Source organism: Muntiacus reevesi, chromosome 13 (assembly GCF_963930625.1).
Source record: "Muntiacus reevesi chromosome 13, mMunRee1.1, whole genome shotgun sequence".
Taxonomy (NCBI): domain Eukaryota; kingdom Metazoa; phylum Chordata; class Mammalia; order Artiodactyla; family Cervidae; genus Muntiacus; species Muntiacus reevesi.
Window position 1 is genome coordinate 69669609 of NC_089261.1, and position 72089 is coordinate 69741697.

Consider the following 72089-nt stretch of genomic DNA (forward strand, 5'->3'; position numbering starts at 1 on the left):
GCTTTATTTCAAAGCTTGAATTTGGAATATATGCATTCCTGATAAAGGTACGGGGAAACTTAAGAAATTTGTAAAAAGGTCAAATTTGACATTTGATTTAAAGCCAAGTTAGAAATCAATATCGGCTTTCCTGGTGCCTCAGTGATAAAGAATCCACCTGCTAATGCAGATCATTCTCTGATCGGGAATGATTCCACTTGCTGTGGAGCAACTAAGCTCGTGCACCACAGCTATTGAGCCTGTACTCTTAAGCCCAGGAGCCACAGATACGGAGTCAATGTGGCACAACCACTGAAGCCTGTGAGCCCTAGAACCTATGCTCCACAACAAAAGAAGCCACCACAGTGAGAAGACAGAACAGAGCAACTAGAGAGTAGCCCCTGCTCTCCACAGCTAGAGAAAGCCCCCACACAGTAATGAAGACCAAATGCAGCCCAAAATAAATAAATTTTTAAAAACTATCAATAAAAGTGTTGGCTGCTAAGTCATGTCCAACACTTTGTGACCCCATGGACTGTAGCCCACCTTCCAGGCTCCTCTGCCCATGGAATTTTCCAGGCAAGAATACTAAAGTGGGTGGCCATTCCCTTCTCAGGGGGTCTTCTGTACCCAGGGATCAAATTGGGGTCTTCTGCACTGCAGGCAAATTCTTTACTGTCTGAGCTACCAGGGAAGCCCAAAACAATCTCCAGTATCAGTAGCTAAAGAGAATGAGAGTGAATAAAAAGATCTCCCTTTAAAATAAATAATAAATATTAATTAGGCACCTATTGTTTGCACCTGTAGGGAGTTAAAATGGACAAGAAGGACATGTGCTGATCTTCTCCTGCAAGAACACCAAAATCACAACTAGCTGCTGAACAACCATCAACAGGAGGATATTGAAATCCACCAAGAAAAGAGCTGCCCCACATCCAAGGACATAGGAAAAACCTCAACAAGGCAGTAGGAGGGGCACACAATCTTGTTAAAATCAAACCTCATACCCACCAGAATCTCTTGGAGGGCACAAATAAAACTGCTTATGTGCACCAGGATCAGGGAAAAGGAACAGTGACCTCCCCCCACAGGAGACTGAGCCAGACCTGCCTATGAGTGTTTGAAGGTCTCCTAAAGAGGTGTGGGTCAGCAGTGGCCTGTTGCAGTAACAGGGGTACTGGCAACAACAGTTTGGGGAGACATGACTTGTTGGCCTAAATCCTCTTGGAGGAGTTCACCATTAGCTCTACCATTGGAGCTGAACCTGCACCTCTTTTTTTCGAATAACAAGTTTATAATATTACCAAGTTCAAGCTTGTACTGCTCACTGGGGGACAATAAATTGAGAGACAAGTTGTTGAGGCAAGGAATACCAACTTTATTCAGAAAACCAGCAGACCAAGAAGATGGTGGACTAATGTCCCAAGGAATCATTTTCTCTGAGTTAGAATTCAGGCTTCTTTAATATTAAAATGAGAGGGAGTAAAGTCAAACATTTCCTGGTTGTAATCAGCCTTCAGAGAGGACTTGCTTAATTCTTCTTTCCTGCAGTCTTCACAGGTGGGTCTGGTCTGGATGTTTTCTATGAGTAAAACAAAGCTAAATGTCCATTATGAGGAAGGTAGAATTCCCATGGATGGGCCATTATGTATAATTAAGCTTATAGGCAAATCATTTTAATGACTAACTTGTCATTAAAGTTTGACTTCTGTCGAATACAAAGGTTCTTCCCTATTGCATGTGTGGTAAATTGCTTCAGTTTTGTCTGACTCTGCAACCCTATGGACGGTTGCCGACCAGGGTCCTCTGTCCATGGGACTCTCCAGGAAAGAATACTGCAGTGCATTGCCATGCCTGTCTCCAGGAGAGCTTCCCAACCTGGGATTTGTCTCCAGCATTGGCAGGCAGGTTCTTTACGTCTAGTGCCACCTGGGAAGCCCTCTTCTCTATTATAGGGAGACAAAGATGATGTGTAATCACAGACAATTTCTACCCTAAAGTGTAAGTAAGTCCTTTAGCCTACCAAGTACACCATCATCATCCCAGGTCCTTCCAATGAATATTCGTTGATTGAACCCTAGAGGGTTGATTTCCTCTAGGATTGACTGGTTTGATCTCCTTGCAGTTCAAGGGACTCTTAAGAGTCTTCTCCAACACCATAGTTCAAAAGCATCAGTTCTTTGGCACTCAGCCTTCTTTATGGTCCAACTATCACACCCATACCTGACTACTTGAAGAAGCATAGCTTTGACCATATGGACTTCTGTTGGCAAAGTAATGTCTCTGTTTTATAAAATGCTGTCTAGGTTTGTCATTTCTTTTCTTCCAAGGAGCAAGTGTCTTTTAATTTCATGGCTACAGTCACCATCCACAGTGATTTTGGAGCCCAAGAAAATAAAAGTCTATACTGTTTCCATTGTTTCCCCATTTACTGTCACCACCAGACACATCCACAACTGGCCATCATTTCCACTTTGGCTCAGTCTCTTCATTCTTTCTGGAGCTAATTCTCTGCTCTTCCCCAGTAACATAATGAAAACCTACCAACCTGGCAGGCTCATTACCCAGTTTTGAACCTTTTTGCCTTTTCATACTGTTCATGGGGTTCTCAAGTCAAGAATACTGAAGTGGCTTGCCATTCCCTTCTCCAGTGGGCCAGGTTATTCATCAGAAGTCTCCACCATGACCCATCATCTTGGGTGGCCCTGCATGGCATGGCTCATAGTTTCATTGAGTTACACAAGACTGTGATCCAGATATTCAGTTTGGTTGTTGATGTTCAGTTGCTCAGTCATGTCTGACTCTTTGTGATCCCCTGGACTGCAGCACACCAGGCTTCCCTGTCCTTAACCATCTCCTGAAGCTTGCTCAAGCTCAGTTTGGTTAACTTTCTGTGATTGTGGTTTTTGTTCTGTCTGCCTTCTGATGGAGAAGAATAAGAGGCTTGAGAAAGCTTCCTGGTAGGAGAGACTGGCTGTGGGGCAAACTGGGTCTTGCTCTGATAGGTGGGGCCATGCTCAGTAAACCTTTAATCCAAATTTTCTGCTGAAGGGGAGGTGCTGTGTTCCTATCCTGTAGTTTAGTGTGAGGCCAAATTATGATAGGGGTAATGGTGGTAATGGTGACCTCTTTCAAAAGGACTTATACCAGCATGTACGGCTCCCAGGACTGTTGTATTCAGTGTCCCTGACCACATGGCAGGTCACTGTCACTCACATCTCTGCCGGAGACTCCTGGACACTCACAGGAAAGTCTGGCTCTGTCTTTTATCGGGTCACTGCTTCTTTCTCCTGGTCCTGGTGCTCACAAGGATTTGTTTGTGCCCTTCAAGAGTCTGTTTCCACAGTCCTATGGAAGTTCTGTAATCAAATCCCACTGACCTTCAAGGTCAAATTTCCTGGGGTTCTCAATCCCTTTGCCGGATTTCCAGGTTGGGAAATCTATTGTGGGCCCTAGAACTTTTGCAATATTGCAAGAACTTCTGTGTATAATTGTTCTCTAGTTTGTGGGCGTTCTGCTCAGAGGCTCTATGGTGGGGCTAATGACCACCTTCTCCAAGAGGACTTATGCCACATGCCATGCCTCCCAGGTCTGCTGCAGCCAGAGCCCCTGTCCCATTGACAGGCCACTGCTGACCCACGCCTCTGCAGGAGACACTGAAACACTTAAAGGAAGGTCTGGTTCATTCTCTTATGGGGTTCCTGGGTCCTGGTGCACAACGTTTGGTCTGTGCCCTCTGAGTGTCTCTGGCAAGCATGAGGTTTGAATCTAAATGTGATTTCACCCCTTCTACCATCTTGCTGGGGGCTTTTCCTTTGCCTCTGGGCATGGGGTATCTTTTTTTTGGTGGGATTCAATATTTTCCTGCTGATGGTTGTTCAGCAGCTAGTTGCCCTTTTGGAGTTCTCGCGGAGAAGATGAGCACATGTCCTTCTACTCTACCTTCTTGAAAGCAGTATACTGTACACGTTGACATAATAACTAAATGTTGTATGTGAACCTTGATTGTGTTAAGTCATTAGAATAAGAAAAAAACAGTCCAAAATGGTCGTGGCTAAAAGACAAAGGGGAAAAGCCTGTGCAAAGGGAACAAAGGAAAAATCCACAGACTGGAGTGAGAACCTCAGGTGAAACAGACATTCCCCCTTCCTGGCTAGCCATGATTTGCATACGGCAGGCTCAGAGGGGAGGAGACAAAATGTATAAAAAGAGGAAGACAAGTTGGGTTGGGGTCTTGGCTCTCCTTTGGGGTCAGCCTGCCCTCACACCTTGAGGGTATATTTTGCTTGCAGAATAAAACTCTGAGCTGTAACCAAGCTGTACCACTGGTCCACTGTTTCAAATCTTTGCTGCAGCGAGACAGAACTGAGGAAATTGCACACTCTCCCTACATATCTGGTGCTATGACCTGGACGTAACCTAGCTGAAGCAACCTTGGCTCAACCCCAGTGAGGCAGAGACCAAGCACAGGAGAAGCCCCAACGTGGCAAAAGTTCATGCTGTGGAAACTGCTGAAAAAGAAACCCAATGCAGTGAAAGTGACAAGAAGCCCAGCATGCTGGAAACCAGGACAGCAAGCACACACTCAGCAGAAAGCTCACACGGCCCAGTCTCAGATTCCAGAAGACCTCCAGTTGAGGTAAGAAGTCCTCACCCCTATGGCTGGAAGGACATATGGCTAACAAAATCAATTCATTTACAATCTCTCATTTCTTGTTTCCTCGAACCCTCTGCAAACAGTGGGCACAACTGAGGGACTCTGGTAGGGGTTACTCCCCAGTGTGTCCTGAAAGCTCCACTATCTGCTCTGCCAAGCAAGTGAGAGTTCTTCTCTCCTTAATCTCCTTTGTCCCAAGGATCAGGCCAACGAAAACTGTGGGCACAGGTCAGGCATTTAGCAGTTTTTCCAGCAGGTTATGAAGGGGATTCCTTGGCACATTCTTCTCACTGCTTTTTCCTCCCATCCTTCAGCTTCTCTCTCCATCTATAGCACTGTTTACAAAGTATTGGGCAGATCATCATCCTTCCATTTCCAAAAGTTGTGCTTGAAACCGTTTACCTAAGGCTGGAGCTCAAATCCATGTGACCGGGACTCTGTGCTGTGTTGGGCTTAGTCGCTCAGCCATGTCTGACCAGGACTCCAGCCTGGCCAAAATCCATGGTGCCTGGTTTTAGGGCCTAGTGAAGCTCAAGTTCTTGATGTCTCATTGCAGAAAGAATTCAGTGAGAGACACAGGGATAGGTAAGGGGTAGATTTGTTCAGATTCAGAGAGAAACACACTCCACAGAGTGTGGGCCATCCCAGAAGGCGAGTGTGGTGGCTGTGAAATGTGGTGTGGTTAGTTTTTAGGGGCTGGGCAATTTCATATGCTAATAAGTGGGAAGATCATTCCAACTATTGGGGAACTGCCCACTGTTCATCTTTTGATAAATGCCTTTGAACTGTCCTGGCACCTCTAGGTGTGTCATTTAACGGCAGATTGAGGATCAAGGCTTAGTTGATGTCGACTTATCTGACATCTTGGACCCATTTGATTTAATTGGTTTATGCTGTGTTCTTGGGTTATGTCATTCTCTCAAAAGTTGTGCCCTGCCCCTTTCCCTCCTGTCTCATGCTCTTTTTGTGAACCCTGTCTGGGACCACAACGTTGCCTCTACAATCTTCTGGCAGGACAATCAGAAAATAAGGAGTCCCAAAAGGGAGGGGTTATATGTATACCTATGGCTGATTCATGTTGAGGTTTGACAGGAAACAGCAAAGTTCTATAAAGCAATTATCCATCAATTAAAAAAATTAATTAATTTAAAAAAAGAAAAGAAAATAGCTGGCACTTGTGTGGGAAAGATGGTATAATAGGCAATCCCTCTAGAGATCCAGGCCTTCATCTTCCATGTTTCCTACAACGTGTGTGACAATAGCACCGCTCAGTGGATGCACTAGGGCAGGTGACAGGCACATAACACCTGCTAGAAGTCCATCTGTCGGTGGCATCCCTTCAGGGGCAATTGGGCTACCAGGGACAACGTTTGCCACTTTGGGAGTTAGCCATGCAGGCCATTTGGGCCCAAACCCTTACCACCCTTCTCCTAAAGCTGTGAATATACCCCCCTGGATCAAATCTCCACTCCACTTTACTGAAAATCAGTTGATTGCCTCTTGTCATTTTGTCCTTAGGCCACTTTGCCTCAACTCCTACAACTACAACCCTGCCCCTTCTGTAGGCAATACCACTCCACCCAGCCAGTAACCCACTCCTTTATCATTACTTCTGTTATTACCTAGAGTGGATCTATGACAATGAAATGTTTCACTTATGGAGGACTAGGGGAGAAATCAGGGACTTACATTCCCACAGAAGGGTTAAGGGAATTAGACTTGTGGCTGTTTTGCCAGGTTTCCAGTCTCAGGGCAGAGGCTTGGATTGCTCTACATCAGAGTGGACAAACCGACAATGAGTTAAGATTACAACCCCTTAATCCTACTCAGCCCTAGTTATGCTGGAGACACCCATCTCCAGCCCACGGGGCCCAAGAGGTCGACCTGTCTCAACCTTCCTAGAGATCTGGTACCCAGGAGGTTGACATACTTCAGCCTGCTTGGGGATCCCCCAGTCCATGGGTCCCAGGAAGTTGACCCTTGGAAGCTGATATGCCTTGACCTGCCTGGGGATTCAATCTCCAGGAGGTTGACGTGCCTCAACCTGCCGGGAGATCTGCACCCTGACCCAGGGGTGCCCGGCTCCCAGGTTGCAACAGTCCTGGGTAGGATCAGCTTCAGGAAGACTCACCCCTAAGGAAGTCCACCCATGGAAATAGTAGGAAGCATATTAGTTGTGGTGCTCTGCCCAGTCTCAGCAACAACTCAGGAGCCCAACAAGAACCTGATTGCCTTTCTGGAAAGGCTAGAAGAGGCCCTCCAAAAGTTTACCAATCCGGACTGACACTCTTACAAGAGACAGGTGATTTTAAAGGACAAATTCCTGTCCTAATATGCATCAGATATAAGGATAAAGTTTCAACAGCTACAGCAGCAGAACCCTGTTTCCACTTTAGACAAGGTGGGCCAGATGGCCACCAATACCTTTTATAACAGAACATAAGAGGGAGGTCAAGGCCCAGGAAAGGGAGAGAAGGAGAGACTAGGCATGCCCAGATGTTAGGTGCCCTCCAGGGAAGCGCTATGGCAAACTCCGAGTCCTTGAAGGACAAGGCACGAGATGAATGTCTAATCTGTAGACAGGTGTGACATTGGGCCAAAGAGTGTCAAAATCGTGGTAAACTTCCTAAAACAACTTGCTACAAATGCTGTCAATTGGGACACTGGGCAGTACAGTCTCAAGGTCAAGTGCCAAGCCTTCCCTCACTATGGTTCAACAGGACTGAAGTGGCCCGCTCCAGCCAGCCCGCCTGTCATAGGTAACCATCACAGGGCTGGAGCCGAGGGTACAACTGAATGTGGCAGGTAGACCCAAGAATTCTTTTGGTTGACACAGGGGCTACCCACTCTATCCTGACCTCCTACTCCAGAGCCTTCTCCTCCTAAACCTATGCCATTTTGGGTGCTACAGGAAATACAATTACAAAAAGATTCACCTGAGCACTTCTTTGTTATTGGGATTGGCAAATATTTTCCCCACCAATTTCTGGTGGTCCCTGAGTGTCCTACTCCCTTATTGGGAAGAAATATACTCACTAAACTGGGAACCACCCTTGTGATGGGAAGATTTTCAGCCCCTAGAGCCTTATAGCTTCTGGTTACTATCCGTTACTCCCTCTCCAATAGGGAGGGACCAAAAACTATGGGAGGCTCCAAGAGAAAAACAACAAACAACCTGGACATTATTACATCAGCGGTACCGAGATACACCTCACCTGTTTGGACAGGCTCTTAGCTATGATTTCCTAGATCTGGATCTGGGACCAAATGAGAAAATATTACAATATGTAGGTGACCTACTAATCTGTAGATGAGGGAAATGCCCAGTAAAGTGTGATTCAAATTCTAAACTTTTTGGCAGAGAGGGAATAGAAAATCTCTTGTGGTAAGGCATAGATGGTTCAGACAAGGGTCACTTACCTGGGAGTTCAGATTATGCCTGGGTCCAGGAGGCTGTCCACCGACCAAGAACAAGGAATCCTGCAGTTGCCTTTCCTCACAACTCTAAAACAATTGTGAGCTAACCGGGTATTGTAGGATCTGGATACCCAACTATGGTCTACCGCCCAGTCCTTACATGAAAGCTTAAAGGAACTGGATGATTCAATCCCATTGAAGAGGGGAACTCCTCAAAAGGAGGTAGAGGCTACTTTAGTGTACAAGCCTTAACTCAAGCACCCATCTTGAGGTTGCCAGACCCAGAAAAAGCATTCCAACTATGTATCCATGAAATGGAAGGAATAGGCTTGGGAGTGTTAAGTCAAAGGTTGGGACCTGAGCCCCAGCCAGTAGCTTACTTATCCAAGAGGTTCGACCCAAACACCTGAGGCTGGCCTCCCTGCCTTTGAAACCTTGCAGCTACTGCAGTCCTGATAGAAGATGCTTTAAAACTCTCTCTTGGGAGAAAACTAACTATTTTTACCAGCCACCAAGTGAAACAACTCCTGAATGGGAGAGGCCATTTATGGATGTCCGATCAAAGGATCCTCAGGTATCAAGTAGTGCTGGTGAAAATCCAGGCTTGACTATATCCCCTTGTGAGGTTCTTAACCCAGCTACCCTCCTGCCTACCCCCAAGGGCTCTCTCCCCTTTCACTCCAGCCTAGAAGCTTTGGACCATGGCCAAAACCCTGAAAAGGATTGCCCAAAGATCCTCTGACCAATGCCGAGGAAATTTGATACATTGATAGAAGCAACTTTGTCTTGGATGGAAAAAGAAGAGCCAGATATGCAGTAGTCTCCAATTTCGAGACCATAGAGGCTAACTGTTGCCATCAGGTACATCAGCCCAATTGGCTGAGCTCACAGCTCTGACTCGAGCTTTAAAGCTGGGAAAAGGAAAAAGAGTAGCCATCTACAGTGACTCCAAGTATGCCTTTCTGGTGCTACATGCACATGCTGGAAAGGAAGAGGCCACTTGACCACCAGAGGGTCCTCAATCAAGTATGGTGCTGTAATCAATCAATGGTGCTGTCTTCAATCAAGTGTCCTGCCGTAAAGGACACCAAAAATGGAGCATGAAAGAGGCACAAGGGAACCAAGTAGCTGATCAGGCAGCTAAGAGAGTAGCATTACAGAACCATGACATAATAGGGCTTGCCACCCTAGTTCCACAGATTAATCTGCCAGAAACTCCTTTATATACTGAAGGTGAGACTCATAAAGCTAAGAGTAAGGGCTTTCAAGAAGATCATATGGGATGGTTCCAAAAGGAGGTACTTGGGCTATCTTGAATGAGATGTGTTGTTTCTGGCTAAATCCCTCCAGCCAAGTTGAAGAAAGTCTCACAGTCCTCAAGAAAAATATTCAGATCCTACAGGATCTCAAAGAATGAGCTGGAGAGTCCTCAGGGTGGCTATAATCTCTCCTTGGGGATCTTTCTCCCAGTGAGGGGGGATTTGGAGTTGACTAATGTCCCTACTAACCCCTATTGGCACCATATTGACACTACTTATAATTGTTCCATGTAGTATCAATTATTTAACTCATTTTGTCTCTGCCCAGGTCAACAAGCTACAAAATGCAGTGCTAGTTCAACAAGGATATATAAAACTATACCAACCGCAGAAAACATCTATCACTCACCCTTAGACGTATACCACTATAAGGACTCTGAGGCTTGAGACTAGCAAGAGGGGAAGCCCAATGCCCCTTGCTGACCCAGCTTAGCAGGAAGTAGCCAGAGAGACCTCGGTGCCCCTAATCCAAAAGAATTGGGCCTCCCATCTCTTGAGGGGATTATTTTAGGTAGTTAGAATAGGAAAAAGGAGTCTAAAGTGGTGGTGGCAAAAAGACAAACAAAGGGAAAAGCCCACACAAAGGGAACAAAGGAAAAATACACAGACCAGAGTGAGAAACTCAGGCGAAACAAACGCACCCCCTTCCTGGCTAGCCCTGATTTGCATAGCACAGGCTCAGAGGGTGAGGAGACAAAACATTTAAAAAGAGGGAGCTAAGATATGCTGGGGTCTCTCCTTTGGGTTCAGCCTGCCCTCATGCCTCCAGGGTGTACTATCCTTTGTGGAATAAAACTCTGAGCTGTAATGGAGCTGTAACACTGGCCCACCATTCAAATCTTTGCTGTGGTGAGACAGAACTGAGGAAATTACACACTCTCCCAACAATTGGATCCTAGATGGTTGGGTGAAGGGAAGCAACAAAACATACATTTGCAGGACAATTTGGAAATTTTTGCCATGGATTTGCAAATATGGAATTACTATTGGTTTTCTTAAGCATAATCATATTATTGTAGTTAAGAAGGAAAGTGAACGTTGCTCAGTTGTGTCCAACTCTTTGTGACCCCATGATCTGGAGTCTGCCAGGCCGCTCTCTCCATGGAATTCTCCAGGCAAGAATAGTGTAGTGGGTTGCCATTCCCTTCTCCTGGAGATCTTCCCAACCACGGATGGAATCCAGGTCTCTTGCAGGTGTATTCTTTGCCATCTGAGCCATCAGGGACGCCTGCAGTTAACATGAAAACATCCTTCCTTTTAGGCAATGAACTATCTAGAAATAGCTTCACTTTGAACTCAATCTACCTTCAAATAGTTCAATTTAAAAACATGTGACACACACACAAGCATGAGCCCTCACACAGAGCAACTAACTGTTGAGATAATGTTAACCACTGTTGAATCAATGTGAGGGGTATACAGATGTTCTCTGTACTAGTTTTTCAAAGTTTCCTAGGTTTGAAAACTTTTAAAATAAAATGTTGAGGGGAAATGCACATCTAGACAAAGCTCTTGAGATATAATTCATAGAGTCTCAGAAAATTTTAAAGATTTAAAGTTGCGTTGAGATTTGAAAGATCAAAAGTTCATCTTTTATTTTGTTGTTGCTCAGTTGCTAAGTTCAACTGTCTGTGACCTCATGGACAGCAGAAAGCCAGGCTACCCTGTCCTTCACTACATCCCTGAATTTGTTCAAACTCATAGCTATCAAGTCGGTGATGCCGTCCAACCATCTCATCCTCTGTTGCCCCCTTCTCCTGCTCTCAATCTTTTCCAGCATCAGAGTCTTTTCTAATGAGTCGGCTCTTCACACCAGGTGACCAAACTGTTGGAGCTTCAGCTTACGCATCAGTCTTTCCAGTGAATAGTCAGGTTGATTTCCTTTAGGATTGACTGGCTTGATCTGCTTGCTCTTCCATCTTTGCTGATACTTAAATAATTTTATTTCAACAATGATATAAACAAGATTACACCATACACAATGTACAAATAAGCATTAAAAAAGTATGAAAGTGTATTACTACAATATTAGAATAGAATGGGGGCTAATACTGACAAAAGTTTTAACTTTCTTTACATTTTAACCAGGCTTCCCTGGTGGCTCAGAAGTTAAAGCGTCTCCCCAATGTGGGAGACGCGGGTTGGATTCCTGGGTTGGGAAGATCCCCTGGAGAAGGAAATGGCAGCCCACTCCAGTATTCTTGCCTGGAGAATTCCTCGGTCGGGGGAGACTCGTAGGCTGCAGTCCACGGGGTCGCAAAGAGTCGGACACGACTGAGCGACTTCATTTTCACATTTTAACAAAAGATAGTGTATTCTCAGAAAAATGCTATAAAATTTCTTGTTCAATTTCACTTGAAATAAAAAGTCCAAAAACCCCTCTTATTGCCTCCTTTCCCACTGGTGAAATCTTTAAGTGTGTCCTCGAAACCAGTTTTTATTCTGTTTGTCTTCCTCTGCTGGTGGAGTTTTGTGCTATCAATGAAAACCTGGGATTCTACCGCTGGTCCTATGCACAGACCTACGCTGCAAACAGTAACTAAGGAAGGCCGATAAAAGTTAATGCTTTACAAAGAAGCAGCTGACGGCCAAAAATAGTTCAATTCTTGGACTTAGAACGCATCCATTAGCGCCCAAATCTCTGGCCAACCTAGGACACCAGCTCAGGTTTCGCAGTCCGTAGGCACCGCAGCGTTCCCGGAGGCAGCGGCCTCCCAGGGATGGACTTTAGGCAGGATCACGCCCCTTTCTCCTTGGCCATTCGGGATTGAGGTATCGGGTCAGCCCCCCTCGGAATCTACCAATAGTTCGCGAGAGGCGGGACTAGTTCCTTTGCCCCTCTGCCAATCGAGGGTGAGGGGCGGGTCTGGGACGGCCGCCGGAAACCGGGCCCTGGAGCGAGGAGGAGGGGCCCGCCTCTACGCTTCAGCCAATTGAAAGCAAAGGGCGGGCCCCAGCGCGTGTTCCGGAAGGCGGTGTGGGCGCAGGTGCGGAGACTGGGCGGCCCGGCTGCGGCCTCCGGCGGCCGGCAGTATGGAGGACGTGAGTGCTCAGTTGCAGGTGGCGAGCGACCGGCCCGCCTCCCCCTCTTCTGATGCTGGGCGCCCTGGGCAGAGACGGGGTTAGGAGCAGCCTTGGCGGAGGGGATCCTTCTGCGCGCGGCTGCCGGGCTGCGGTGTGCGGGAGGAGCACATGGGCGCCGGCGGGGTCCGCGCCTTGCTGGCCCTGGGCTTATTTTCTCGGCAGAGGAGGCAGGAGAGGCGCCCAGCCCTTGCGGTCGCGTGTCGGGTTCCGGAACTGGGGAGGCCCGCGGTGCGCGCTTGGCTTCGGGCGCGGGGAGGCTCGGGCGCAGGAGCGAGTCCACCTCCTCTTGGCCCCGGCCTTGGCGCTGGGGGCAGATCTGTCGCTATCATCACCCGGAAACACACATTGGAGGGAAACAATGTGATGTTTTGAATGGAGGACTGGTAGGAGTGAAGGGATTTTTAAATCTCCTTACTTAAGATGGATCCAAACCAGATTATTATTAACACTGCACTAGTTACCGTGTACAGAGTGCGGCGTAACTGTAAAAGTCTTTGCTTAATGGTATTAAAACATTTTTAGGAAAATCATGTATTTGTGCCCAGAATTAACTAGATTACCCATTGACACAAAATTCTTGCTCTTGAGAAAATATCAAAGTTGATAGTTATTTAAAGCACTGATTTGAGTTAATAAATTAATAGGAATATTACTGTGCTCCTGCCGCTGAATGAGATGCATCAAGCAAGACACTTGAAATACAGTTCCAGCCCTACAATACCTTAGATTCTTGTGCAAATAGTGACCATAGTTCAATTATCTTGACTAAATAAAGACCAGACAATTTCTAATGATAGGACTAAAAGCCATGTTTTTTCCACTATGAGAAAGTGGAAAGCTAACTGTAACACTTGCAAGTAGATTTGAGACTCATATTTTTTTAGAAATGGATTGTTTTTGAATTTTTAAAGGTTGAGATTCATGAATTGAAAATGTGTGGAGAAAATGAGTATCTAAATGGAAAATTAGACTCATAAAAATGTGTGCAGTAGATACTTCTTGCTTGGTGCTAAGCTGCCTCCCGGTTCTTGGATCTGTAACTTTTAGCTTTAGGACTAGTACAATCCTAGAAATCTGTTTCACCAACAATTGAAGAGTAATGTTTCACCAATGGCTACATAGCTAGGTCACTTTAGGTATGAACAATTGCCTACCTTTGGTATTTGTAGATATGATTTCTCCCACCCAAGAGAAAGCTAAAAACTATGTGCCATGTCCTAGGCCCAGACACCTAAATGAATTAAAAGAGGCAAAGACTTTTAGTTTGGGTTCTTTGTTTGCAAACCAATTTTGGCTACTTTAAGGAAGAAAGGGATTTATTTGAAAGGATATAGGGTAGATGAACACTTAATCCTCTGAAATGATTCAAACAAGGGCTGCTTAAGGGATGCAGTGGCAGGAGTCCTGCATGGACTCTGGCAGAGGTAGGGGCACTGGGTGGGCTTCAGTAGACTGAGTTGAGGAGGTGGAGCTGAATCTGGGGATACTGAAGCAGCTTGGGTTCACCGGACAGAGAACCCAGAAAGCAGAGTGCTGTACAGAGGGAGAGCTTCAAAGAATGCAGAGTCCCTATTCAGCTAAGTCCTCTTCTGTATGCCTCTGAGGTAATGCCCTGACAACTGAGGAAAAAAAAAAAACATGACCCAGAAGGACTAGAAGGAGCAGTACTGTCACACAGGGCCAGGATTAGTGCTTGTTCTTCCAGCTAGACTGGAAACCTCATAATCACAAGGTATTGAGTATTCAGAAAGGTCTTGCTTCACTTGTAGGAAATATTTAGCACTAGACCAAACATGGTATGGTCCCACCTAAGAAGCACCTTAAAAGAGTAAAGAGATCAAATTGTTTCCAGTGATTTAACTGAATCCAGAAAAAAGCTCAAGAATATTTACAGGAGTACAAAAGTATCCAGCACCCAAAGAGTTAAATTTTTTTGCAGTGTCTGGCATCCAATCCAAAATTGCCAGGCATTGCTGATTATGTGATATAATGGAGATGTTAAGTAATGCTATCATAGTAATCATTTTGCAGTATGTAAGTGTATCAAATCAACTCATGATACACAAACTTACACAATGTGACATGTTAATTATATCTCAATAAAGTGGAAAAAATGACCAACCATGCAAAGAGGCAGGGAAATATGATATAATAAATAAATTAAAACTCATTAAAAAATGACATGAAATAGCAAACAAGGACATTTAGAAAAACTACCATAACTTTTCTATATGTTCCAAAGGTTAAAAAGACATGAGAGATATAAAATAGACCCACTCAAACTTGTAGAAATAAGAGCTACAGTGTCAAAATGAAAAAAAGGCAGAGGGAACAGCACTGGGGCATTAGGGGAGGCAGCATATTTACAAGACAGCCGTTTGACAGGTGGGGAGGGATGGAGAGGCACAGAGATCGGAAAAGTGGCCCCTGGAGGTGTTCATGGACTTTAGCTAAGGGAAAACCCAGGGAGGTGGGACAGCTGCTGAGAAAGCTAGAAGAATAAAAGTCATGAAGAAAGCAGAAATCATCAGAATTGCTCCTTGAGTTATGACAGGCTAATCAGGAAGCTATCTAGGCATTGAATTAAAAAAAAAAAAATGTAGCGGTGTTGAATGCCTGATAGTGGAAATTGAGAAGCCCATCCCAGATCTGGTCACATCCCAGACTTCTGTGTTATCTTTATAATCTTGGTGCCCAGAGCCCACCCTTACACCATTTGTCCCTCTCTGTACCCCATCCAAAGTAAATATATATATATATATATATATATATATATATATATATTATAAAATACATAAATGTTATATATATTTAATATATACACTAATATATATTAATATCAATTAACAATTATTAATAATTAAAATTATATTAAATATATAATATGTGTATTTATATATTATACATATATATATTTACTTTGGAAGTAAATATATAGGCTAAGTCACTAAGCCATGTCCAGCTCTTCACAACCCCATGGACTGTAGCCTGCCAGGCTCCTCTGTCCTTGGGATTTCCCAGGCAAGAATACTGGAGTAGGTTGCCGTTTCCTTTACCAGGGGATCTTCCTGACCCAGGGATATCCCACATCTCCTGCTTGGCAGGTGAATTCTTTACCACTGAGCCACCTGGGAAGCCTCTCACACACACACACACACACACACACACACACACGTATGTATGTATATATGCACACGTGTGTGTGTGTGTGTGTGGTGCTGGTGCTAAGTCATTTCAGTCGTATTGGACTCTTTGAGACGCTATGGACTGTAGCCCACCAGCCTCCTCTGTGCATAGGATTCTCCAGGCAAGTGGGTTGCCATGCCCTCCTGCAGGAGGTCTTCCAGACCCAGGGATCCAACCCGTGTCTCTTCTGTGTCCTGCATGGCAGGTAGTTTCTTTACCACTAGAGCCACATGGCAAGCCCTATATATTTATATATATACATACATATATGTGTGAACGGCTGATGCTAACAGCCAATTCATTGGAAAAGTCCCTGATGCTGGGAAAGATCGAGGGGAGAAGGAGAAGAGGGTGTCAGAGGATGAGATGGCAGAAGGCATCACTGATTTAATGGATATGAACTTGGGCAAACTTTGGGAGATAGTGAGGGACAGAGAGGCCTGGCACATTGTGGTCCACGGGGTCGCCAAGAGTTGGATACGACTGGGTGACTGAACAACAAGTTTTTTTATATATATATATGTATACACACATATATACGTATATATATATGTGTGTGTGTGTATATCATATATATATGTATATATGTATAATGTTAAATCTGGAGATCAAATCAAGATGGTGGAGTAGAAGGACATGTGCTCATCTCCTCCTGTAACAGCACCAAGATCACAACTTGTTGCACAGCCATTAACAGGAGGATGCTAGAACCTACCAAAAAAGATACCCCGTGTCCAAAGACAAAGGAGAGGCTGCAATGAGACAATAGAAGGGGATACAATGATGATAAAATCAAATCCCATACCTTCTGGGTGGGTGACCCACAAACTGGAGAAGAATAATACCTAAGAAGTTCTCCCTTTGTTGTGAGGGTTCTGAACTCTGTCAGTCTTCCCAATATGGGGATCTGGGAAAGGGACTAGGAATCTGACTTTGCAGGCCAGCAGGATTTGATTACAGGGTTTCCACAGGACTGGAAGAAATAGATACTCCACTCTTGGAGGGCACAAGCAAACTCTTGCATGCACCAGGACTCAGGGGAAAAGAGCAGTGACCCTATAGGAGACAGAACTAGACCTACCTGCTAGTGTTGGAGGGTCTCCCGTGGAGGTGTGTGTTGTCAGTGGCTCACTGTGGGGACAGGGACACTGGCAGCTGCAGTCCTGGGAGGTGCTCCTTGGCAAGTGAGCCCTCTCGGAAGAGGCATTAGACCTACCATAGAGCCTGTAGCCTCCAGGCCTGGGTTGCTGCTGCTGCTGCTGCTAAGTCGCTTCAGTCATGTTTGACTCTGTGCGACCCCATAGACGGAAGCTCACCAGGCTCCTGCATCCCTGGGATTCTCCAGGCAAGAACACTGGAGTGGGTTGCCATTTCCTTCTCCAATGCATGAAAGTGAAAAGTGAAAGGGAAGTCGCTCAGTTGTGTCCGACTCTTAGCGGACCCCATGGACTGCAGCCTACCAGGCTTCTCCGTCCATGGGATTTTCCAGGCAAGAGTACTGGAGTGGGGTGCCATTGCCTTCTCCGAGGGCTGGGTTACCTCAGGCCGAAATACTAGCCCCACCTGTCACATCAGCCGATAACTGGATTAAAGTTTTACCCAGCCCACAAGAATAAGACCCAGTTTTTCCCACCACCAGTCCCTCCCATCAGCCTCATTCACCTGAGGGCAGAAGGAAGAAGCAGGAAGAACTACAAGCCTCCAGAATGAAAACCACAATCACAAAAGTTAACTGAAATGAAAAGGCAAAGGATTATCTCCCAGATGAAAGAACAAGATAAAACCCCAGAAAAATAACTGAATGAAGTGGAGCTAGGCAGCCTTCCAGGAAAAGAACTCAAAATAATGGTAGTGTAGATGATTCAGAATCTTGGGGAAAAAATGAAGCAGATGTTAGAAATGTTTATGAAAGACCTAGAAGATCTAAAGAACAAACAAAAGAGAGATGAACAGTACACTAGAAGGAATCAGTAGAAGAATAACTGCGGCAGAGGAACAGATAAGTGACCTGGAAGACAGAATGTGGAGATCACTGCTATAAAACAGAATATAGAAAAAAAGAAAAAAGGAAAAAACTGAAGTCAGTCTAAGAGTCCTCTGGGACGACATTAAGTGCACTAACATTCACATTATAGGGGTCTCAGAAGGAGAAGAGAGAGAGAAAGGATCCAAGAAAATATTTGAAGAGATGGTTTTAGTTGAAAACTTACCTAATATGGGAAAAGAAATAGTCAACCAATCCAGGAAGTGCAGAGTCCCAGGCAGGATAAACCTGAGGAGGAATACACCAAGACACAAAGTAATCAAACTGACAGAAATTAAAAACAAAGATAAAATATTAAAAAGCAATGGGGAAAATGGCAACATACAAGGGAATTTCCCATAAGATTATTAGCTGATTTCTCAACAGAAATTCCCTTCAACAGAAGAGAATGGCATGATATATTTAAAATGATGAAAGGGAGGAACCTACAACCAAGAATACTTTACCCAGTAAGACTCTTGTTCAGATTTAATGGAGAAATCAAAAGCTTTCCAGACAAGCAAAAGTTAAGAGAGTTCAGCATCACCAAACCAGCTTTACAATAAATGCTAAAGGAACTTCTCTTGGCAGGAAACACAAGAGAAGGAAAAGACCTACAAAGAGTTAACACCAAACAATGAAGAAAATGGTAATAGGATCACACATATTGATAACTACCTTAAATATAAATGGGTTAAATGCACACCAAAAGACATAAACTGGCTGAGTAGATGAAAACATTGTATGTATGCACTTCCTCTTACCACATCACTTTACTTAACTCTCCAAATTGTATGCAGTTATTTTATACTGTTAGGTTAATCATGTTTCCATTATGACTTGCAATTGTAAATATCTTTTTTTGTGTATGGCTATTAAATGTGAAAACTGATAAACATCTTTTACTGTTGTGAAAAATATTATCTACTCTCTTCGCAACACTCGAATATATATGCATTACAGATAACTGTAATCACTGGGCCACAAATTATGTTTCCCCAGGACTTATTTGCCATCAGATTTTTACATTTTGACCACCTTCACCCATTTCCCTACTCTCCCATCCCCCTTCTGTGGCAACCACCAACCTATTTTCTGTATCTGTCTTCAGTTTTTATAGATTCCATATAAAAGTGAGATCATACAGTAATTGTCTTTCTCTATTTGATTTGTATCACTTGATATAATTCCTTCAAGATCCATCCATGTTGTTGCAAATGACAGGACTTCATTCTTTTTTATGACTAAATAATAATTTGTTGTATAAAAATATATTAGATTGTTTCCATGTCTTGGCTATTATGAACAATGCTGTGATGAACATGGGAGTACAGATATTTCTTTGAGATGAGGTTTTGTATCCTTTTGAAATATACCCAGAAGTAGATTTGCTGGGCCATATAATAGTTCTATTTTTGATTTTTTAAGGCCCCTCCATACTGTTTTCCACAGTGGCTGTACCAATTTACTTTCCCACCATCAATACTTTCCCTTTTCTCCATATCTTCTCTAGCACATATTATCTCATCATTTTGATAAAAGTCATACTGACAAATGTGAGTTAATAGCTCATTGTTTTGATTTGTGTCTACCTGATGATTAGGGATTTTAAACATCTTTTTGTGTATCTGTTGGCCATCTGTATGTCCTCTTTGGAAAAATATCTATTTGGTTCCTTTGCCCATGTTTTAATTGAATTGTTTTTTGTTTTGTTCTTTTTTGCTATTGAGTTGTATGAGGTCGCATTATTATTAATAGACATCAATTTATAATGGTCAAGCAAAATGTGATATATCCATATAATGAAATACCATATTCATCAATAAAAATGAACTATTTAAAAAAATGAAGTAATTACTCATACATGCAACAACACAGATGAACTCAGAAACATTCAGTATTAAGAATCAGGACTCAGCACATTTTTTATGATTTCATTTACATGAGATGTCGGGAAAAAAAAAAAAAAGGAACCAGTCTATAAAGACAGATTAGCAGTTACCGAGGTCTAGGGGCAGAAATGGGAAGTGATTATAAATGGGCATGATTAGCACATTGCAAGTGTTCTAAAATTGTTGTAATAGTTGCATAACTATAAATATACAGACATTTATTGTATACTTAAGTTAGTATATTTTACATTATATGCATTATATCTCAATAAAGGTGTTGAGTAAAGTATTTTAAAAATCAGTAAGTTTTCAGGGCTTGAAGAAAATTATTTGCTTTAATCCCATTATGTATTACCTTATTTGGAGATAAAGAATCAATATTTCCTTTACTTGTTTTAATAATTGTTATTTTTACCAATTTATTTATAGTAGTTATTAAGAGGTTTATGGTATTTTTTCAAATTTGGCTTTAGGTAGGAAGTGTGTTTTATTGTCTGTAATTTTTGTAATGAATTTTAAAGCTTTATAGTTAGTAGTTTTTCTTGAAAACATAATCCAGAAAGTGGTGTTTATTGCTTGCTTCCTTTTTTTGTACCCCAGGGTTCCTTGGATCTCATCCAGAGTATTGAAGATGACCCCCTTCTGGACACCCAGCATCTTCCACATCACTCTTTACATGCTCATTTTTGGCCCAGATTCCACCCTCTTCCTACAGTCATCATAGCAAATCTTCTTTTGCTGATACATGTAAGTTGGCTGGGGGAAAGAGATCCATTTGGAGGTGATGTTTTTCTAGAGGTGATGTTTCTAAAAAAAATTTATAACCTCCTCAGAGGGCAGAGGGTAGTTTGGCTGTATCTATCAGCATTTAAAGTGTGCATATTTTTTTACTCATACTTCTACTGCAAAGAATTTATTGTAGACATATTTGCACACACATAAGGATATTGTTTATGATAGCAATGTTGTCTGTAGTATGAAGGAACTGCAAGCTACCACTGCCCAGATGTTTTGTATGTCCTTTCCGTATGAAGGAATGCTTATGTAATATTAAAAGAGAAACTAAGAAATTTGGGGTAGATGCATATGTATTTAAACTACTTACTTTTCATGATTCATTGTTGAATGGAAAAAAATGAGGTTTACAATGGTGTGAACAGAATGTTCCTATTTGCATGTTTTAAAAGGGAGTTGAGAGAGCTTTTGGGCATGTGGGTGATATTGTGACTTACAAGAAATATATTTGGTCATTCAGGTGATCAGAGTAGAGTTCTCATGTGCATTTGGTCGTCATCCATGGTTTCTGGCTCTCAGCTCCCCAAAACACTGGGAATTTCCTGAGCAATAAGAGCAATGGGAGTAACCTTTGTTACAATTTTTGGTCTTTTGTCTTCAGGTCCTAAAATCACTTCAGTGTCATAAAGGTGAACTGGGTGTCTTGATATTCATAGCAAGCATGTTTCCACCCTTTCTGTTTATGTTGATGAGTTGACTTTGAAAAGCACCTAAAGGATGGAGGCAACAGCCAGGGAAACTAAGCAGGGGCAGAGGTTGGAGCATACAGTCCCACCCTCTGACCTCTGGGGGTGGGAAAGGGGCTGGAGGTTGAATCATTCACTGATGGCCAGTGATTTAGTCAATCAGGCATATGTAGTGAAGCCTCCATAAAAGCTCAAAAAGAAGGGGTTCAGACAGCTTCTACGTTAGTGAGCCAGAACACTCGTGATGTGCCATATTGCCGGACCCCAAACTCGACCAGGACAGGAGCTCCTTCGGGACCTCACCCAGCGTGTCTCTTCATTGGGCTGCTGATGTGCATCCTTTAATATCCTTTGTAATAAATTGGTAATCTGGAGAGTAAGTAGGTTTCTTGTGTTCTGTGAGCCCCTCTAGCAAACTAACTGAGCCCAAGAGGGAGTTGGTGGGGATCTTTGATTTGTAGCCAGTGGGTAAGAAACACTGGTTACAAGCTGGACTTGCAATTAGCATCTGAAATGGAGGTAGTCTTGTGCGACTGAGCCTATAATCCGAGGGAATCTGATACCTCGGTGAATAGTGGGAGTGGTTTTAGGTGGATAATGGATATACCAGGTGGATAGTGTCAGAATTGAGTTGAACTGCAGTACATGCAGCTGGTGTTAAAGCTGGTGTTAAAGGCTTGCTTACCTCCTGCTCACCCACCCCCTTGGAATTGGTACTGGAAACATTAACATTTATTCTGTATTCTGTAATAGAGTATTTCCAGAAGCAGACATGACCCTTTTAATACTAGTTGCACTGAGCACCTTAATGGAAGTGACCCCTGATATGTTTTAATGTTTACCTTTTGTACTATTTGAAAATTATTTTTACCATATCATGTATTACTTTTTCAGTTATAAAAACAAACAAAAAAAAAGATATAGATAAATCTATATGTTGACAGACATTTATCAATTTATTTACACCTAGGAACTAATGTTAAACAGAGAAATCAGTATAATGTTTTCCCATGTTTTATATGATAAAATTACAAATGTCTGGGGATTTTTAAAACATGTCAACCATGAGATAAATAAATCCTGGAGATCTAACGCATAACATAGTGATTATAGTCAACACTATAGTATTATAAATTTCAAAGTTGCTCGGAAGCTAAATAATTGCTCTTACTACAAAAAAGAAATGGTAATTATGTAATATGATAGAGGTGTTGGCTAAAGCTATGGTGGCCATCATTTTGCAACATATGAATGTTTAAAATCAACACATTGCACACCTTGAACTTACACAATGTTATGTTAGTTATATTCCTCAATAAAAAGAAATAAGTAAAGTTCAACATCATAAAAACAAGACACGTGTGTGAGTGGTCTTAGAGGCTTACTGGGGGCTCTGTCCCAAGTCTCTTCCTCTTTTTGATGACTGCAGTCTCAAGCACTAGGGGCTGCAGTTGCTCTTTGCTGAAATGTGAAAAATCAAAAGAGGGCAAAATCTTGCCACTTCCTGGGTGTTCATGAGAAGCATGGCTGTGGTTGAGGACTGGCCCAGCTGCCGACCCAGTGAGGTGCGCTGTGGGAGAACTGACTGCACTGAGGACAGAGCTGCACCTGTGTTCTTCATACACATCTAGTAAGTGGCCTGGTTCTGCCATGGCATCTCCAGACAGCAGCTGAAGCACTTCTTTCCTGGTGCCTTTTTGTGTAACTTGCATTACATAATTTTCATGTATGTGATACATACATACATACACATGCACACAACACTTAAAAAAAAAATTGTCTGCCTTTGCTATAATGGCACTGATTGCCCTAATTTTAGAACTAAGATAATCTTGTGTTAAAGAACAAGGAAAATTAATGCCTTTATATGCTACTTTGTATAAAGTGGTTCAGTTAGGTTCAATGTACAGTACATTACAGTAGAGGGAGTATGTTGACTTTTCCACTTTTGCTTTATGAGGATATGTATCTTGAGCTGCTAATAGCAAATACTGCTCTTGACAAATCACGTACATTTTAAATAGATTTATTACATGATAAGATTTCCTGCTTGGTGATAGGTGCTTGCTTGGTGATGGATGCTAATGACAGCATTTAAAATTTTCTTTAATTTGATTTTTTTAAATATTACAGAATAATACTTCCTTATTGTAACGAGTAAAACATAGTATACAAAGATATAATCTTCCCATTTCTCTGCTTCACCCCTTCTCCCTGAGTTAATAAATGTATCTCAGAGTTTGTTGTATTTCTTACGGTATCTTTTGTTAAGTTCATAGAAAAATATACAGAAAGATTACCACATTGTAAAAAGAGGTCTCCCATTTCCAAGGAAAAAAAAGAATGGGTACTATGGTATTTATTTCTAAACAATATTTCTTAAACTTGAACATACATCAGACACCCTGACAGGCTTATTACACCACAGGCTGCTGGCTGCTCCCCCAGAGGTGTTGATTTGGGTCCTGAGAATTTGCATTTCTAACTGGTCTAGAGACCACACTTTCAACTACTACTTTATACGTTAGTGTTTTTAAATATTAACATGTCATGGATATCCACCCAAACTAATACATAGCACTTCAGTTAATTCTTTTATAGCTGAATAACATTCTATTATGTGAGTGAGTATACCTTAATTTATTCAAATGTTCTGCTATGGATACACACATATACTTGGGCAGTTTACATTTTTTCTTTTCAAATACAGAGAAAACTGCAGTAAAATATCTTTTACTTCTGCTTTTACTTCTGAGTGACAGGGTCCTTAAGATAGGATTTCTCAGTCAAGATATTTCCAAATTATTTTCAACAGCACATTCCAGACCAGTCAGCATTTTGTAAGACTGTCTGTTTGCCCATATTTTGATACCAGTCTTTAAAATTTTGTCAATCTAATTGGACAATTATTTTAATTCTCTTAAAACTGAAATTAGAAATAAACTTTAATGCATGATGTTTATTAGTTACTTTTGAGGTGCTGAATTAATTGTTTTTACTCTTTTTAGTAAAAGAAGTGGACAGGAGACTGCATTTAACATTGAAGTACTCATCTCTAGCAGATGGGATTTACGGTGGTTTTTATTTTCTTATTTGCAATTTTGTCTGTTCCCCAAATTTTCTGCAAGTTTTTCTCCAGGTTATTTGTTTAAAAAGTTTGTAAAAATAGCAAAAATGTATTTTTTAATTCATAAAAAATAGGGTAGTGGAAGTCATAGGTTTAAGAGTATGTGCTGGGCGTGGACATTGTTGTCTCTTAAATCCGAATACTGAAGGTTAATCCTGCTGTCTCCTTCCCACCAGCTTGTGTTTGTTATTTTAGCGCTTCTAACAGGTGTGCTTTGTTCTTACCCCAATCCAATGGAGGACACGTGCCCAGGAAACTACATCAACCCGTTGAAAGTGCAGACAGTCATAATCCTTGGAAAAGTTATTTTGTGGATTCTGTATTTCCTTCTTGAACAATACGTCCAGTATCACCATTGCAAAGTAAGAAACCGAGGCTATAACAAGATCTACCGGTCAACGAGACATCTGAAAAGACTTCCGCTGATGATACACTCTACTGGTAAGTTCAGTTGTCTCCCTCAGCTCTTTGGCAGCTTGCTTGAGTGGCATAAATGACAGCCGAATAAAGTGTTTGGTTTTTATAATCAAATATATGTTGTTATTTCTGTGAGAGTGATGTGGCCACTAAAATTCATGTCACCTTAATGTCTTGAAATTTTTCTTGTATTTCCCTTTGAAATCTGTGTTATATAGGGGAGGAAAAATATTTTCTCTTCCCTTCTAGGTTTTTAGCTGAAATTCCACCAAAAAAAGACAGGTTAACTGGAGAAAAACAAACAGAAGTTTACTAACACTATACCTCCTGTATACAAGGGAGATGCTTTCCTGGTGTCTCAGTGGTAAAGAACTTGTTTGCCAATGCAGGAGATGCAAGTTGAATCCTTGGGTTGGGAAGATCCCCTGGAGAAGGAAATGACAACCCATTCCAGTATGATTGCCTGGGAAATCCCATTTATAGAAGAGTCTGGCGGGCTATAGTCCATGGGGTCACAGAAGAGTCAGACACAGTTCGCAACTCAACAACAATGTACAAGGGAGAGACCCAAGAGAACGGAGTGACTTGAAAATGGCCTAAGCCAACCACTTCAATAATATCTACAGCTAAAGACCAAAGAAGATGGGAAAGATTCCAGGGGCAGTAGTTCTGAGAGGTGACCAGGAAAAGCGCAGTAAGCACTGGTAAGGTTGTTAAGCAGATTTCCATTGATTTCTTGCCTTCTCCATGATTAGAGTTTGTAGAGAGTTAGAGTCATCATGGTATTTATTGCTGTTCAGTCCCTCAGTCATGTCCAAACTCTTTGCGACCCCATGGACTGCAGCACCCTAGGCTTCCCTGTCCTTCACTTCTCCCAGAGCTCGCTCCAACTCATGTCCAATGAGTCAGTGATGCCATCCAACCATCTCGTCCTCTGTCGTCCCTTCTCTGCCTGTTTATTATCTTTTCCAGCATCAAGGTATTTTCTGATGTGTCGGCTCTTCACGTCAGGTGGCCAAAGTATTGGAGCTTCCGTTTGAGCATCAGTCCTTCCAATAAATATTCAAGGTTGATTTCTTTTAGGATTGACTGGTTGGATCCCCTTGCTGTCTAAAGGACTCTCAAGAGTCTTCTCAAACACCACAGTTCAAAAGCATCAGTTCTTCGACACTCAGCCTTCTTTATGTTCCAACTTTCACATCCACACGTGACTACTGGAAGAACCAAACCTTTGACTATACAGACATTTGTTGGCAAAGTGATGTCTCTGCTTTTTAATATGCTATCTAGGTTTGTCATAGCTTTACTTCCAAGGAGCAAGCATCTTTTAATTTTATGACTACAGTTACCATTTGCAGTGATTTTGAAGCCCAGGAAAATAAATTCTCTCACTGTTTCCATTTTTTCCCCCATCTATTTGCCGTGAAGTGATGGGACTGAACACCATGATCTTGGTTTTTTGAATGCTGAGTTTTAAGCCAGCTTTTTCACTCTCCTCTTTCACTCTCATCGAGAGGCTCTTTAGTTCTTCTTCACTTTCTGCCATAAGTGTGGTATCATCTGCATATCTGAGGTTACTGATATTTCTCCCTGCAATCTTGATTCCAGCTTGTGCTTCATCCAGCCTGGCATTTCACATGATGTACTCTGCATATAAATTAAATAAGCAAGGTGACAATATACAGCCTTGTATACTCCTTTCCCAATTTGGAACCAGTCTGTTGTTCCATGTGCAGTTCAACTGTTGCTTCTTGACCTGCATACAGGTTTCTCAGCAGGCAGGTAAGGTGGTCTGGTATCCTCATCTCTTTAACGATTTTCCACAGTTTGTTGTGATCCACACAGTCAAAGGCTTTAGAGTACAAAATGAAGCAGAAGTAGATGTTTTTCTGGAATTCTCTTGCTTTTCCTGTGATCCAACAGATATTGGCAATTTGGTCTCTGGTTCCGTTGCCTTTTCTAAATCCAGCTTGTCCATCTGGAAGTTTTTAGTTCACGTACTGTTAAAGCCTAGCTTGGAGGGTTTTGAACATGACCTTGCTAGCATGTGAAATGAGTGCAATTATGCAGTAGTTTGAGCATTCTTTGGCATTGCCCTTCTTTGGAATTAGAATGAAAACTGACCTTTTCCTGTCCTGCGGCCACCGCTGAGTTTTCGAAGTTTTCTGGCATATTGAGTGCAGCACTTTAACAGCATCATCTTTTAGGATTTGAAATAGCTCAGCTGGAATTCCATCACCTCCAGTAGCTTTGTTCGTAGTGATTTTTTCTAAGCCTCACTTTACTTCACATTCCAGGATGTTTGGGTCTAGGTGAGTGATCACACCAGCATGGTTATCTGGGTTATTGAGATCTTTTTTGTATAGTTCTTTTGTGTATTCTTCCCACCTCTATTTAATATCTTCTGCTTCTGTTAGGTCCATACCATTTCTGTCCTTTATTGTGCCCATCTTTGCATGAAATGTTCCCTTGGTATCTCTAATTTTCTTGAAGAGATCTCTAGTCTTTCCCATTCTATTATTTTCCTCTGTTTCTTTGCTTTGTTCACTTAGGAAGGCATTCTTATCTTATCCTGGTATAGAGAGGGATATAACCTTATAAATGGAGATTTCCCTTGTAAATGTAAATTGTCTCTCGTAAAAGGTAACTCCTAGTTGGTTTTCAGAACTTCATCTTTGTCTGCCACTTCTTAAAACTAATCAGCTTAAAACAACCTTTATGACAAAAAGGCATATTTTACTGTGGCACTGTCTGTCCACTTCATTGTGAGCAAGGTATGCCTGGGTGAAATGTGACTCCCCCCATTCCTCTTGGAACTAGCAGGCTTATTTATCTCAAGGAGATATAAAGCTGATGCTAGTTTATACTTGTAGGGTAAGAGAGAGTTGTTTTATTTTACATGAAGCTTCATGCTTTTCTTACCCACTCCAGTATCCTTTCCTGGGAAAGCCCATGGACAGAGGAGCCTGGCAGGCTATCGTCCATAGCATCACAAAGAGTCGGACATGACTTCGTGACTAAACAACAGCATAATGAGACAAGTGCTCAGGGCTGGTGCACTGGGAAGACCCAGGGGGATGGGATGGGGAGGGAGGTGGGAGGGGGAATCGGGATGGGGAACACATGTAAATCCATGACTGATTCATGTCAATGTATGACAAAAACCACTACAAGCCTCCAACTAATAAAAATAAATGAAAAACAAACAAACAAACAACAGCTTAGTGCTTTTCTTGTAGTAAGATAGAGATTGTTTTATAATCAGACATATTATTTAAAACACAAATGTGGAAAACAATTTATGAATGCAAGATCAGAAAGTTCATCGAGGACTTTGAACATATGCCTACCTGCTTTTCTTTATTGCTGCAGATGTTTTAAAGGCTTAATGGGATTAATTTGAACTCTCTTATGTATTTTTGCTTAATTGTCAAGGTTTCTACCTTAAAAAAAAAAAAAAAACCCTCTGTTTTAATTTGAGTCCAGAATAAATGTTTAAACATTTTGAAGCCAAATTAGAAATTTAATTTTTTCACAGAAAAACAGCTCTATAGAATTTAATGTATTTTTTTTTTCCTGTATTCTGTAGTGCATTTTCTTAAAAGTTAGGCTGTGAGTTCATCTGCTCAGTGAGGTTCTCAGTGGGAGTGGAGGGCCCAGGGATTGCAGAGAAAGAAGCATTGTAATGTGGGATGACTGGTCCTGACACATCTCCAAGGGGGCAGTCTTTAATGCCCCCAGAGGAAGAGCTGTTTCTGCCGTCTTCTGCTAATGTGCAGGCTTCCCTGATAGCTCAGTTGGTAAAGAATCTGCCTGCAATGCAGGAGACCCTGGATCAGTTCTTGGGTTGGGAAGATCCCCTGGAGAAGGGATAAGCTACCCATTCTAATATTCTTTGGCTTCCCTTGTGGCTCAGCTGGTAAAGATTCCGCCTGCAATGCAGGAGACATGGGTTCGATCCCTGGGTTGAAAAGATCTCCTTGAGAAGGGAACGGCTACCCACTCCAGTATTCTGGCCTGGTCCCAAAGAGTTGGACATGGCTGAGCAACTTTCACTTCACGACTGATGTGCAATAATGTGCAGTACTTGTTTTTCGCCAGAAGATGTCACTATGCTCTGTGCCTCTGACAAAGCAAAAGTGGAAGCCTATCTGTATACTGACTGTTCAGTTTCTCTGGTGATGGTCTGGAGATAGTACCGTTGAGGCCCACCAAGAGATTGTCTAATCTTTTTTTTAACTTATGTATTTTAATTGGAGGCTAATAACTTTACAATACTGTGGTGGTTTTGCCACACATTGACATGAATCAGCCGCAGGTGCACATGTGTCCCCCATCCTGAACCCCCCTCCCACCTCCCTCCCCCTCCCATCCCTCAGGGTTGTCCCAGTGCCACCGGCTTTGAGTGCCCTGTTTCATGCTTAGAACTTGGACTGGCGGCCTCTTTCACATATGATAATATACATGTTTCAACACTATTCTCTCAAATCATCCCACCCTCGCCTTCTCCCACAGAGTCCAGAAGTCTGCTGTTTACATCTGTGTCTCTTTTGCTGTCTTGCATATATGATTACTGTTACCATCTTTCTAAATTCAATGCATATGCATTAATATACTGTATTGGCATTTTTCTTCCTGACTGACTTCACTCTGTATAATAGGCTCCAGTTTCATCCACCTCATGAGAACTGATTCAAATGCATTCTTTTTAATAGCTGAGTAATATTCCATTGTGTATTTGTACCACAACTTTCTGATCCATTCATCTGCCGAGGGACATCTAGGTTGCTTCCATGTCCTAGCTATCTTTTGCCTTTCTTCTGACTTGCAAATTATTGCTATATGTATGACCCTTAACTTTTAAGTTGCTTATATAAGGACCCAGAAAATCTAAGAGATTGGCACAGATGTTTACTTTGTTTCTATTTTCTTTAAATATATATATATTTTCTAATTTGAAGAAAAAGAACATAAATCTATGAGGATATAGAACTTCCAGCTAATCTGAAGGGTGTAACCATTCTTTTTTTTGCCTATGATAGTATTTCTGGGTATTGTTTAGCTTCATCTTGACACTTGTTTTTCTCTGCAGAGAGAAAAATAAATTGATTTTACTTTATTTTGTGGAGATTGGAGAAAGGGCTTTGGTTTCCTTCCAGTAAGCTGAAAGTATTTATCTAATTTGTCTCTTCTCCTTCCTTAATCTTGAACTCTGTCAAATATTATTAGCTACATAGCAAGTTGCACGTTTAGTTGTTTTTTCATTGATTTGAAACCTTGACCCTTCCCTGAGATATGGGCGGGGTGGGTGGGGTGCCCTCACTGTCTGCAGTGCTTGCCACTCAGGAGAGTGTCTTTTTTTTTTTCTTTATTTTTGTCTGTGCTGGGTCTTTGTTGCTGCACGCGGGCTTTCTCTAGTTGCTGTGAGAGGAGGCTGCTCTTCATTGTGGTGTGTCAGCTTCTCATTGCGGTGACTTCTCTTGCTATGGAGTGCGGTCTCTAGAGTTCTGCAGTTGCAGCGCTCGGGCTTTAGTTGCCCCGAGGCATGTGGGATCTTCCTGGACCAGGGGTTGAACCCGTGTCCTCTGCATCGGCAGGCAGGTTCTTAACCGCTGGACCACCAGAGAAGCCCACGAGAGTGTCTTACCTCAGCAGTCTCTGCTGCTGCCTGCAAGTTCAGCCTGTGACCTGCCACCCTGCTCACACAGGCCTTCTCAGGATGTCAAAAATCCTTTGGAAACTGTTTATTTTCCCTGCAGAGGTTTTCCCTAGTTTTTTCCTGTTCCTAAAGCTGTAAAGTTAAATACTCCTTGTACATAAAACTAATTCATAAATTGAGCTTTTGGTCAACATGCTAAGACACTGGCCTTTGTAAGAGAGGCTTTGGGGAGTTGTGGTGGACTATTGCTTTGTGTAGAGGGGCTTCTGATACGTTATTTAAAATCATGACTCAGAATCATCCCATTGTACCAAGAAGTAAAAGGTAAGTCAAATAGGCATCTCCCCAACCATGATCAGATTTAGATAAATATGTTAGTTTTAGGAAAATCCAAGATAAAGCACTATAGGAATGATTTCTGCCCCTAAACTTTTCTTTGATGCATGTGCATGCTAAGTCACATCCAATTCTTTGTGACCCCATGGACTGTAGCCCTCCAGTCTCCTCTGTCCACGGAATCCTCCAGACAAGAATACTGGAGTGGGTTGCCAGTTCCTTTACCAGGGGATTTTCCCAACTCAAAGATCAAACCCATGACTCCTCCAGCCTCTGAATTGGCAGGCAGATTCTTTACCACTGAGCCACCTGGGAAGCCGAAACTTTGCTTTGATAGTCTTCAAAATAAACGTACAGGTTGAAGTTAAAATGATCTTCAAAAATAAATAATGGATATCTGAGCAGGGGGAAACAGCTCTTATTTATTGAATAATTATAGGCTAGGCATCATTCTAAGTGTTTTTCACACACAAACTCATTTACTCCTCATAGCAGCTCTGTGAGGAAGGTACTGTCATCCCACATGTCACAGCCGAGTAGAAGTGTTGGATCATCTGTCCAAGGTCAGCAGCGTGTCCTGGGTTTTTTTGGACCCTTGCCCTGCCCTTGACTATGGTGCATGACCAGAAGGGGCCACTGGGTCCTCGTAGAAACTTACTCCTTGAGTTTTAAGAAAGTCCAGATTCTTCTCTGTTTGTGTTATGGGCATCATTTACTTTTGGCAGTGCTGTTTATTTGTGTTTGATTTCCATCCTCTCACTTCCTTCTTGCTGAGTAACTGGGGGTGTGCGCGTGCTGTGGTGCCCCTGCTGTGGTGGTGGCCGGGCCCTGGGACCCGGCTGCGCCCCAGCTGTGCGCATCTCCTCCCTGCAGGCAGCACGGCGCTCCTCCTCCTCCTCTGCCTGCAGCACTCCTTCCCTGAGCCCAGCACATGGTACCTGGACCTCATTTTGGCCGTCCTGGCCCTGGAGCTGATCTGTTCCCTGGCGTGCCTGCTTGTGTACACAGGTGAGCATGACAAGGAGCCTGTTAATACTGAGAAAGGTCTTTAACTGCAGGTTGCATCCCCACCTGAAGTCCAGCTCGTTTACCTTTTTGGCAGGAAAGCTTTTCTACGTGGCTGAGACCCCATTGAGCACCCATGTCTCTCATTGCTGACCACATCCAAACTCCTCTAATTTCAAACCACTAGGAACATACCAGTGAGTCATATTTCTAAATTTGTGTCATCAACAAATTCTTATGAAATAGAATGAAGGCTTTTCATTAAAAAACAGAAATGATTAAAACAAATCCATAAATTCTGCATCCTCAAAGGCAACTGAGATGTAAGTCTGGCTTTAAGTTAGAAAATAACAAAATATAGGACTGTCTGGTGGTCATGTTGGTTAAGACTCTGTAACTCCTATTGCAGAGGCATGGGTTCTATCCCTCATCCAGAAATTAAGATCCCACATGCTGGTGGGGTCAAAATCATAATAAAAAATGAAAGTAAATAAGTTAATACATGAAAACTTCATTTAGACCAAACTTATTTTTGATAAACCATTTAAGAACCCACTTCTTTCTAAATTTAGAATTGTCTGATTGCTCTGTCTGGCTGTCTCTCAAAAGTCTGAGGGGTAAAATTAAATAAGCTTCAAGTATGTTAACATGAAAAATAGGTGGAAGGATTCTGAACAGAAAAAAATCCAAGCCTGGAAGAAATCACGATTTCACTCCTGTTGCAATATTGACATGCACCAAAATCTGTACTACAGCTAATAATGGTAGTGTTGATCAACAGTTGTTTTGTGACAATAAAATACCCTATCTGTCCCATTTGAAAGAGATAATTTCTTCAGTTGTGAAGGAAAAGTCACGTGGACCAAAATCGGTGTTCCATTTTACTATTTTGTGCCTCTAATTGAGACTTCTAGGGCAAATATTGCTTTTGTTATGATACACTGAAGTGTATCACAAAAAATTTAAGGTTAATTTCCTGATACATGCATTTTTCCTCCCTATATTAAAAAGATTTAAAAGATGCCTAGTTTTGGTAATGTGGATAGTAACTCTTCATGATGTGATTCTTTGATACACTAATTCTAACCTAAACTTGACTAACTTGTCTGTAGTAAAGTAGTTAATCTCTGGAAATACAAGTGGATTTTTTCATTGAGCACTGGACTGCCTCTGCAGGAAAAAATTAGGAACATGAAACTTAAAAACTTTGTGATTTGATTAGCTCACCATTTGTTTAAAAACAAGTCAAGCTTCAAAAATTGCTGCTCAGTTACCAGTCTTCTAGCACCCCTGATGTTCTGGCTTCAGCTCAGGAGGAAAGGAGTGTAAGGGCAGCAGGCCCATGTCCCATGTCCTGCAGTTTAGTGAGAGCTCTCCTGGGCTTATTGTAGCAGAAAGAAAGAGTGGAAGATTCTTGTTCTATGTAGATTGCACTCATGTTGTTGCCTGGCCTGTGATCCGTAAAATGCTGACTGCATGCATCTTATTTTAAAAACCAGAAACAGCAGAAACTATCATCACAACATTGTAAATCAACTATACTTCAATTTAAGAAGTGGAATATCTTCAGGAAAAAAAAAAAACCTACAAAGATGAGTCTGATAGTTGGACATTTTTATATTGTTGAGCTACATCTTTCATGTCTGCCTCTTAACTTTTATTTTAATACCCTGTTAAGTGTTATTTCTGTTCCTGAATTCAAGAAACTTAAAGTTGTTCCAAGTTCCTTCATTTATCTAGGAGTTATTATGTGGAAGACAACATTATAAGGAGATGCCATATGAACGTAACTCCGATTCAGAAGCAAGCCTCCTGGGGCAGTCAGGTCTCACCCCTCATCTGCAGAGCGGCACGGGACACGGTGGTTTGCTCCCTCCTCGAGATGCATTCTTTTCTCCCCGGGACCCTGCCCACCCCCTTGGTGGCCTCATCATTTTTGCTGAACTCCCCCAGCCTGCATGGTGGAGCCCAGTGCTCACTCCTGCATGCTCGTGGATGAGGGCACTGTGCTTGTGCCACTGGGAGCCAATGGGCTGCTCGTGTCTTTTTTTTCATTGAAGTGTAGGTGATTCACAGTGTTGTGTTAGTTTCAGGTGTACAGCAAAGTGGTTCAGATATATATATGCTTTTTAAGATTCTTTTCTATTATAAGTTATTATAAGATATTGAATATAGTTCCTTATGCCATATAGTAAGTCTTCATTGTTTATCTATTTTATGTATGGTAGTGTATATCTGTTAATTCCAAACTCCTAATTTATCCCTCCCTCCCCACTTCCCCTTTGGAAATCCTAGTTTGTTTCCTGTGTCTGTGAGTCTATTTCTGCTTTGCAAATAAGTTCATTTGCATCATATTTTAGTTTCCATATATAAGTGATATCATATATTTGTCTTTCTCTGACTTATTTCATTCAGTATGATAATCACTAGATCCATCCATGTTGCCGCAAATGGCATTATTTCGTTCTTTTTAGTGACTGATTAGTATTCCATTGGAGAAGGAAATGGCAACCCACTCCAGTGTTCTTGCCTGGAGAATCCCAGGGATGGAGGAGCCTGGTGGGCTGCTGTCTCTGGGGTCGCACAGAGTCAGACACAACTGAAGCGACTTAGCAGCAGCAGCAGTAAGCCATTGTATATATGTATCACATCTTCTTTCTCCACTCCTCCACCAGTGAACATGGAGGTTGCTTCCATTTCTTGTCTATTGTAAATAGTGCTGCAATGACCATTGGGGTGGATGTACCCTTTCAAACCATGTTTTTTCTCCAGATATATGCCCAGGAATGGGATTGTTGTATCATATGGTAGCTCTGTTTTTAGTTTTTTAATAAACTTCCATACAGTTTCCCATAGTGGCTGCACCAATTTACATTCCCACCAATAGTGTGGGAGGGTTCCCTTTTCTCCACACCCTCTCCAGCATTTATTATTTGTAGACTTTTTGATGATGGCTATTCTGACTGATGTGAGGCAATACTTCATTATAGTTTTGATTTGCATTTCTCTATTTAGTGATGCTAAGTATCTTTTCATGTCTGTTGATCATTTTGATATCTTCTTGGAGACATGTGTATTTAGGAGTTTTGCCCATTTTTGTTTGGGTTGTTTGTTTTTTTGATGTTGAACTGTATGAGCTGTTTTTATATTTTGGAAATTAATCCCTTGTTGGTGTCATGGTTTGGTTTGGAAATATTTTCTCCCATTCTTTAGGTTTTCTTTTTGTTTTGTTTATCATTTCCTTTGCTCTGCAAAAGATTTTAAGCTTAATTATGTTCCATTTGTTTATTTTTGCTTTTATTTCCATTATTGTAAGAGATAGATCCAAAAAAAATTGCTGCGATTTATGTCAGGCTATACTACCTATGTTTTCCTCTAGGAGTTTTATAGTGTTCAGCCTTACATTTAGATCTTTAAACCATTTTGAGTTTATCTTTGCATATGGTGTCGGAGAGTGTTCTAATTTTATTTTTTACATGTAGCCATCCAGTTTTCCCAGCACCTCTTATTGAAGTTCAGACTTTCTTTTCTCCATTGTATTCTTTTGCCTCCTTTGCCATAGATTAATTTGCCATAAGTGTATAGGTTTATTTCTGGGCTCTCTATCCTGCTGCATTGATCTATGTGTCTGTTTTTGTGTGAGGGGCTTCTCATTTCTAATTCTCTTGACCATCTCCCTAAAGTCAAGGGCTTCTTGTTACATTCCCTCACTTCGTTCTTTTGGCATCTCACTTGCTTCTGGTCCTTTCTGGTGAACCCTCTGCATATCTCCTAACCTTCCCACATTTCTCTTTAACATCATTGTTTAAGCTTCTTTTGCCTTGTTCTCAGCTGAGAGTCGCATCAAAATCATCTTTGGGTCCTGGTGGTTCCATGGCAGATTGAACATATGACTCAGCACGTGCACTTCTGGGCGTCTGCCTACTTCTGCACTCTGTGTTCCAAGTAGCATCATTTAGAGTGTGGGTTGGGAGAGTCCCTGGGGAAGGGGACGGCAACCCACTCCAGCGTTCTTGCCTGGAGAATTCCATGGGCCTGGCAGGCTACAGCTCCTGGGATCACAAAGAGTCTGATATCACTGAGCAACTCACACACACACACACACACGCATGGACCTGGCAGGCTACAGCTCCTGGGATCACAAAGAGTCTGATATCACTGAGCAACACACACACACACACACACACACACACACACACGTAGAAACAACCCAAAAGGCATAAAGTGATGACTAGACCAACAAAAGATATTCTGTCTATACAGAGGATAGTGTTCAGGCACAAAAAAAGGAGTACATGAAATGAAGCACTGACATGTACAGTATGAATGAACCTTGAAAGCATTATGCCCACAGGAAAAAACAGTCATAAATAATATGATTCTATAATACTTGAAATGACCAGAACAGGCACATCTATAGAGATGTGTAAGTGTTGCCCCGTCCTAGAGGCTGGGCTACATGAAGAATGACTGCTCAAGGAAACCAAGCTTCTTTTTGGGGTGGTAAGATGTTCTAAAATTGATTGTGGAGATAGCTGCACAACTCTTTGAATGTATTGAACCATTGAACTGTACCCATTAAAAGAATTACATGTGAACTGCATCATATGTAAATTATATCTCAAGGGTTATTACAGGAAAGGAAAGACTCCTGTGGAGTTTTTAAAAATTGTGCCAGGGCCTAACTCCCCTCCTCTCCCCTCCACACATGCTGAATACTCCACGCATTTCGAGCTGCAGAGTTAATTCTCAAGGGCAGTCACTGCCTATCATGGAGACCTGCCTCAGCCTCTTTGTCTCCTTGTACCATCTCTGGTGGGAGTGCTCACTCCAGCCGTGTCCTGGGGTGGTTACACAGTTGGAGCAGGTGCCTGGACAGTGGCTGTTATTCAGACATGCAGGTGTGTAGACAGATCTGAGGTTGGGAACTTCTGCCAGTGGCATTAGTCTTCTGGGACGTCCAGAACTGGATGATTAAGACACACAAACTTAGTTTCTCTCAGTTCTGGAGACTGGACATCTGAGATTAGGGTGTGGCAAGGATGACTCCTGAGGCCTCTCCCTTGGGATGGAGGTGGCTGCCTTCTCACTCTGTTCTCATACGGCCTTGGCTCTGTGTAAGTGCATGCCTGGTGTCTCTTCACGTATCAGATCAGCAATCCCATTTGTTTTTACCTTGATTACTTCACCAAAGGCACTGTCTCCAAGGACAGTCATGTTGGGATTAGGGTTTCAAGTTCATCAGTGGCCTCCAAGTCACCAAACTCTCTGGCTCTTCTATGTGTCTTCACTTCCTGGCAGTGACCGCTGATGGCTGTTTCCTGACTCTACTCCTTCCTCTCTGCATCAGCATTTCCATTCCCTTTTAGTTGATTTTTCCCATTTTTGTTTTTTCACTTTATGAAGTGCTTTTTATTTTCTTTTTTTTTTTTACATTTTATTTGAAAAGAATAGGCAATTCCTAATGTAATTTGAATAAATGGAATTAAAAAAATTTTTGTGATTGGATAACCTGACAATAATGACTTTCTTATTTTAGTGAAAATCCAAAAATTTAATAAAGCCAAACCACAACCTGACGTACTTGAAGAAGAGAAAATCTATGCTTACTACAACAATATTACCTCAGAGACTGGATTCAGGTATGTGCAAGAGTGCAAGATTAGAGAAAGAGAATTAAAAAGTTTTTCATCTAAAAATCTAGAGACCATTCTGATGCTTGGAGTTTAGGACTCTGCATATGTTAGAATATGTTTACAACTGTGTTTGATTGATTTCTCTCCTCTCAGCTGTGGTGAAACTAAGTCTAAAGAAATAATCTCATTTGGGGATATTGCTTTGGCTTGTGACGTCTAAGAGAAATAACAAAATTTTCTTCAAAAAACCTGAAAAATAGTAGGGCTCCATTAGCAAAGAGACTGTTGGTGAACATATGTAACCATGGCCACCTTGGTTCTATGCAGGCCTCTCTCGAGCCTGGAGGAGGTTGTGGAGAAGCAGGGAGACATCATAGTGTACCTGAAGCGGCACAACGCGCTCCTCAGTCAGCGGCTGCTGTCCTTCTCATCCTCTGACCTCGGCTCTCAGCCAAGTGGGATTTGACAGCAATTCCAGAGGAACCAGAGTCACTTAAGACTGATCAACTCCCTGACAAGGTGTCACAGGAGATTGCAGCTTTGCCAAGTACCATTCTACAGTTTCTGTTGGAAACCTGAATCTGATTCTCACCTGTGTGACTGTTTAATAAGTGGGACACATGGATCATTTGAAAGGCACTTTGAAGAGCCTTGATAACTCATGGAAGATATATCTTTTGCACATTTTGAAATTATTTAACCACTTGGTTTATCCTAGGTCAAAGTGTAGTTTAAACATCTCCTTGGGCAACACTTTTTCCATACTCTTTGAAACTTGGTGATAATTTGCCTTTTTGTAAAGAAAGTCTGACATGACAACCTACTTAAAATAGGGTTTTGATCAAATGAGTTTTTCCCAGTTTTATACAGGTGAGAGAAGTCATCATTTCTCATGATTAGTGGTTTTTTCCATGGAGCCTATGTATTTTATATGCTTCTGTGGTATTGGATATCCTTGGCCCTTATAGTTTTTATAAAGAATTTCCCACTAGGTGATTTACCTTCCAAACCCTACAGTTTTCCATCCTCCAGAAGATGTGAAGTTTACTTGGAGCAGTGTTAGGCCAACCGGTGCCGCCTGTGACTGCAGCAGGGGCTGTGCCTGGCAGCGCCTGAAACGGAGACGACTTCAGGCTTTCTCTTTCTTTCCTTTGACCCTTCTTTGAGAGATTGCTGTTTCAGTATTGACCAATTCTCATTGAATCAATAAGTTCACTGATTTAAAAGGAGTCTTCTGTGGCTTTTAGTTTGTCTGAAAGAAAAAAAAGAACTTTTTTTAAGTCTTGGATTATACTTAAAAATTATGGGAAAAAATGTCTTATCAACTGTTTATATATAGATATTAAACATATCTAATTATTCAGATAAAATGAAGCATTTCTATGTGTAAATGACATTTTTCCTCCATTTTTCCTGCTTTGCCCTTTTCATTAATCAGTTTGCTTTGGCACCTTTCCATGCTGCCTCAGAAAACTTCTTGCTTGAATGCTTAACGAGAGAGGGGATATTTGTGATTAGGTATGCTGCTAAAAATCTCTTTTGTATTTAGCTGAATAGTGAATATTTGATTTAAAAATCTTTGAGCTATACATAACTGTTTGACAAAGAATGATTTCAGTGGGTCCTCCCACACTTATGAAATGGCACACGTCTATTTCCTTCAAATACAGCCCTCTCAGAGCACTCTCAGGATTTTCTGCTGAGGTCAGGTGATTGATTGCTTGTCACCTGCAGTCAGCCCCACTGAGTCCCCAAAAGTGATAGCATTCACAAACTAAACCCAAAGTTGTATTTTTAAATTTGAAATTATATCCAGGTTTCCTGACTTTCTCTTCGTCCCTTTTTTTCTTTTTTCCTTCCTTTTAGCATTTCTCAAAGCTGTGGAAATTTGTCTCTGTGCCCTGGAGAGCTTTTGCCTTTAGGTGTTTTCCTTAAGGAAAGCACTGGTGGTAGGTGATTAATGCTCATATATATTTTTCAAATTCAATTTGCATCTATCATCAGTTTCTAAGGTTATGAGATGAACTTTGGTTTACAGAGAAAAGTATAGTTTAAATGTTAGAACACTCAAGTTCTGATGGGATGTCTGTGTAGTCACCAACACACTTTTCTGAACAAAATGCTGAACATTTCAAACAATAAAAGAAATTTTAAAAAGAATGAAACAAACAGTTTAAATGTTAATCATTCTGTGCACCAGAGACAATGTGCTAGCACCATGGATACAAAAATTAGTGAGACAGTCCTTGTTTAAAACTTACACTCTAAGGAGAGGACTAGGATTTCCAGACTCTGTGCGGTGTGAGGTGATGGCAGCAACCGCAAGATACCACAGGGGCTCCAGGTCAGAGATTTCTCTGGCGGGGAGCAGGGAGGAGAAAGCTTTAGGAACTCCACGGAAATTCATGAGTAAACAAGAAGTGCGATAGCTACTGAGGACCATACGTGCTGTGTATAACTTGAGCCCAAAGTGTGAGGCAGGACTGGGAGGAGGAACAACCAAGATTCTGGGGACCCTGACCCTGCGCTGGAATGGGTCCCACTGAAGAGTTCTCGGCAGGGAAGTGGCAATTGGTTTTAGTTTCAGGAGGATCAGACTGTCAGGGTGGAATGGGAAAATGGGTGGCAGAGTCCATGGTGCTGAATGAACAAAGGCAGGTGGAGTAACATTTTATCATGCGTATGTATGTTTATATCTGTGATGTACATTTTATCGTGCGTATGTATGTTTATAGCTGTGATGTACATTTTATAGTGCGTGTGTATGTTTATAGCTGTGATGTATTTCTATATTGTTAATTTGAAAATTGTTTCAAATGACAGTAGCATCATGACTTACTGCATTTCTTTGAATGTTAATGACGTTGACTTTTTTTTTTTTCATTCTTTGTCCTTTTACAAATCTTTTGTGATGTACATATGTAAGTCTTTTGCTTATTATTCTCCTAGGATATTCTTTTTCTTAACAAACATGATCTGCCTTTCTATATCAGGATAGTCTTCAGTTTATAGTTGTTGGGAATGTTTTCTAATTTGTTTGGGGTTCTTTTGCCATGAACTCTTCAACTACAGCCTGGATTCTTTCCCTGCAGCATTGGTGGGACTGACACAAATAGATCCCTAAAGTACATTGGGTGAAAGCCAGGAGTATCTTGAGGGAATTTTAATATACCCAGACTTGGGAATTCCCTGGAGTTCCAATGATTAGGGCTGCTCTGCGCTTTCACTACTGAGGGCCCAGATTTAATCCCTGATCAGGGAAGGAAGATGCAAGCTGCACAGCAAGGCCAAATATATATGTATACACACACACACAGAGGCTTCTGCTGGAGGCCTTTTTCTTCATCCAGAGATTCAAACAGAGGTCTTATATGAATTGAGTTAATTCATTTTCCTTTTTTCTCTAAGACAAGGTTCTCCATCCTTGGCGCTGTGGGCATTTTGAGTTGTATAGTATTTGTTTCGGGGACTGTCCTGTGCATCATAGGATGTTTAGCAGTATGACCACTGGGATGCCTGTAGCAGCCTCTAGTTGTGACAACCGAAAGTGTCTCCATGTAACAGCAGGATGAGCACAGCCCTCAGCAGGCAGCCATTGCTGCGCCTCATTACTCCGCACCCTGTTGCTAGGCAACAGGTCCTGCTCAGCTGTTGGCTGGTACCTCAGTAGGCCCTGCCCACAAGCAAGCATCAATGAACGGCTGTTAGTTGCCCTGCCCAGCTATTGGTCAGCACCACAGTGGGCCCTGCCCACGGGACCGTTAGGGGAGCGATTCAGCCAGGGTCAGTGGTGTGGTGGTCATCAGGTGGAGAGTGAGGTAAGAGGCAGATTCAGGCTTCTCCTGGGGGCCCGCCAGCTTACCCAGCCTTGGGCCAACGGGTGAGCTGGCGGGCCCAGGGAGCAGGCTGGACACTGTCCTGCAGGGCTCCAGAGCCCTCACTCAGGCCCTCCATGCCGAGGCCCAGGCCTTGAGGCAGCAGTGAACCTGTCTGTGACCTAATAGCAGTGTCCGTTTGTCTGGGTCACAGTCTGTGAGACCTGGTCTCCCCTACTCGGGCAGCCTGGGGAGACAGGGCCAGTTTGGTCGGATGCCCGACTCCATCAGGGGTGACAGGTGGGCAGTGTGTGGAGCTGTAGCTGAGCTCTGCCTCCTCTTAGCCAGGACTGGGACCTTGGAGGGTGAAAGTTGTGCCTTGGGACTTTGCCCTTTCTTGTCAGGACAGAGTAACATTATTCTGTTAATAATAAATGAATAACATTCATTTGGTGGAGATTTACAGGAAAATTGTTACCGGACCATGACCTGACCCCAAGAACAAAGGATCTGACACCAAGAAGTTTGCAACAACTAACTACCTGTCCCTCAATTTTTGCTTTTAAAGGGGCTTGCTAAAAGCTTTCAGTAACTTTGTGCTTAGGGTGTGAGCCACCCATCTCCCTGTATGAATCTGTAATAAACCTTTCTCTGTTCCACACTCTAATGTTTTAGTATTGATGGGTCTTACTGTGTATCAGGCACACAGACTTGTGATTCTGTAACATCTGTACACAGGCATTTCATTTCATTTAATACTTACATTTTGTGGGAGCTAATGTGCACCAGGAAGTGTTGTAGGTGTTGGCAACAGGGATCAGTCAGACAGAGATGGTTTCTGTTGTCATGGAACCTACATTCTGGGGTGCAGTTGGGAGGAGTAAGATAGATGGGAGGGTGGAAGTGAACGCAGACAAACAAGCCAGTATCTGGTTTGAAGAATACACTTCTTTTTTTGTAAATCAGGCCTCGTGGAGATAAACATTCAAAAAACTGAATGGCAGAGAAAGTGAACTTTATGTCTGCTTCATACTTTTTACAGAAGACACTAGTATTTAGTGGTCTTACAGCCTGATCAGAAATGCTCTTGTGAGCCTTGAATACAAAACTCCAATCTGGTAGCCTCTTGAATTCTTGAGGAAACAAACCTCAAATATATGACAATCACAAATCACAAAAATCTCAAAGACATTTCCTAGGTTCCCTAAAGAAGATTGTAGTAAACATGTCTCTAAATTGTCCCCTCCCATTCTTTCTGTTCTGACCTAGCTTTTTTACCCAGCTACTCTACTGGAACTTCTTATCAAGGCCAAGGGTAGGATATCTCTTACCTGGGACTGAGTGCACCTCCTCGGCCTGCCTGCTGTGGTCCTCTCAGTTCCCCGCTCTCTCCTCACTTGATTTTCTTTACTCAGGCTTCCAGGACACTGCAACCTCCTAATTTTCCTTTTCACTGGCTTCCTGTCCTATCTCCTTTGCAGGCTACTTTTCTTGATGTTAGTGTCTCCTGGTCCTCTTTCTTCTCCATCAGTTCTTGCTCTTGCTGACCTCATGGCTATAGCAAAGTGTACAAGCTGGCCCCTTCCAGATGTGTCCTCCCTGACATCCAGATGCATATACCCAGCTGCTCCTCTAGATCCCCACTGCGATGCCTAAAAGGCATTTTGCAAAACTAAGCCCTCCAACACAGCCTTCTCTATCTCCACCAGGGTAGCTCCTCTTCCTCTCACATGCCCACAAAATCTATCAGCAAACCTTGCTGGCTTTTCCTTTAAAATAGAGCCAGAATCCATCACCTTCACATGGATTGTTGAAATAGTCTCTTTACATGGACTTTCAGCTTCTAACCAATGTTCTTCCCTCACATATCCCCACCCCAAACATCAGCATTTAATGTAGCAGCCAAAGAGGATGTGCTGAAGCACACATATGCCATGCTACTCTGCTTAGTCGCTTCAGTCCTGTCTGACTCTGTGACCCTATGGACTGTAGCCCGTCAGGCTCCTCTGTCCAGGGGATTCTCCAGGCAAGAATACCAGAGTGGGTTGCCATGCCCTTCTCCAGGGGATCTTCCTGACCCATGGATCTAACCCAGGTCTTCTGCATTGCAAGCAGATTCTTTACTGCTGAGCCACCAGGGGAGTCCTAAATGTTTAATAAAAATCCAAGTCCCTGGCAGTGACATCCAGGGCTCTAGAAAATCAGCTCCCACACACCTCAGCTTTTCCTTCACTTTCTCTGCTCTGGTCATGTTGTTTCTGGCCTGTGAGACACATCCGCTACTCAGGACTTTGCATCCCTGTTCCCTCTGCCTGGAAAGATCAACTCCTATGGAACTTTATCTCCTTCAAGTCTATGTTCACATGTCTCTTGCTTATTGAGGCCTCCTGCTCACACTCACCCCCTCTATCTCCCTTACCTTGTAGGGGTTCTGAATATATATCCCCTCGAAATAGGTCAGTTTGGCATATTGGTTATTTTGAACTAAAGTTATTGAGAAGCAACCACTTACAAAAATGTAAACTCTTGGTGCTGACCAAGTGGTCAGTTGAGTAGTTTATACTCTGCCTTCCACTACAGGGGACATTGGTTTGAACCCTGGTTGGGGAACTAAGATCCCACATGCTGCCTGGCCCAGCGAAAAAAAGAACCCCCGCAGAAAAGAACCCGCAAGAGAAAACCCACCACTCATAAAAGAGTCACTTAAAAAAAAAAAAAGAAGTAAGCTCTTATTCTCCTTTGTCCCTGTGAAAGCAGGAGATAAAACTGCCATGTGAAATGTACCCTCCCTTCAGCAGTGAAACAGTGGGACCCTGTATGGCCCTGCTGGATTCAAAAGACCCTCTGTGTCCCCCGTTTCTTGTTTATATATAAAAAAGGCTTTAGTCTCCTATGCCTTCCCTAAGTTCCAAAGAGCAGGCACAAGAAGTTACTAATTAGTGGAGAGAGGGAATACAGACACAAAGGGAAAGCAGTCAAGAAATCATCATCATCATCAGTGTTAGTTGTTCAGTTATGTCCGACTCTGTGAACCCGTGGACTGTAGCCCAACAGGTTCCTCTGTCCATGGGGTTCTCCAGGCAAGAATACTGGAGTGGGTTGCCATTTCCTTCTCCAGGGTATCTTCCCGACCCAGGGATCAAACCAGGGTCTCCTGCATTGCAGGCAGATTATTGGCTATCTGAGCCACCAGGGAAGACCCAAGAAACAATAGTGAAGAGATAGAAAGAGTCCTGGTTCCTCCCCAAGCAACATATATAGCAATCTGATGCATATCTTTGAGTTTTTCTGCAGGAACTAAGACCATACCCATATGTAGGATGGTAACTACAAACTAAGGATGAGTATTTAGCTCAAGACTGGTTGGAACCAGAAGGCTGATAATTAAGATTCTTGAAACCACCTGGTTACCTGACCACCAAACAATCAGAAGAAAGCCATGTACCCTGAAACCCTCATCCCAGTTGTCCTGAAAGCCGTCTGGGGGTCTTTTGAGCATGAGCTGCCCATTCTTACTTGGAGCTGAAATAAATGCTATACTTTGTTCACCACAACCTGGTGTCATTAGATTGGCTTTGCAGCATGGTGTGCATGCAGACCCAGGATTGATCTGGTAAGACCAGGAGAGTAGAAGTCATACTTAACACCAGACAGAATTTAGAGCCAAGAAGGCTCTAAATAAACAAACCTTGTTTAGGGAGGAAAAATAATTTTTCCTCTGCCCTATTAGGTTCTTTCCTGGGAACCCACTGTGATAAAAGATAGTAAACAGGAGACCAAAAAAACCCCCAAACTTTATCAGCATGTATACCTTCTGTGTACTTGGGAGATAGCCAGGAATACTGAGTGATATCCCCAAACGGCCCAAGAGTGACACAGAGTGAAAGTTGCTCGGTCCTGTCTGACTCTTTGCGACCCCATGGACTCCATGGAATACCCAGGCCAGAACACTGGCATGGGCAGCCTTTCCCTTCTCCAGGGAATCTTCCCAACCCAGGGATTGAGCCAGGTCTCCGCACTGCAGGCAGATGCTTCACCAGCTAAGCCACCACCTTAAATACCTCCAACAAAGGACCAGTGAGCATGCTGAAGGGTGGGGAAGCCAGTCATGGAGGCTACAGGAAAGGCATCGCTAAGGAGAGTGTCATTGTCATGTAGAGTTAGGTCTTTGTCTTCTCCATTGGTCAGATTATAAGATGTAGAACTATCTGCCCCACCCTGGCACAGAGAGGGAGATACCCTTACACAGAGAGATTTTATTTATAGATATAAATGTTTCTTTAAACAGAGTAGCTAATTGCTTGGTCACTTCTTTACAAGTCATGCTTTTATGGGGGCGTCCATGTGTACAAAATTAAATTTTTTTCTCCTGGTAATCTAATGGCCTATAGACATTATATTAAACCAGTCAAAGAAATAAGGAGGGAAGAAGATTTTTCTGCCCCTACATCTTGTCTGTTTTTCTCCCATTGCACTTTCCACCTTCCATATTATGTAATTTACTTACTTACTTTTTCTCTCCCCTGACTGGAATGTAGCATATTAATTTAAGATGTAACAAAGATTTAAAAGTAAAAAAACACAACCATTTCCCTACATTATTCACAAGTGCACAAAGACATGTAAAATCATGGCAGTAATGATTATAAGAGTGAAAAATTTCCTAATACACTGAAATAGTTTCAGGGGAGTAAGTATATGTATACACATAATATTTTATATATATATATATATATATATATATATATATATATATATATATATATATATGAAAACACTGATATAGAAGATATCTGATGCCGTATATAAAATTAAGAATATGTGGGGAAAATATTTACAATGTAAGAGTCAAACATGCTTATTTAACATTTTCAATTTGAAAAGAATGCAACAGAAAACAGACAAGGGTAGTAGAAAACATCAGATATGTTCCCATTAACATTAGAATTAAGACAAAGATGTTCACACATTATCATTCTGGAGGTTCCAATAGAATATTCAGATGAGATAAAATATATGGATCTTTATAGATGGAAAAAAATAATGAAAATTACCATTACTTCCAGATTATATGATTCAATTTAGTTCAGTTGCTCAGTCGTGTCTAACTCTTTGCAACCCCATCAACTGAAGCATGCCAGTCTTCCCTGTCCTTCACAAACTCCTGGATCTTGCTCAAACCCATGTCCATTGAGTCAGTGATACCATCCAACCATCTCATCTTCTGTTGTCCCCTTCTCCTCTGCCTTCAATCTTTTGCAGCATCACGGTCTTTTCCAATAAGTCAGTTCTTCACTTGAGGTGGCCAAAGTATTGGAGTTTCAACTTCAGCACCAGTTCTTCCAATGAATATTCAGGACTGATTTCCTTTACGATTGACTGGTTTGATCTCCTGATAGTCCAAGGGACTCTCAAGAGTCTTCTCCAAACATCACAGTTCAAAAGCATCAATTATTTGGTGCTCAGCTTTATTTATGGTTCAACTCTCACATCCATGCGTGACTACTGGAAAAACTATAGCTTTGACTAGACAGATCTTCATCGGCAAAGTAATGTCTCTGCTTTTTAAGACACTGTCTAGGTTGGTCATAGCTTTTCTTCCAATGAGCAAGCATCTTTTAATTTCATGGCTGCAGTCACCATCTGCAGTGATTTTGAAGCCCAAGAAAATACAGTCTCTAACTGTTTCCATTGTTTCCCAATCTATTTGCCATGAAGTGAAGGGACTGGACACCATGATCTTAGTTTTTTGAATGTTGAGTTTTAATTTTTTCACTCTCCTCTTTCATCTTCTCTTTCATCTCTCATCAAGAGACTCTTTAGTTCTTCTTCACTTTCTACCATAAGGGTGGTGTCATCTGCATAGCTGAGGTTATTGATATTTCTCCCTGCAGTCTTGATTCTAGCTTGTGCTTCATCCAGCCTGGCATTGTGCATGATGTACTCTGAATATAAGTTAAATAAGCAAGGTGACAATATATAGCCTTGATGTACCCCTTTCCCAATTTGGAACCAGTCCATTGTTCCATGTCCAGTTCTAACTGTTGCTTCTTGACCTGCATATAGATTTCTCAGGAGGCAGATTAGGTGGTCTGGTATTTCCATCTCTTTAAAAATTTTCCACAGTTTGTTGTGATCTACACAGTCAAAGGCTTTGGCCTAGTCTATGAAGCAGAAGTAGATGGTTTTCTGGAACTCTCTTGCTTTTTGAATGATCCAGTGGATGTTGGCAATTTGATCTCTGGTTCTGCTGTCTTTTCTAAATCCAGCTTGAACATCTGGAAGTTCTTGGTTCGCACACTGTTGAAACCTAGCTTGGAGAATTTTGAGAATTACTTTGCTGGTGTTTTAGGTGAGTACAATTGTACAGTAGTTTGAACATTCTTTGGCATTGCCTTTCTTTGGTTGTGGAGTGAAAACTGACCTTTTTTAGTCCTGTGGCCACTGCTGAGTTTTCCAAATTTGCTGGCATATTGAGTGCAGCAGTTTAACAGCATCATCTTTTAGGATTGAATAATATGATTGAATACCAGGAAAACTCCAAAAATCCTACTAGAAAAACTGTTATTTTATATATATATATATAAAGGATGGACATTTTCACAGGACCATAATAGGTACTTGGTTCATGCGTCTTGCCTAGTTCAGACCCTCTCTTTGAATGGTGGTCTTTTTTTTCCCCATAATAATTTCTAATCAATATTCACTTTAATGAAACAGAAAAGAATTACAGTGACTGGACAACCACAAAAAGAATTTTATGATGTTTTTGCTACCTGTGAGTATATAAATATGCTTGTGGAATTCCTGAAAAGCAATAGAAATAGGAGCATTCAATAAGATAGCTGGGTGAAAACTTAATATATAAAAATTCATTGCTTTATACAGATAAGTACCAGTTAGAAGATACAATTCAAGAAAAGGCCTCATCTGTAATAACAATGATAAAAGATTAAATAATCCAAATCTTTTTGAAGAAAACTTAAGAACATTACTAAAAGTTACAAAAGAAGACTTGCAATGGCGTGGCACGTCCTCAGAGTGTTGACATCATAAACATGTCAATTTTTGTCCAGGCAATCTATGAGAAGATTAATGCTATAGAAAACTGGGGTCATTATTATAATAACAGCAACAGTTAAATACTGTCCATTAACAATCAGATCAAAGAAATGGAATAGGAGATAAATAGCCCAAAGTGTGTATGGGAATTTAGTATGTAAAAGTGACACTTAAAATCACCACACACACACACACAAAAAAAAAACCACCACAGAAAAGTTAGCTCAATCACTAAATGATATTAAAACCACTGGGTAAGGCACCAAAGAAAAAACTTAGGTTATTTTCTCTATCTTAAAATTTATAGCTTCTAAATCCAGCTAATTCAAACATTAATGTTTTAAAATGAAACTATTAAAGTATTAGAAATAAACAATGGTTATGTTTTTACAATCATTTCAGAGAGGTGAAGTCTAAGACTTTTAGGACTGGCATAGAAGCCATAGGTGAAAAGCCTGATATATTTAACTGCATAGAAATTAAAATTTCCCCTTGGGAAAAAACTGCTGTAAGGTGATTATGACAAAAGTTTTAGGACAAATAAGAAACTGGGTAAAAATGATCTACAATTCAAGTCACAGGCTAAGAATTTGAGTTGTGACTAAGAAATATATATTTGGCACAGAACGCTGTGAATGATGTCGAATTTGTGATCTCTGAAGACTTAGCTTTGTGACCAGGAACTAGGCTTGCTCACTCAAGAGATTTTGTGTAGCAGAGTTTTATTAAAGTATAAAAAAGGACAAAGCTTCTGACATAGACATCAGGAGGGGGACAGAGAGTGCTTTTATACTTTTATATACTTTTCATATGCTTTTTAATTAGTTATTACAATAAATCAAAAGACTGTCTCAAAGGTCTTACTAGGCCCACTCCCACATACAGGATTAGAACTAACAATAGAAAGATCTTACCAGACCCACTCCCATAATATGCATTTTAAGATAACAGGATTAGTTAGAAGGTTCTCGAGAGGGAAAATCATATCCTTAAGCAGGATACATTGTTATATAATCCTTAGTACAGAGTTTAAGCTGAGTTTTTTGTTGTGTAATCATCAGCTCTGGGCTTAAAGAAAAAGAAAACAACAACAACAATTAAAAAAAAAATGTTTCATGTGACTAAGACTAAGGAATGTAGGAAAAAGTTTGTCCTTTTCTCTTCCATGAGAACTCTAGGCTCCTGTTTCCTCCTTGAGGGCCCCAGACCCCTCTCTCCTCCTCAGGGACCCCAGACTTCTTATCAACCTACCTAGAAAATGACCCCCTCACACCTAAAACCCTTGAGATTTCCTATGTGATAAGACCAATGGGAACATCTTGTTATAATATTTGGTCTGTTATCATCATTTCTTGAATAGTTCCAAAGGTATTAAAGGGAAGGAAGCCCCTTTCAACTGCAGTTGAGCTGATGTTCCAAAGGTGACTCTTGGAAAGACCCTAAGGATTGGGTTTTGATGCATCAGAAAGCAACCAAGTGATTGGAGGACTGGAACTTACAGTCCCTTCTTTACCAGCCTCCAGGGAGAGAGAGAGGATTGTGGTTGACTCAGTCACCAGTGGCCAATGATTTACTCATTTGTGCCTCCATAAAACCCCAAAAGATGGGGCCCAGGTGTTCTTGGGGAACACGTGGAGGTTGGAGGGGGTGCTGTGCCCAGAAATGGGTAGAAGGGAGCTCTGTGCCCCTTTCCACACATGCCTTATGCATCCTTTCCATCTGTCTGTTCCCAAGTTATTCCTATTAGAGTAAACTGGAAATGTATTAATAGTAAATAAAGTGTTTTCCTGTGCTCTAGGAACTGCTCTAGGAAATTAAAGGAAACAAAAGAGTGGGTTTTGGGAAGCACAAATGACAACCTAGGCTTGTGATGGTTCCCCAAGTATGTGGGAATGAAATTGGGGGCAGTAGCTTTGTGGGACTGAACCCCTAAACCTGTGGGAGCTGATGCTATATCTCCAGGCAAGTGGCTTCAGAATCACAAATTGTGGGATACCCAGCTGACATCGCAGAGTTGTTTGCTGTGTAAGAGGAGAGAAGACACAGCGGGTTGGGATGCGGTGGCTAATTCCCCTTACACAGACTAAGAGCAGGATTCTCTAACAGAAGAAGAACAACCGCCACAGAAAGGGCCAAGTATACAAACAGCATAGACAGAAATGGAAACAAATGCTTTATAAGCCTTTGAAAAGATGATAAATCTCAGTCATAAGAAAAAATGCAAACCAACCTCCACTGTGACACAAAGCCAGATATGTGAACGTGTTACTTCTCTGTGAACAAGGGTAATCTCATGTCCATCGAGTCAGTGATGCCATCCAGCCATCTTATCCTCTGTTGTCCCCTTCTCCTCTGCCTTCAATCGAGACTATTATAGACAGGTATTTTAGAGTATAATTATTGTTAAGAGTTTATCTAAAAGCTCATACCACATTTACATTTTTTAGGGGTTTTCTTTGTTATTGTTTTTAGAGGTACTTTGTTGACAAGCTTGTGACAGATATGACAATATAGCGATTTTTAACTTATAATAAACCTAGGCACAATGACAATTTTGGGCTTCATGTTAATGACTCTTAGACATGTCTATAGTAGAGTAGCGGGGAAAAAAATACTAGATATTTAATATTGACTATTCCCCAGTTCACGTGAATCTGAAATTCATTTAGGTCAATTTTTTCTAGTATTTAGAACTGCTTGATTTGTAAGGGCTTCCTTTTCTTTTGACCATTTCGATAAGAACTCACAACTTCAGCAATATTATGTGAAGGAGTCTTTTGGGCCTAGAAAAGAGAACAACAGTCTCAAAGGCCCCTTGCTGAATCATCTAACTTCGGAGAAAACAAAGCATAACTTTAGTTCCATCCTGATGCTCCAGGCCAGTTGCATCTATCTGGGACTTATCACCCCCTGTCCAGAAACCTTCCACCCCCTACACCCGCCCAGAAGACTTATCACCCCCTGCCCAACTACAAGTGTCATCTCAACAAAAGAATACTCAAAATATCCCACTTGATTGACGTTTCCCTTATCGCTTCCACAAACCTCCCTGTAAGTATGAAGCCTCCCTGATCCCTTTCAGCGCTCAGCCTGGTCGTTTGGCTGACTGTCGCCCCTCCTTGCCTGAATAAAGGTAACCTACTTCTGTCGAGGTCGTCTTTCCTTTTCTGCCTCGCTGGAACTATGCCTTACGATAGATAAACCAGAATAATTTAATATGTTTTCCAAATCAGTGATTTCCAGTCAGCAAATCACAACTTCTAAGTAGGCAAGTGACTCTGCCCTTCCCTCTCCAAAGTCTACAGAATTTTCCCGGGGTTCCTTCACAATGTGCCTTTACTGCATCCTGTCCAACCCACAGATTCAGCCTCTCAATCCATATACAACTCATGTCATCACTACATATGCTTGGCATCACAGTCCCCATCAGGAAGTAGAAGACTTTGGGAAAAACAAAAGTACCATCTCAGTAGAGAGACCTAGGGATTCTGTACTAGACTCAGAGGCCAGAGCTGCTACCAGTAGTAGAAGCTGACCCCTCACACTGTGTGTTCCAGGAGGTGCTGAGTGTTTTTCTGTTCCCCAAGGTTCCTCTTAGTCCTCTTCTTACAGTTGTAGACAACAGAAGTAGCATGTGAGTAGTTCAGTTGTTCCTGTTTCAAAACATTATTGAAGAGACTCCTTGTCTTCCAACCATTGCTGTTCACACAGAACAAATGAAGTGTTGGTCCAGGGCCACCTTTCAGGGGGTCATCACATGTTCTGGTTTCCAGGCCGAGGAGGAGACTGTGCCAAGATGGGCATTATGTTTGTTACTAACTTAGTTGAACAAGTCTGTGTCAGGCCCTGTCCTAAGTGCTGGGAAGAGAGTGATGAACAAGACTTATGTATTTTTTTCTCTGTCTTGTATTGCCCATCTCTAACCCACATAGTGGAAGAGTGCTTTTCCTGAAACATAACCAAGTTTCATCACTCCCCTGCTCAGCCAGATCATCTCCTCAGCATCATCTTTGGGTCATTAAAAATAGACAAGTGGGGAATGATTTGGGGTGTGCAATTTAGAAATGTTGGTATGCCATGGTCCCAGCTCCAGGAGAGTTTCCCTAAATGCAGCAATAGCTTGCTGCCATATGCAGAAGTCATAGAAAGAGAGCTGCCAGTGTGCAAAACCAGGTCCTCAGCCTAGAAAGGCAAAGGGCTACTCAGGGGCTATTCAAAACATGCTTTCTCTCCAACAGTGCTTCATCATAAAGTGGGTCTTCTCATCCCATTCTTTACACTCCTCCCTACCAGCAACGTTTTTCCCTGTCACTTCCCCAGCTGTATCTTTCTAAAGGTGATTATGTACTCTCCATGACAATGCACAGACCTGAAAGCAGTTTGGATTGCTGGGGACGTTTGAAAGACAGCCAAGAATCTTATGCATTCTCCCTGGAACTTGCCGCCTCTTCACCAAATGCAATTCCTTCATTTCTCCTGGGATCAGGCTCAAAAGACCACTGCCTTCATGAAGCTCTCCCAAATTTACCTCCCCACTCTCCTAACTCTAATCATTTACATTACTCTGTCACCTTCTAGCAATATTGTGGGTTATGTGTTTGGTTTTCATTGTGTCATTCTCCACTTGTTGCTATGTTACTGCAACTACAGAGTTTTTCACTTTTATCCAAACCCTGTAAAATCAAATGCATTGTAGAATTCAAAACTTTTCAAATTGTAGAAAAATAATAGAGGTTCTGGGGTAGCACCTATAATCAAACAATTTTTCAGTGAAACTTGTGAAAATTCACACCAAGTGGGATACATACAGATTATAATCATCTTTTTATTAGCTCAGGTTTACTTTGCCACAAATGAGTTCAGTATTTTAGAAGCATGGAAGTGAACGACAAATGACAGCTGCCACTACTGAAACCTCCTCTGTGCCGGGCCCTCTGCCTGTGCAGATCATCTCAGGTGCCCACAGCGGGGCCATGGGAAGGAGGCACTGTTTTCCACATATGATAGATGAGATTCAGAGAGGTTGAGTAATTTGCCTAAGGTCAAATGTCTAGCAAATAGAGGAGTCAGCATTTAAACCCAAGGCTGTCTGGCCGTGAGCGTGATGCTCAGTGGCCAGGTCCATACCGAGTATGCTTCCTCCCCCTTGACCGTGCTCCATAGGCTAGACAGAACACATAAATGCTTGCCAACAATGCAAACAGAAGAGCACATGATTTTTTATTTGTGGTTCACAAGTTATACTGTCCTTCTTTCAAAAAGACCATACAGGATGGAAAATGTCAGTTAGTTGTATAAGGCAAGCACCACACAGCTTGGGAGTCCAGATGCGACCGTAGTAGATGAAGGCACAACAGCGCAACAGCTGGCGGGGCACATCAGTGGCACATGGGCCCCACCGACTGCCACGTTGTTCTCATCTGTTTACAGAGAATCAGTGGGTGGCATTCAGGGTATCTCAATTCAGAGTCCACATAGTTTCTCTAAATGTTAAAAATATGAAAATTGGATATTTCCACCATACAGTGTTTGTTTGTTTGTGTTTTCCTTCATTGCAGTAATCAGCTGATGCTGAGTAGCAGTTTTAGGTGGGATGAGTGCTTTACAATCAGTCCCCCACTCTACACATCTGGATTGTGAGGGAATTCTAGTTTGAGACCACTGCATCTGATAAAGTGAACCAGTATCTGATGGCTTGCCCTGACATCTTCCCTAGCAGGCTGGCAGTCTTGTTTATCGATGTGAGTGATGGGCTGTGACTTATATCTTCTATTACAAGTCAAGGACTTTCAGTAAGGATGACACTGGAAGACCATATTTTTAGTCATCAACATGTAGCAAGAACAGACTGAGAGAGAAAAAGAAAGAGAGGTAGAAAAGGGAAAAGGGAGGGTGGAGAAGAAGAACATTTATTTGTGCCAGATATAGAAAATAAATCCAAGGTGATGAAGGAAACTTAAAGCATGCCTACTGGGGCAGGGCCAGAAGGAGGCAGAGGTGACCCAGTGTCAGCTCCTAAAAGGTAAAATTCCTCATGTGAAGCAGAGCAACCAGAACCGAGGTCACTTCTTGAACCCAGGTTTAACTACCCTTGAAAGAAAACTGAGAAAAACTACCACAAATTGTTTCTGGGGGTTACGGCATATGCAAAGTTCTGTGATCAGAGGCCATAAATGAAACAGTAGCATAACAAGACAAGGCCACAGCCATCTTTCATGAATAACCACCAAAAGGGCAAAAATATAATTTCTATTTTCCTAACTAGCAGAAAAACATTTAGTTCTGCTTTATCGGCTACTCCAAAGCATTTGACTGTGTGGATCACAACAAACAGTGGAAAATTCATCAAGAGATAGGACTACCAGACCACCTGACCTGCCTTTTAAGACATCTGTATGCAGGTCAAGAAGCAACAGTTAGAATCGGACATGGAACAACAGACTATTTCCAAACAGGAAAAGGAGTATGTCAAGGCTGTATATTGCCACCCTGCTTATTTAACTTATATGCAGATTACATCATGAGAAATACTGAGCTGGATGAAGCACAAGCTGGAATCAAGATTGCCAGGAGAAATATCAATAACATCAGGTATGCAGATGATACCACCTTTATGGCAGAAAGCAAAGAATTAAAGAGCCTCTTGATGAAAGTGAAAGAGGAGAGTGAAAAAGTTGGCTTAAAACTCAACATTCAGAAAACTAAGGTCATGATCCCATCACTTCAAAACAAATATATGGGGAAACAGTGGAAACAGTCAGAGACTTTATTTTTGGGGGCTCCAAAATCACTGCAGATAATGACTGCAGCCATGAAATTAAAAGACACTTGCTCCTTGGAAGAAAAGCTATGACCAACCTAGAAAGCGTATAAAAAGCAGAGACATTACTTTGCCAACAAAGGTCTGTTTAGTCAAAGCTATGGTTTTCCCAGTAGTCATGAATGGATGTAAGAGTTGGACTATAAAGAAAGCTGAGCGCTGAAGAATTGATGCTTTTGAACTGTGGTGTTGGAAAAGACTCTTGAGAGTCCCTTGGACTGCAAGCAGATCCAACCAGTCCATCCTAAAGGAAATCAATCCTGAATATTCATTGGAAGGACTGATGTTGAAGCTGAAACTCCAATACTTTGGCCACCTTATGCGAAGAACTGATTCATTTGAAAAGACCCTGATGCTGGGAAAGATTGAAGGTGGAAGGAGAAGGGGACAACAGAGGATGAGATGGTTGGATGGCATCACTGACTCAATGGACATGAGTTTGAGCAAGCTTCAGGAGTTGGTGATGAACAGGGAAACCTGATGTGCTGCAGTTCACGGGATCACAAAGAGTTAAACACAACTATGCAACTGAACTGATCTGAACAGAAAGGAAAAAGATAAATAGTAGAAAAATTAAACTAAAAAGAGGAGAAATCAAGGAAGAATATACAGGAAAAAAGTTTAAAGGTATTTCCTGGGTTTTTCCATTTTCTAAAATGATCACCCAAGACCCAAGTTTGCCAGTTTTCTGACCTTTCTCAAGGTCAGTAAAAACACCTATATACAAGACACAGCAGAGTTCATGTTGGAATCTGTATGTGAGGAGAGGCAATTCTTCCTTTTCCCACCAGTGGGAAGCCAAATATTTGCTCATTATAGTCTAAAGCCCACAGCACAGGAAATATCTACCTTCAGACCATCAATTTCTAGCACTGAGTCCCTTACAGGGGACATCTTGGATATTTATAGAATTCTCAGGGAGACTCTCAGGAATAAACAGAGGAGTAGCAGTAAAATCCAGTCAATTATGCCAAAGATTGTAAATGGCACCATGGTCAAAAGAACCTTGAGCAGATCTTCCCAGGTATTGTCTTGTAAACAATGACAGTGACAATAGCCCTTCCTCTGACACCAACTCCACTTCCTATCGGACACAAATATAACAGTGGTGATTGGATTCTGAATAAATACACCCTCCTGTCAATATTCTAACTAAATGGAGGCAATGATCTGCTAGTCCTCTGAAAATTTCCAAATTTTCCAGATCTGCTCAGTTTCCTGGACCTAGGAAAGAAAGCTCATTTTGCTGTGTGCCCTGGCCTCCTGTGAGCTGAGGTACTGCCAGATCTCACCCTGGCAGCCAGAAATATAATGTAGATAAGGTAAATTGCATTGCTGTTTTGGTTTGGACCTGAGAGGCAAACATTCAACTGGAAATCAAATAAATGGATTCTAGACCTGAGTAAGCTTTTTAAGTAAGATTCACTCTAGCTCAGTTCAGTTCAGTAGCTCAGTTGTGTCTGACTCTTTCTGACACTGTGGAATGCAGCATGCCAGGCTTCCCTGTCCATCACCAGCTTCCAAAGCTTGCTCAAACTCATGTCCATTGAGCCGGTGATGCTGTCCAATAATCTCATCCTCTGTTGTCCCCTTCTCCTCCTCCCTTCAATCCTTCCCAGAATCAGAGCCTTTACTGATGAGTCAGTTCTTCACAATAGGTGGCCAAAGTACTGGAGCTTCAGCTTCAGTATCAGTCCTTCCAATGAATATTCAGGACTGATCTCCTTTAGGATGGACTGGTTGGATCTCGTTGCTGTCCAAGGAACTCTCCAGAGTCTTCTCCAACACCACAGTTCAAAAGTATCAATTCTTTGGTACTCAGATTTCTTTATAGTCCAACTCTCACATCCATGCATGCTGCTGCTGCTGCTGCTGCTGCTAAGTAGCTTCAGTCGTGTCCAATGCTATGCGACCCCAGAGATGGCAGCCCACCAGGTTCCCCTGGCCCTGGGATGCTGCAGGCAAGAATACTGGAGTGGGGTGCCATTGCCTTCTTTGCATCCATACATGACTACTGGGAACCTGTACTTTGACTATATGGACCTTTGTTGGCAAAGTAATACCTCTGCTTCTAAATATGCTGTCTAGGTTGGTCATAACTTTTCTTCCAAGGAGCAAGCGTCTTTTAATTTCATGACTGCGGTCACCATCTGCAGTGAGTTTGGATCCCAGGAAAATAGTCTGTCACTTTCCAGTGTTTCCCCATCTATTCGCCATCAAGTGATGGGACCAGATGCCATGATCTTAGTTTTCTGAATGTTGAAAAAGCCAGCTTTTTCACTCTCCTCTTTTACTTTCATCAAGTGGCTCTTTAGTTCTTCTTCACTTTCTGCCACAAGAGTGGTGCCAACTGCATATCTGGGGTCTGAAGATCAGAAAGATGCACCAGCAACATTCTGCCTGAACTTCCTTGGCTGAAGAAGAGAAGCCCCACTCCCACCCCACCCAACAAGAGGACGCATCCATACTAGATATTGTTTTACATTTAGAAAAATACAGCCACAGGCTTAGGGAATAGGGGAGAGTCTTATACAATTTTGATTTGAAAGAAGACAAACTCAGCTGATAAAGAATCCACCTACAATGCAGGAGACCCTGGCTCAATTCCTGCATCAGAAAGATGCACTGGAGAAGAGATAGACTACCCACTCCAGTATTCTTGGGCTTTGCTGGTGGCTCAGATGCTAAAGAATCTGCCTGCAATGTGGGATACCTGAGTTAGATTCCTGGGTTGGGAAGATTCCCTGGAAAAGAGAAAGGTTATCCACTCCAGTATTCTGGCCTGGGGAATCCATGGACTGTATAGTCCATGGGGCCACAAAGAGTTGGACACAACTGAGTGACTTTCACTCAAACATAATTTAAATATATAGAACCAATGGTTCCAAAATAAAAGCCGCCAAGGTTTATTGAGAACTTCCTAGGTGCTTGACAGAGTTTAAAGTACTTAACAACTATACAATATTACCAAGTCTTTATTTGCAAAATAATAATAAAAACAATCCCACAAAACTATGAAATAGGTAGTATTACTATTCCTAATTTACAGATGAGACAACTGAATGACAGCTTATATGTGCTAGTGCCAAGATTTAAATCTCGGATTTTTGACTCCAGTCTCTTCAACAAATTGTTTTTGGAAAACTGGTCAACTATGTGTAAAAAATATGAAACTAGAATACTCTCTAACACCACTTGCAATACTGAACTCAAAATGGATTAAAAACCTAAATGTAAGACCAGAAAGTATAAAACTCTCAGAGGAAAACATAAGCAGAACACGCTCTGACATAAATCATAGCAAGATCCTCTATGACCCACCTCCCAGAGTAATGGAAATAAAAACAAAAATAAACAAATGAGACCTAATTAAACTTAAAAGCTTTTGCACAACAAAGGAAACTATAAGCAAGGTGAAAAGACAGCCTTCAGAATGGGAGAAAATAATAGCAAGTGAAACAACTGACAAAGAATTAATCTCCAAAATATACAAGCAGCTCAATACCAGAAAAGTAAACAACCCAATCAAAAAGTGGGCAAAGGAACTAAACAGACATTTCTCCAAGGAAGATATACAGATGGCTAATAAACACATGAAAAGATGCTCAACATCATTCATTATTAAATTAATGCAAATGAAAACATGAGGTATCATCTCACACTGGTCAATGGCCATCATCAGAAAGTCTACAAACAATAAATGCTGGAGAGGGTGTGGAGGAAAGGGAACCCTCTTGCACTGTTGGTGGGGATGCAAACTGGTACAGTCACAAGGGAGAACATCACGGAGATTCCTTCAAAAACTGGAAATTGAACTGCCATGAGCGTGTGTGCTTAGTCACTCAGTTGTGTCCAACTCTTTGTGACCCCATGGACTGCAGCTTGCCAGCTTTCCCTGTCCAAGGAATTCTCCAGGCAAGAATACTGGAGTGGGTGGCCATCCCCTCTTCCAGAGGATCTTCCCAATTCAAGGATTGAACCCAGGTCTCCCACATTGCAGGAGGATTCTTTACCATCTGAGCCACCAGGGAAGCCCAAGTGGGTAGCCTATCCCTTCTCCAGGAGATCTTCCCAACCCAGGAATCGAACCAGGGTCTCCTGCATTGCAGGCAAATTCTTTACCAACTGAGCTACCAGGGAAGCCCTAGAACTGCCATATGACCTAGCAATCCCACTGCTGGGCATACACCTCAGAGAAAACAGAATTGAAAGAGATACATGTACCCCAGTGTTCACTGCAGTACTATTTGCAATAGCTCGGACATGGAAGCAATCTAGATGTCCATCAGCAGATGAATGAATAAGGAAATTATGGTACATATACATGATGCAATATTACTCAGCTATAAAAAGGAACTCGTTTGAGTCAGTTCTAATGAGGTGGATGAACCTGGAACCTATTATAGAGAGTGAAGTAAGTCAGAGAGAGAAAGACAAATACTGTATATTAACACATATATATGGAATTTAGAAAGATGGTACCAATGATCTTACACTCAGGGCAGCGAAGGAGACAGAGATGTAAAGAACAGATGTTGGACTCATCTAGAGAAGGTGAGGGTGGGATGATTTAAGAGAATACCAGTGAAACATGTACAATACCATATGTAAAACAGATGGCCAGTGCAATGCATGAAGCAAGGCACCCAAGGCTGGTGTTCTGGGACAACCCAGAGGGATAGGATGGGGGGGAGGTGGGAGGGGGCTCAGGATGTGGGGGACATATGCATGCCTGTGACTGATTCATATTGATGTATGATGAAAGCAATCACAATTAGCAAGGCAACTATTCTCCAAATAAAATAAATTAATAAAAAAATAAAACTCAAGAGTATAGCTACTAATCTATCTAGAAAGCAGCCTTACAAAGTATTATTCCAAAAAAAATTTCAAGATCTACGAATCTCTTGATGTGTAAAATTGGCTATCCCTTTTTTCCTTTCCCAGTGTTATCCTTGTCTGTAGTTTATGGAATTTTGCATTGTCAAAGAAGAAACATCTCAAAGAAAGAAGGATCTTTCTTCAGATTTAGGAGGGAAATTATGATTGGTTTGGGCCAGGCAGAACAATTTCTTTTTTCTTTGCTGGAAATTAGAGGACATGTGACACAGATTCAGTCATGAGACCCAGCAAAATCCTGTCAGAGGATTTTGGGAAATCCTGTCTAGGGAAAGTTTTGGTTCATGATAAACAGATAAATTGAGAGTCCTTTATATCTCTCCTTTTTTGAATATGTATAAAACCTGATGCTCCTGGAGGAGGGCAAGGCAGTCCACTCCAGTGTTCTTACCAGAAGAATCCCCATGGACAGAAGACCCTGGTGGGCCAGTCCATGGGGTTGCAGAGTCAAACACAACTGAGCGACCAAGCACACAAAACCTAGTGCTGAACGTTGAGACAATTACTTTAGGCTCATCAGCCTTTGGACAGAAAAACCAATGTACTGAGGTTGGCAGGATAGAAAATTAAAAAAAAAAACCACACACACACACACACACCTGAGTTTCTAATGACAAATGGAGCCTATGCATCAAATCTGAACTCCTCTATCTCTAGATTTCTTGCTACAAGGATAGTTACACATCTTTATTGCTTAAGCCACTCTAAGGCATTATGTCACTTTGCCTTTAAATGCATTCTAACTTATACACATATTCTTTGTCCATGTATAGACATATGTTATGTCTATACATTTTTTGCCTTTCTTTATTTCACTTGTAGCTATGTGGTCAAATAAAACGAGGCAGTCAAGGAAGGAAAGGAAATGTATTTGAGCAGCAGTTTATCAACACTGTTCTGGAAAAAAATACTCAAGACTGCTGCGCTATCATTTGCCAATCTCCTACCTCAAACCTTGCTGAGATACACTCACCCACAGGCTGTGACTCAGCAGTAGACACAGTAAAGTATATTCCTAGTTTCCTCATTAGCAACATAAGCAATCTGAACCAGTGGACCCTTAGGAAAATTTTAGCACTGACATTTTATACTTCATGCTCTGTCTATTAAGAAGGTTATATTGGCATAACTTTTAGAGTTGCTCTATAAATAATAACCACATTTTTAATACTTAATAAAAGTTATAACAATTTATCTCAGTTATAAGTCCTCCCTCTCTGCAGGCCTGAGGTCCTCATCAGGAAAATGTGGAAAATGAAATGGATGCTCTTATGGCCCTTTCCAGCTTAGACACCCTTAAATCTGGCCAGATTCTTAAATATGTGGTTCTAATTCTCACAGATTTTCTGCAAAGCTTATGCAGTCAGGTCTGATGATGTCTGAGTCAGAGATCTTTCTGGAGCACAAATTTATGATAAAAGTTAATTGATTCAGACTGTAGGCTCTTCATTTCTCTGCTTTTCCATGGTGCCCAGCACACCATGTGGCATATGTATGCTCTCAGTTACTGCTGGCAATTCAATAATTGTGCTGTGTTTTTTGTTTGTTTGTTTTAGCATCTACTATTTGACTGAGATATTAAATAGGGTATCTCAACTCCTCATCATAATCCTTCAAGGGCAGTATTTTTATGTCTATAACCTGGATAAAAAACAAGGCTGCCTACATGCCAGCATGGTGTCACATCCAAAATAAACCCAAACCAAACAGCCTGAAAACTTAAGTAGGTTTTTCATGAAGTCCTGGAAGATATGGCTAAAGGGACAGTCACATGGAAAAACATACAGCAGAAACTCCTTTTACCCATTTTTCGTCCTAAAATCCTCCAACATCCCCACAAAGATCCCCAGCTCCATCGTCCCAAGTGCTCGAGCAAAACTCCTTCCTCCTGTCCATTCTAGCTTACCCCTTTCAGATCTACTCTATCCTTTGGGGATAGTCTCATTCCCTGCATAACCTAAGTTAGCTTGGAAGTTTGGCCCCCGGGGCCTCCAGTTTTCCCCTTGACGAGGCAGGCACACTCTGCAAGTGCAGACGGCAACAGCCCTCGGTGCCCCCTCCAGCCCAGAGTGCATGCCCCCCACTACACTGTGATGTATGCACACCACTCTTCACACAAGGCTGCTCTCTGTGTGTACATCCTCTAACCAGTGACTGCCCCAGGATCACCTAAGGAGCTCATCAAAAGCACAGATATCTGGTCTGCATGTCAGTTTCTCTGAATCAGAGTATCCTAGGGTGAGAACCAAGAGGCCACATTTTTAAGAAGTCTCCCAGGAGATTCTAACCTGTAGTCAGGTTTCAAAGCACTGCTTTACACCACAAAGGCTTTAGAATTAAGCCACAGAGTCGTGCCCGTGCTCAGGACCATTTTCCTAATTCCCTTTCTACTGTCTTGCCTTCCTGATAACACGGTGTCCCAGAAACACAAGCAATCCTCAACTTCTGAACCCTGTGGGTTTCAAAAATACGTTAGTCAGAGGCAGGGTGCAGCTTTCCCCAAAGAAGAGGCACTAGAGATCTATGTGGGCTCAGAGTGCTCCCAAGACCTGTAGGTCTTTGCAAGGTGATTTTGTGAGAAAGTATATACAACAGTTCCCACTGGGGCTTCCAGTGGGAGGAAGCCCACTAGAAATTGGGGCTCCCAGTTTCTCCCTGAGGTCAGGCAATAAGAACTTAACCTCCTTTCTGGGGGTCTGGTGGCAGGAGGGGGAGGTTGAGGAAACTGGGACTTCCAATTTCTCCCTGAGGTCAGGCAATAAGAGCCTAGCCTCCTTTCTGGGGGTCTGGTGGCAGGAGGGGAAGACAAAGGAAGTCTTATATGGCGACAAAGGAAGCCCAGAGGTCTAGTAGGTACTGAGAAAGATGTCAGAAAGGGGACCCTCCAAAGAAACAGGAGTAAGCCACCAATGAGGTAGGGATGCAAAAAGGAGTATCTTCATGCAGAGGGCCCAGGCAGTGGTTTCTTTTGCAGTGTCAGAACTCTGAACTGAGACAGGGCAAATGTGTTCACTGGGCTTAAGAGAGAGGCACCTTGATGGAGAGGACGAAGGTCCCGACCTCAGATCATTCTGGCAGCAGCACCTGGGCCCCCATGAGGAGCAACCCATCAAGAGGGTGGGAAGGCCAGTCCCAGCATGAGGACAAGTATGTTGTTAAGCAAGTGCTCACTGCGGGCTTCCCTCTCCTGGGTCCTCCTCCAAGTCCTGTTTTCTTTGGAATTGACTTCAACATCTGAAGGTTCAATATTACATCCTTCAAAAAAACTTTAGCCACTGAAGGAAAAAAATCCTGACCTCATTATTACATGATCTTACCAAACAGATTTTGAAGACAGTTTTAAAGTGAGGGCCTGTGCATTTTTAAAACTCGATTGCATTGCATAATTAGTAGCAATTACTGTCAACAAACATTTATCAAATATCTACTGATGCACTAGGCCCGAGGAACATGTGGGCAAGAGTGAATCAATCCTTTGGCAGAGCACAGAGTACCAGAAACCAGAACACATGATCTGACAGCAGAACGATCCCTGTGGGTCTGCTGGAACAGGAAATTTGAATGCAGATCTACCTCTAAAAAACCAAAACATTTGCTTACCCAAAATAAGACTTGAAAGGCCAGTGGAATCATTGATTAAAACATTTAATTGGTTCTGCGCACATGAGGTTAAATCCAGTGTAATCATAACATGAGTTCAGATCCAACATCAAAATGGGTACAGCCATGTGCATGTGGGAAAAAGATCTCACCTTTCTTCACACAGCTTCCACAGCACAACACAACAACTCAAGGTGATTGCTCCTCTAATTTGCTATAGGGACATGCACATAGGTAAGTTTCTATTACCTCAAATATCCTGATATAACCTCTCTCTATTCCTTTATGTAATATTCCTGCCGTCAGTCTTATTTTGAATGGACTGGTGGTATGACTGGTGGACTGGACTGGTAGACTGGAATGAATGGTAATAGTCCCTTGCTTTCTAATAGTAGTTTGTAGAATTACTGTAGGCAGTAGAACAGTTTTAGCAAAATAAACTTCTTATGCAACTTCAATATCTAATACACATAAACAGAGATCCCTGAGTCTGTCCTTTCCCCAGACTCTCTCCAGCCTCAGGAGCAACTCTAGGTACAGTTGCTCTAAAACCTCAATGCACACCAATTTTTGCCTCTGAGGCAGAGACTGCAAATTACCATCCCAGGATCCCTTTCCCCTTCTTTCTTAGTAACCAGATTCTAAAAAGGGTGGAAATGAAACCAATTAAAAGATGACATTTCCAAGCCTGTCTTGCTGCTACATAAAGCCAGTAAGCCAGTACTGATTAAAGACTGGCCAATGATATATAAATGAGAGTGACATATGAGATTCTCAAAAGACTCCTTAGAACTGAAAGCTGTGCCTTGTCTGTTCTTCTGTTTTTCCTCCTTTCTGCTTTCTCAAATATGGGCATGATGGCTGAGCTTCTGCAACCACGCTGAACCTTTAGGTCACTTTGAAGCTAAAGACTATGCTCTAGCGCTAGTGAAACCAAAGAGACAGAACCTGTGTCTGAAAGCCTTCATGGTGTTGCCACACCAGCTCTGAATTTCCCATCTCTGGATTTCTTTTATGTGAGAGAATAAGTACTGTGTGCCTATAACATTGCTCAGGCTTTTTAATAATTTACAGCAATATCAAGTCCTGATGCAGAACCTACCTGTAGTTAACTTTTCCAGCAAAAGATTTCACTGTGAGTCTCCTTTCATGTACTCTGTTTAACAAGGAAAAATCATGAAGGACTAAGAGAAGGACATATAGTATATGCTATATACTATATGGGTCAAATTTGTTTATAAAATGTATTTTAAATTTGATAAATTAATAAAATAGCTAAAATTTACTGAGTGCTTACCGTGGGCTAGGCTATCTGCTAAGCATTTGTGCATATATTATTTCATTTACTACTCAAGTCAATCACATGAAGTACGTGATATAATGGATAGTTTTCAGATGAAAAAATTCAAGGCCAAGAGGAGTTTGCTACTTATCTACAGTTTCACAACTAGTTCACTACAGAGCAGAGATCTGAGACTATAACTCCTTTCTAAAACAAACAGCACATGAAAGGGGACTGAAAGTCTAAGCAAAATAATTTGATCAACAAAGGGTCTTTTGAGGTACTTTATAATAAGGATAGTTTAAGCAGAGTATCGGAGAAGGCAATGGCACCCCACTCCAGTACTCTTGCCTGGAAAATCCCATGGAAGGAGGAGCCTGGTAGGCTGTAGTCCATAGGGTCGCTAAGAGTCAGACACAACTGAGCGACTTCCCTCTCATTTTCACTTTCATGCATTGGAGAAGCAAATGGCAACCCACTCCACTGTTCTTGCCTGGAGAATCCCAGGGACTGGGGAGCCTGGTGGGCTTCCGTCTATGGGGTTGCACAGAGTCGGACATGACTGAAGCGACTTAGCAGCAGCAGCAGCAAGCAGAGTATGTTCTGACTCAAGGTCTCTTTTGTGATCTAAACTTGGGATGAAGTAGCTTTGGAATCAGGCTGGCTTGGGTACAAATTCTTGCTCTACCACTTTTTGGAAGTATGATCTTTGGTAAAATTCTTTAACTTCTCTGAGCCTCAGACTACCTTGCACAGTGAGGTGGATCAATGAACTAAGGCATGTGAAGTTCACAGCACAATGCCTGCATCTGATAGGTAAGCAAGTCTCAATTTTGTAGCACAGGGCAGGCTCAAACGAGAGGAGTGAGGTAAGAGGTTATTCACTTTTTTTCAGAAGGGTTTCCAAACATCTCCTTTGGAGGTATTGCACAGAACAGAAGAATGTTTGTAACGTTTGTGAAACTGAACAAGATACCTCTCTTTAATCTCAGTTTTCTCACCTGTAAAGTGGGAATTACAATTTCTTTTATGCAGAATCATTGGAAAAAAGACAAGATTGGCCATAGAATGTTATGCAGTGTTAAATATCATTATTAATGTTCACTCACCCCGGTCACTTCTTAATTTTTCCAAATGAAGCAACAAACTACCTATCCCACCTTCTTATTTTTCTTATTTCAAGCCATTACTAAGATTTCTTTCATATTGTGGAAATTGATGCCAACAGTTATGATTCAGAAATGCTAACCCTAAAGAAGGTGAAGTATCAGAATTGGATAATAGAGAAAAAAAGTGTGGCAAATACACAGAATGGTAATTTCTACAAGAAAAATGATAATTTCTAAAATCATAAAACTCATTAGGAGATTAAGCCAGAATTTAAAACTTCGATACATCAAAAAACACAATCAACAGAATGAAAAAGTGGCTTATGGAATAAGGGAAATGCAAGTCATATATCTGATAAAAAGATTAATATCTAGAATATATAAAGAACTCCTATAACAACACAAAAAACCTAACTAAAAAATGAGCAAAGAACTTAGGTAGACATTTCTCCAAACAAGATATTCAAGTGGTTAACAAGCTATGAAGAGGTGCTCAGCATCACTAGTCATTGTAGAGATGCAAACCAGAACCACCAGGGACCGTGCCGTGTGCTTAGTCACTCAGTCGTGTCTGACTGCGACCCCAAGGACTATATCCCACCAGGCTCCCCTGTCCATGGGGATTCTCCAGGCAAGAATACTGGAGTGGGTTGCCACACCATCCTGCAGGAGACCTTCCCAACCTAGCATCAAACCCAGGTCTCCTGCACTGCAGGCAGATTCTTTACCATCTGAGCCACTGGAAAGACCAAAACCACCATGAAATATCACTTTGTACCCATTAGGTTGTGTCCAGTCAACAAGATAGAACAACAAATGCTGGGAAAGATATACAGAAACTGAAAATTTGGTGCACTGTTAGTAGGAATGTTAAATGGTGACCCCCTGTGGAAAATAGTATAACAATCTCTAAAAAGTTCTATTAGAAATAGAATTTCCATATGATTCTGCAATTTCACTTCTGGGTATATAAATAAAAGAATTGAAAGAAATGTACACCCATGTTCATAGCAGCAATATCCACATTAACTGAAAGGTAGAAGCAACCCAAGTGTCCATTAACAGATGTATGGACAATCAAAATTTAGTGCAGCCATATGTAGATACATATAATGGAATATATGTATATAATGGAATATATATATATATGTATATATATATAATGGAATATCATTTAGTCTTAAAGGGAAAGAAATTCTGACACATGCTTCGATGTGAATGAACCTTGAGGGCATTATGCTAAGTGAAATAAGTAAGTCACAAAAAGATAAATACTCTATGATTCTACACACACAGGGTATCTAGAGTAACCAAATTTGTAAAAGCAGAAAGTAGAGTGGTAGGTTCCAGGGGCTTAGAGGAAGAGAAAATGAGAATGGTTGTTCAATGGGTATAGAGTTTAATTTTGCAAGATAAAATTGTCCTGGGGATTACTTGCACAACAGTATGAATATACTTAACATTATTGAACTGTACATTTAAAATGGCTAAGGTAGTAAATTTCATGTTATGTGCATTTTATTACAATTGAAAAAAAACTTGTTTGGCAAAAAGCAACAGGAAGAAGTATAAAAGAGAACAGAAGAGTGAGCAGGTGACAAGAGTACAGTAACATTATGTGGGCATCAGAAATGCATTTGACAACTACTTCCATAAAAGTTGTGCTTCAAATTAAATTGGCCTGTTTTTGAATGCTCTCATCTAAATGGATTGCTGGCAGGGTGAAAATACTACGTAATCAGGGATAAATGGGAAGTACATCTGGTTGGAAGCAAAAGGTCCACTAGGGCATGTCAGAGGCTGGTGCTGGAACTGACCTCATTTAACAAACTCATTAATGACCGAAGAAAACGGAAATAGCCACTGCTAATGAAATTTGCAAAGACATGTTGGCAATGCCCTGGACTTGGCCATCACAGCATAAGCATTGCTGGGATGGAGAGATTTTCCACTAGGTAATTAATTGGATTAAAAGAATGACTTCCTGGAATAAGAACACTTGCTCATTTCCAACTCTCATCTCCAGAGCAGAAAGCAGATTTTGTCATGTGATGCAGATCAGAAAACCACACTTGATAAAGGCCTATGAAAGAATAGTGCTTTCCCAGAGCACAATTCTGCCTTTGTTCTTTATCTCTAGGTAGAAGACAATGGAATCTATTCATTAAAAAGATAGAAGAAAGGAGAAGGTAAAAGGAGCAGAGGAGATACAGTCTTTCTTCCATAGAGGAAGGTCTAGGCAAGAAGCCCATATGTGCTCAGTCAATCAGTCATGTCCCCACTAAAATTTAGTGTACACTCTCTGAAGCTTGGCACAAATTATGCCATCCTCTTCCCCTGCTTAAAGCCTGTCTGTGGTCTCCCAGGGCACTCAGGAGGAATCCAGAATCTTTGACAAGGCCCCAATGATCAGCCCTGCCTCCCTATCCAGCCTCATCTTGCACAACTGCCCTTCTCACCCACGTAATGGCCATCAGCCTCTCCGCCAGCCCAGCAGAAATTCAGCACCACTATCTGCCTTGGCAGTTTCACCCCTTCCCACTCTGAGTCACTGTGCTTGGTTCAGGAGTGGACACGGGGACTCAAGCTGTGCCAATCTGATTCCATCCCATCACTTCCAGAGCAACAAACGCTGAGGAGCAACTCTCCTGATGAGGTTGGCTGCCTATAGGGCTTCTCAGATGAAGATGTTGTTAGCATTTCAAGCAGGATTCTTCTTTATTATGCAGAACCCTTGTTAGCCTTTAGTATTCACGCTTCTGTACACAAACTTTCAGTTATACTCCCTGAACCATTGTGATGACAACAACAGCAACAAAATGATACACCTGAACACTACCCAGGGTTGAGAACTGCAAGACTAGAACTTTTTGTGATGAGATGGAAATCGAGGAATGAAGCAATTTGCCTAAGGCATTCAAGTCTTCAGTCAATGTGTCATTTCCTCAGAGACCTTTTCATATCTCCCCCATCTGAAGTAGGTCTCTGTCATGACACTACTTATTGCATATAGTACATAACCAGTTTACAAAAACGTGCTCAGTTGTGTGGTTTTTTTGTTTCATATCTGTTTTCTCCCACTAGATTGGAACTTCCATGTTGTTGCTGTTCAGTCGTTAAGTCACATGTCTGACTCTTTTTGACCCCATGTACTGCAGCATGCCAGGCTCCCCTGTCCTCCACTATCTCCCAGGATTTGCTCAAACTCATGTCTATTGAATCAGTGATGCTATCTAACCATCTCATCCTCTGCCACCACCTTCTCCTTTTGCCTTCAATCTTTCCCAGCATTAAGGTCTTTTCCAATGATTCTTCACATCAGGTGGTCAAAGTACGGGAGCTTAAAAAGGGGCTGTTTTGGTTTCCAACGACTGACATTCAATAAACATTTGTAGAGAAAAGAAGAGAGGGGGAAAGGAAGGTTGTTTGGAAACTAGTAACACTGTTCAGTGACTAACATCTCAATCCAACCCACAAAGGTCTGTTTAATCTAAGAACCTAAATGTCATACCTACACTGCTTTTATGAGAGATGGGTTGATTGTAGGACTCCAGGAGCCCACCTGCCTCTCCATAAAGCCAGTTATGAGAATTCCCCTGGCTCCCAAGGGAACAGGCCCCACTTCGGAAGAGCAGGGCTTGGAAGATGGAGGGGGCCGGTATGAGTCTGATAGCATTTCATTAACCCTTTCCTCTCCCCTCCCTCACTCCAGCATTGACAGTGCTCTTAGGGGCTCCAGCAGCAGGGAGAAAAGGTAGGCTTCAGAGAGGGAACATTTGCACTACTTTGGAAATCAGACACTTCTTTTCTAAAAGCCTCCTTGTTTGGAAACATGCTGTTTTGTGGTCGCCCGGCACCATGCCACCCTCCCTAACACACCCTGCTCTTAGGAGGAGCTACCTTTCTTTTGTGGGTTTGCCTTTCTGAGGTGGGAAATCCAGATGCCTGACTCCCACTCCAGAAGCCAATAGATCAAACCTTTCTTGCCATGGTTGTTATATAGCTGATAGAGTCTCTCCAGGGCTTTAAATATTGAGTGAGCAATTTTTTTAAAAAGACTGGGGGCCATTCCCTCAGTAGTGTAACACTGATCATAGTGTTTCTACTGCTTGGTTATTCCTGACTTCTAGTTTCCTGGCTCTCAAGGGCTGCCTTGCCTCCTGCCCATTTCCAGGCCTAGTTCTCTACTTTCTCAATCCTTGGACTATCTCAAAATAATTCCAATAAAATCTCCTTTGTTTAAATTACCAGAGTCAAAGACTCTGTGGGCAATGCAAGATTCTAGATGAATTTCCTGAGTCCTGATCAAATTATTCATTGGAGTTTCACATTTGCGTTCATGCGTTCCAAGTATAGCTGGTGAAAGTCCTTTATGCCCCACGCGCTGGACCAAGTATTAAGTGTGCAAAAACAAATAGGATTCAGGCCCAGGCCTACGAGAACACATTCTGCTTGAAGAGGCAGAGAATTAGATCAGAAACTGAAACTGAAGTGGTGTAACCTGTTGCAAGCGTCCTTGGAAGATAATGATCCAAACTCCCTCACTCTCTCAGGCACGCATTCAATCTCTCTACCTCTCCCACTTCTAAGGGCTTCTGGGGTCTTTGGACAGCAGGCTCTAGTGAAGATGTAGGTAATGTGAGTTTCTGCTGACATGGAAATATCCATAAGAAGACACAGAATGCATGTACAGTGAAATAGAGCTGCTGAAGAAGAATGTCAACACTTTTCAAATAAATTTCTAATTTAATTTATTAAATTAAATTAATAATTTTTTTAAATAAAAATAATAAGTACTTGGGGACTTCCCTGGTGGTCCACTGGTTAACACTCCATTCTCCCAATGCAGGGGACATGTGCTCAATCCCTTGTTGGGGAAATAAGATCCCACATGCTGCAAAGCACGGTCTGAAAAGATAAATTAAAAATAAAATAAAATAAAAAATAACAGGTACTTATGGAGACTCATGTACAAAACACACAACAGCAGGATAGCCTTACTGGAGTCAAAAAGTCTCAACTAAGAGATTCAGGAAAGAAATCAAAATAGAGCGTGGTCATTGTTGAGATCCAAATTAATGGCCTGGAAGATCAAATTATAAGAAATATTTCAAAACACAGAGGAAAAATGTGAAGAGATGGAAATCATGAAGGAAAACCTAAGAGCCGTGGAGAATATATCCAGAAGGCCCAGTGTGTGAAACATGGGTGCTCCAGGAGAATCAAAGAAGAGTTATAACACGTGAGACTCTTTGAGTTCTGTCAGGTCTGTAGAGTAAAGAGACGCATGAAGAAGCATCTTGGTGATATTCCAAACTTTGGGTGAAAAGAAAAGCATTCACATAGAAAGAATGCAAGCTCAGACTTGCAGAGACAATGCGGGAAGGAGAGGGAGGGACAAGTTGAGAGAATAGCATTGAAACATTACCATATGTAGAATTAAATAGCCAGTGGGAGTTTCCTGGATGGTGCAGGGGACTCAAATCATGTGCTCTAACAACCTAGAGGGTGGGGTGTGAGGTGGGAGAGAGGTTCAAGAGGAAGGGGACGTGCTTATACCTATGGCTGATCCATGCTGCTATATGGCAGGAACTAACACAGTATTGTAAAGCAATTATCCTTCAATTAAAAAATAAATTTAAAAAGCTAAAATAAAAGAACACAAGCTCTGTAAGGGAAAAATAATCAGAATGGCATCAGATTTCTTTACTGCCACCATAGAAGCTGAAAAACAGTAAAATAGCAGCCACAGACACTGTGAGATTGCAACCAAGATTCTACTCCCAGCCAAGATTATTCCCTTATTAGAATGAATGGAAAATGCATAGGAACATGCTGGAAGTCGGAGAGTGTATCAACACCTTAGGAAAAGAATCTAGGGAGGATATCCATATGCAAAACAACAAAGTGGGATTCCTACTTAAGAAAAGTGGAACATAGACATAAATATAATACCTAAAACTCTTAGAAGAAACATAGGAGTAGACCTTCATGACTTTGGGTAAAGCAATGATTTCTAAGCAATGTCACTGAAATCACAAGCAACAGATGAAAATATTAGAAATATTGGACTCTTTGAAATTTAAAATGTTTGTGGTTAAAATGACACCATCAAGAAAATAAAAAGACAACCCATTAAAGGGAAGAAAGTACCCACAATTCCTGTATCTGATAAATGACATGTATCCAGAATACAAAAGGAACACTTTTCAATTCATTATTTTAAAGGTAGATTTTACTTTGGGGAGCTCCAAAATCGCTGCAGATGGTGACTGCAGCCACGA

At 41.8% G+C, this 72089-nt stretch overlaps 1 protein-coding gene across 3 annotated transcripts; it reads left to right on the forward strand.

Moving 5' to 3' along the window:
• The first annotated feature begins 12284 nt into the window (after positions 1 to 12284).
• On the forward strand, positions 12285 to 41688 carry TMEM192 (transmembrane protein 192). Of its 3 annotated transcripts, none has more exons than XM_065904404.1 (6): positions 12285 to 12414; positions 20158 to 20304; positions 24342 to 24606; positions 31451 to 31585; positions 37122 to 37224; positions 37546 to 41688. In XM_065904404.1, exons 1-6 carry the CDS (start codon positions 12406 to 12408, stop codon positions 37682 to 37684), a joined length of 798 nt encoding a protein of 265 aa, XP_065760476.1. In that variant the 5' UTR covers positions 12285 to 12405; the 3' UTR covers positions 37685 to 41688. The 3 variants fall into 3 exon arrangements, with proteins under 3 accessions (XP_065760476.1, XP_065760477.1, XP_065760478.1); XM_065904405.1 differs by having other exon boundaries at positions 24405 to 24606; XM_065904406.1 differs by lacking the exon at positions 31451 to 31585.
• The last annotated feature ends 30401 nt before the right edge of the window (positions 41689 to 72089 follow it).

Excerpts from the sequence above, each read along its gene's own strand:
- TMEM192 (XM_065904404.1), top strand. Across the intron at positions 31,586-37,121 it reads GTGCCTGCTTGTGTACACAG|TGAAAATCCAAAAATTTAAT; the intron begins GTGAGCATGACA and ends TTCTTATTTTAG. Across the intron at positions 37,225-37,545 it reads ACCTCAGAGACTGGATTCAG|GCCTCTCTCGAGCCTGGAGG; the intron begins GTATGTGCAAGA and ends GGTTCTATGCAG.